The sequence below is a fragment of the Diospyros lotus genome, chromosome 13, assembly GCF_014633365.1.
Source record: "Diospyros lotus cultivar Yz01 chromosome 13, ASM1463336v1, whole genome shotgun sequence".
Classification (NCBI taxonomy): domain Eukaryota; kingdom Viridiplantae; phylum Streptophyta; class Magnoliopsida; order Ericales; family Ebenaceae; genus Diospyros; species Diospyros lotus.
Genome location: NC_068350.1, coordinates 2,353,503 through 2,425,591, shown reverse-complemented (window position 1 = coordinate 2,425,591; position 72,089 = coordinate 2,353,503). Strand labels below are relative to the sequence as shown.

General features: G+C 33.5%; 5 protein-coding genes across 12 annotated transcripts in view; all 5 read left to right on the top strand.

The window, feature by feature from the left end:
* The first annotated feature begins 5,351 nt into the window (after window positions 1-5,351).
* LOC127788611 (uncharacterized) lies at window positions 5,352-12,806 on the top strand. 6 transcript variants are annotated; one of them, XR_008020430.1, is made up of 12 exons: window positions 5,352-5,492; window positions 5,984-6,097; window positions 6,211-6,329; window positions 8,006-8,052; window positions 8,137-8,237; window positions 8,429-8,516; window positions 9,697-9,805; window positions 11,039-11,207; window positions 11,303-11,374; window positions 12,038-12,151; window positions 12,255-12,409; window positions 12,554-12,806. XR_008020430.1 is itself a non-coding variant. In XM_052317090.1 (11 exons), exons 1-11 carry the CDS (start codon window positions 5,391-5,393, stop codon window positions 12,345-12,347), a joined length of 1,128 nt encoding a protein of 375 aa, XP_052173050.1. In that variant the 5' UTR covers window positions 5,352-5,390; the 3' UTR covers window positions 12,348-12,806. The 6 variants fall into 6 exon arrangements, 2 of the variants coding, with proteins under 2 accessions (XP_052173050.1, XP_052173051.1); XR_008020433.1 differs by having other exon boundaries at window positions 11,303-11,339; window positions 12,255-12,806; XM_052317090.1 differs by having other exon boundaries at window positions 12,255-12,806.
* A 13,136-nt stretch (window positions 12,807-25,942) lies between these two features.
* On the top strand, window positions 25,943-27,584 carry LOC127787948 (metalloendoproteinase 2-MMP-like). Its single transcript, XM_052316037.1, has 2 exons — window positions 25,943-26,506; window positions 26,679-27,584. Exons 1-2 carry the CDS (start codon window positions 26,101-26,103, stop codon window positions 27,392-27,394), a joined length of 1,122 nt encoding a protein of 373 aa, XP_052171997.1. The 5' UTR covers window positions 25,943-26,100; the 3' UTR covers window positions 27,395-27,584.
* Window positions 27,585-33,618: 6,034 nt separating this feature from the next.
* Window positions 33,619-35,169, top strand: LOC127788246 (protein JINGUBANG-like). Its single transcript, XM_052316356.1, has 2 exons — window positions 33,619-34,343; window positions 34,432-35,169. The coding sequence occupies exons 1-2, from the start codon at window positions 33,663-33,665 to the stop codon at window positions 35,017-35,019; spliced, it is 1,269 nt and encodes a 422-aa protein (XP_052172316.1). The 5' UTR covers window positions 33,619-33,662; the 3' UTR covers window positions 35,020-35,169.
* Window positions 35,170-49,651: 14,482 nt separating this feature from the next.
* On the top strand, window positions 49,652-61,563 carry LOC127788593 (uncharacterized). Of its 2 annotated transcripts, none has more exons than XM_052317058.1 (8): window positions 49,652-49,782; window positions 49,901-50,050; window positions 50,242-50,369; window positions 50,663-50,715; window positions 50,808-51,391; window positions 52,910-52,990; window positions 59,390-59,452; window positions 60,856-61,563. In XM_052317058.1, exons 2-8 carry the CDS (start codon window positions 49,997-49,999, stop codon window positions 60,910-60,912), a joined length of 1,020 nt encoding a protein of 339 aa, XP_052173018.1. In that variant the 5' UTR covers window positions 49,652-49,782; window positions 49,901-49,996; the 3' UTR covers window positions 60,913-61,563. The 2 variants fall into 2 exon arrangements, with proteins under 2 accessions (XP_052173018.1, XP_052173019.1); XM_052317059.1 differs by having other exon boundaries at window positions 49,676-49,782; window positions 49,912-50,050.
* Window positions 61,564-66,847: 5,284 nt separating this feature from the next.
* LOC127788531 (chaperone protein dnaJ 16-like) overlaps window positions 66,848-72,089 on the top strand; it is a 14,658-nt gene continuing 9,416 nt past the window's right edge. The window contains exon 1 of one of the 2 annotated variants that reach the window (XM_052316938.1): window positions 66,848-67,269. In XM_052316938.1, coding sequence (XP_052172898.1) covers window positions 67,133-67,269 — 137 coding nt within the window. In that variant the 5' untranslated portion in view covers window positions 66,848-67,132. Of the gene's footprint in view, window positions 67,270-68,748; window positions 72,044-72,089 lie in introns of those variants that run through there. The other variant, XM_052316939.1, reaches the window with a different exon arrangement.

Here is a 72,089-nt window from a genome sequence, read left to right as displayed (position 1 = left end):
GCTGACCTGACCCCAGGTCAATTGACCACCGCTCCGGCTGCCTGCCTCTGCCCGTCCAGTCCCCCCAACCAGCGCCAAAAAGTTTTCCCGTGGGGACTTCCCATGCTCCCTCCCTCCTCATTTCTTCACGTTTAGTTAATTAATTAAATTAAATTTTAAATATTTAATGATGCATTTTTTTTAATATTTAAATAAATACTTCCTAATAAAAATACTTAGATGTCAAAACTATAGTTAATTAAATACACCTTACTCAACAAAACGCTTTCAAATAAAATATATTTATTATATATTATTTTCAATAACCAAACAACTTTATTAATTGTTTAAATAATAAATAATGTTATTCATCCACATTATATATTTATTTAAAGAATATAAAAATAAATTTTAATAGATGTCATTTTATCTTTCTTAAATAAACTCTTTTATGTGAACTGTCACATCATTACTGTTCATCTCTAACGGAATTAAATAGCATTTCCATTTAAACATTTTTATTGATTGATAAAGTATTTCAAAACAAAATCTATTAATTACTGATCAATAAAAATGTTCATATATTAAAAATAAAATATATTAAATATAATTTAGGCACTCATTAGCAAAACTCTATCAATATTAATCATCATATCCATTCTAAATTATATTTCATATAAGACTATTTATAATATTATAAAATTATAAACTCGATTAAGAAAAATAGGTAGAGGAATATTTAGAAGATACTCTAAATATTTGAAGATGATATACTAAATATTTTAACAATTCTGAGGTAATCTAATATATTAAATATTCTAATAATCTTGACATAATCCAATATGATACTAACTATACATTGACAATGATAAATACTACCTTTAATCTTATCATCTCTTTGTTTTGAATTAAATTCTATAAATGTTTTCGAAATAACTAGCCGTTTCAAGTGTTTGTTTTTATTTATTGTGTCATTGGGATTCACACTCTTGGCAAAATTGTAATTTATTATATTATTATTATTATTATTATTATTGTTAACAAATATTTAATTTTAACCTTAATTAATATAAAAAAAGATAAGTTTGTCATATACGTCGTAGGTCCCACACATTGTTTAACTTTTATTGTTTGAAAAAGTATTTTTTTCATTTTTTAAAAAATAAATTATAATTAAAAATTAGCATTTGATGGATTCGATTATTAAATTATTTAAATTGAATAGACTTAATATTTTTTATAATTTAAATTGAATTTATTGAATATTGTTCAAATAGAAAAAAATAAAAATAACAAAGTGTAAGTAAATAAAAATAATTAATTTTGGTAAAAAATAACATTATTTTAAAAATTTTGATCAGTTTAAATTGAACTTAAATAATTCAAAATTTTAAATTTAGGAGCTAAATTGAATTTATCTACAAATTAAATTGAGTCGAACCACTAATTTTAGTCAATTTAATTTAATTAAAATTTTATAACTTACGAGAGAGTATAAACTAACTCGTTTAATATCTCAAATGAAAATAAATTAATAACGATTAGTGAGCATTAATACAAGTAAAATATTTGGAAAATAAGTTTTTTTTTCAAAATTTTAAAAATAAATAGGTAATTAAATATAATTTTTATCTTAGTTATAAAATTTGAAAATAAAAAATAAAAATACAATCAAGCTGCCCTAAATGTGGTGTTTTTTTTAAATAATAATAAAATATTAGAAAACACAGTAAAACCCACTGTGTCTCTTTGGCTAAGTTGGTATTCGCTGGCAAAAATCAACTTGCCATAATCAGACACAGACAGTAGAGTAAAGAGAAGATCTGGGGCTCCCAATGAAATCTTTTGGTGGGTCCCACATCCCCCCTCAATTTAATATTTCTTTTTTACACAAAAATTAGCCCTTAAATAATTTAAATCTTTATAAAAATTATAGCTAAAAAGAGTTAAGAAAAATAATGCGGAATAGGGTAAGACAGTAAAAGGCATAATATAAAATGTACATGATTTAATCACAAAAAGTTAAATTAATATAATCGTGACATCGTTCAAATGCAAAACTCTTTAAATATATCTAAATTATTTATATTTTACTTTTAAAAAATTATATTAATTTAAGATTTTTCGGCCTAATCGTTTCGCTATCGTTACGTCTCTTAATAAAAAACCACTTTTAAGCTTTCAATCAAGTTAAAATTTTTATTAATTCACTTAAAAAGGTAAAATAGATATATTAAAAATAATTATAATTCAACCATTTAGTGAAGTAGAGTTGAATCATTTCAATTGAACCCAAACGAGTTATATTTAGAAATTTGAAATGTTACCAAATGATCAATTTTGAAGTTGGACTCAACACCCACTACATATCATCTCAATGCCAAATATCCCTTAATATGACCTAACTTTTATAAGTAATTTTAAAATTATAATTGTTATTTGAATACTTAAGTTTGGCATTTTAATGTCTTATACTATTTAATATATAAATATAAATGTATAAAATATTAATATAAATTATCACCACAAATATCAAATTTGAATATTCAAATACCATTTCTCTCCTCTCTCCATTTCGGGTTTACAAATAACATTAACATAGATTGGGTTTGAATTCTCATTTAATAAGACTAGTTACATGAATTTTGTATGTTTATAATTTATAATATTTGACTTAGTAATGCTATTTATCTAGACACAGTTGATACATTTTTATTAATTATTTTATTTTTCAATGAAAATGCATGAATTAAACTGGAGATCCATCTCCAGTTTAGATAAATAGGATTACTCTATTTGATTATATAAGTTTTAAAATAGTTGTCAACTATCTAATATAATACATTAATGCTCATTTATTTGAATTTAAGACTTGTTAACTTCAAGGAGATAATCAATAATCTTTGATGATAACGAGATATTAATAACGATATAAATGTATGAAATATTAATACAGAGTGTCATATGAAAATATTAATAGAAAATGTTCAATTATTGCTTTTCAAGGAAGATAACTAGTTTGATCGACTAAAGTGTAATAACATGCAAAATAAGATTTTTCAATTTTATTGAGTTTGTCAATGTTATAAATATGGTCTACTAAAGTTGGGTAACATGTTAAAGTTTTGAGACTTTAATAGACAAAAGATAAGATGGAATCGACCAAAAATTTCAAAACTATAACCTAACTATTTTAATATGTCATTTTGGTCGATTAAAATCTATCAAAATTAAAGTTAAAACAAAACTCAAGTAAGATTTGAACATATCATCTCCAAACAAGAACTGACTTGTAAAATAACTTTTACTATACCAAATCGCTTTTAGTCAAAAGGGAGGCAGAAGCAGGGTCATGATCAAAAGACCCACCAATTTGCCAAGCCCACCTTTATACTATTCCTGCGATTAATGATTCAAAAGCAATTGCCAAAAGGGTCTTAATCCCACTTCATTATTTATTAGGGAAAAATGTATGCTATTGCTAACAGATTTGATTAACAAATCATTTTTATAAATTAATGTATCCCATCTAAATTTATAATAATTTTATTTAAATTCCCAATAATAAGATTTAGAATTAATAACAATTTATAGTAGATAGCGAGTATATTTATTATTAATTTTATATAAAATTATTATAAATATATATGTGTCATGCATCTTCAAAAAGATTACTTGTGCATATAGCATTTAATAAACAACATAATGACCTAACTAATGTTAATTAGACTTAAAAAAATATTGTTGTCAAGATAGAATGATAAATTTATTTGTAGTATGAGAGTGTTTCATATGTGCTTTTTAAGAGATTTGCAGAGGAAGAAATTGATTAGACACGAATATTAGAAATAGGATTGACTCTATTCTTTACGATTTTATGTGAATAGTGTATAGACATTATGTTTCTTGGAGTTAGTAATCTATTGGAATGATCTATTGTGTAGCTGAAAAAGATGTTTTCAAGTATAGGTGAGTTACAAGAATCTCTCAAATAGTAACAGTCGATCAATGTGTGCAAAGGTCTCTTGAAGGCCTCGAAAGAGATTCTCGATTGAAATCACTCAATTGTCTCTTAGTTTCAATCACTGTTTTAAAAATCGGATCGGATCGGCCGGTCGGACCGATTTAACCTGGAACCGGTGGCCTATTCGGTCCGATTTGACATAAAAATTCAAATCTTCTTCAACCGGTCAAAATTCGGTCGAACTGGGAACCGGGTTGACCCCGATTTTTTTCACCCTCTCACTTATTTTTAAAATTTTAATTCTTAATTAATTCTTTAATAACATATATAACAATTATATATAAAATGTTAGTTGTATATTAGTTAATAATAGTATTTTTTTATAATAATATATAGAATATAAGTATTTTAAATATGTATTAAAATATATATTTAATATATATTATTTTATTATAAAATATATATATGATATCATCCGGTCGGACCACTCCGGTCTAATCGGTCGGACCAACTAATCCGTGACCCAATTAATAGGTCGGTTCGCTCTCCGATCCAATTTTTAAAACATTAGTTTCAATCATTCGATCTTGATTACTCGATTGATATTTCTTAGTCGTCCTATGACTTTATGCACTTGTGACTCATTTTCATAGATTAGTTTATAGCAATTTATAAATAAATTTATTTAAACCCATAAATAATAATATTATTATTTAATTTATTACATAAATTTGTAATTTAGAGAGAGATAGAAAAAGAATTAATTGATCTTATATAATATTAAGATTTGGCATCTCTTTTTTGAAAGGGGAGTGTGATTCGAGGCATCGTTTGTCCCTCATGATTTGTTGGGTTGACAAGACTTGAAAAAGCCTGAAATCTTTCCTCCTTTACCAAACAGGCAATCGAACATTTCCCTTTTATTCAAACCAAAGAAAACAACGGGATAATGCTTTAATAATAATAATAATAATATATTATCAGAATCCCCCAACCATCACTCCTCACTCCGGACTCATCAACGCAACCCGACCCAACACCCATTCCCTCTGCTCTCTTGCCACGTGGCAACTGTTATTTTTTCTTTGTTTTTATTGCTAAAATATTATTCTTTCTTATCCCAATAATGATTTCAAATCGGAATAAAATCATACGAAATTCACAAATTTATAATAATTTTAATAAAATTAAAAGACTAATGTTAAAAATTATAATTTATGATGATATCAAGAGTCATGTGTTATATATTTATTAAAATAAATATTAAATAAAAAAGATAATAACACATTATTTATTAACTTAAAGAGACGTCTAACTAATGATATTATTATTATTATAATTTGTAATATTATTTAGATTAAAATATAATAAATATATTATTTTATAATATAAAATTTGAAAAATCAGTTTGCAGCGGGCAGGCGAGGAAGAAGAAGAAGAAGCAGCAATGGAATGCGCGGCGAGGGGAAGGGGCGGTCGGTGCGTGGGGCCAGCAACCAGGCGTTGCGCTCGTTGCGGAGCCGTTGCTTATTGCTCTCTGTCTCACCAGGTTCCCCCGATTCTTCATCTTTTTTACACACGCATAAATAATTGTAAATCTCTGAGATTTCCATGAAGATGCAAAAACCCTAGTTGACAGTAACTGTTATTGCCGAGAAGCACTGCAGTATCATGGAATTGGAAGCCTGTCACGTTCACGGCCTTCTCAGTGCCATCTCCGGATATTTTTTGTGTTGTGGAAAACTTCCTAACCAGAAAATTTTCCTCATGGGTATTTTCCATAATTTTGTTCGGTTTAGTATGGAACCAGAACAAAGACAGAGGTTTAATCGAGCCTTTGTTTCTTTCCCCCCTGAAACTAGGGTGTCTTGAGCGGAGTTTTTCTTGAAGTTTCCAGTCAGAAGTATTTAGCGAATGAGATTGTCACGAACAGGAAATTTTTAGAAAAGCGTGTTTATGCAGCCTGGTTTTTAACAATTTGATTTAAGGTTATCTTGAACTTTAAAGCTGTTTCTTTAATTTTCTAAAATGGTTATCTAGATTTCACACTGGAGTGTTCACAAGGACGAGTGTGAAAGGTTGGAGCAACAAATGGACCGTGCCAATGTCTTGAATGATTTTCCTTTCACATTTTCTCAGGAATCTACGGTTCAGGTAATTAATAATTTAAGTCACCAGCAATTTTATGTGGCAGACCCAATATTTTTCTTCAACTAAGCATTTTTAGTTGATTTATTTGACGTGCTTACCTGGTTGATTTTCTATAGGTGTGTGAAAAACAGGAGACTCGGTGTTCATTCCTGATAAAACAGGGCATCCACAGAGCAGGAATGTGGATGTATGAATGCCATTGTGGAGAATCGGTTGCTTCCTTGAATGATTCAAGGTCTCTTATTATGCTATAATTTAGAAAAATCAGTAAACTGTTTTTTCCTTTGCAATGAGCTTATCACTGTTTCTAAATGTGCATTATCCTCTCCTGAATACTTCTTCAATTGTTGTACTACTCAAGACTTCTGTTTGAGCTTCCCTGAAGAATACATGCAGATCGCACCAGCACAGGGTTTGGATCCTGTTGTCATGGAACATATGTAACTGTGGACAAGCTGTTGTGAATCTAACTTAATAGTATATCCGAACCTCCTACATTTGGGAAAAAGAATTGCTACTCTTTTGGAAACCTAAATGGGATATACTTCAATATGGTTATCGCTGGTTGGATATAATGTGCTATTTGGTGCATGTTTATTGCTAATGTGGCCATTGAGTCTCGGTTGGATCGCGTGAATGCATTTATTCAGAAATTGCAGGATGCTGGATCCTGCCATACCCTATTGATATTTCATGTCACTGTAATTGTTTGTTCATGGGCACCCAGTTGACTGGATCATTAACGTCAACATTATTAGTAATGTTTATGGATGGTGCTTTTAAGTGTTGAGGAGTACATATAGAAACTGGATGACTAGTTGTTGAATACTTAGGCAGATTGTTTTGTAACCTGTTGACTCAATACTCGGGGTAAATGTTACAAGAATCTGTTGGCCTTAGCAATAATTTTCTTCTTTATTTTTTTTAGTGTAATCGATACACATCATTTATACAGAAAATCTATACACTCAACCTTCTTATCTATTTAAATGCAGAAATCCCCAACAAGATATACAATAGAGCATAAAGAAAACAGAAAGACTTTGTGAGCCAGAAAATACTAATAGGCAATTGGTATTCTCTTCCTAAAAACAAAAGCCCTCCATACTGCAAAAATTCTCTTTTTCTCTCCATCCATGAGCACCATATTACTTGAGCAATTTTGTAAGAAATGAGAGGTTCGAGTGTTATGACTCAAAGAGAGCTCATTGCAAACTGCAATCTCCCTGATGTCATTATTGGTAATATTCCATGTAATTTGTGTATTTTAGTGGTGATGGGTAGTTTGTTCAAGTGTTTATGTTCTCACAGTTGGAGGGATCCTGTCATGTTTAATGTACAAAATTGTTTTCTTTTCAGATTCACAAAGACTGCATTCCCTGTTTCTGTTTTGCCCTTTTTTTTTTTTTTTTCAATCCCCAATTTCCCCTACATTCCATTGAATTTGGGGGAGTCTATTAACAAGTATGCGGGGACAAGTATGGTTCTTATTCTTATGTATTTGTTTATACTCTTTGCCAATTACAGGGATTCCTTTTTACTCTGTTTTAGAGGGACCATCTGGGTTTGTGATGCTCACATTTAATGCTATGTAGATTTAAACCCATGACACATAATATTCTTTGTTAGTAAAAGCTTCAGATGTCCTTGCTCAACACTTGCCAACAAGCAACTATTGAAGAGCTGATAAAGGTTATGCACAGCTTCATCCCTCTTCAGCCATATCTTCCAATGATGATATATTATTAAGTAGGTGGTTACCTGTAGGATTACAAAAATCAGACTAAATGCTGTAGTCTGAACTGTGTGAACAACAATAACTAGCCAACTTGTTTGTACTGGTAGAAGATGTCTTGCAATTTCAATACTTATGCAAGGTTATCTCATCTACATATTGTATTCTGTCTGTAGGTTGATTGAAAGTTGGAACCTTCCAAGTATTTTGTGCCCGTGTAAAGGTATTATGTTTTCCTTTTGATCAATATTTATTCCAAAGTTTCACTTGATATTTCCAGGAGTATTTGATTTAGAACTGTGTGCAGGTCCTTCATCTCCACTCACAAAGCGATTGAATAGTTGGGGTGACTACTATGAATGGAGGGGCATTCCACTACAGTCTCCTGCTGCTTTGCTGCTACATTGGGTATTTTATTGTCAAAGGATTGGATGCAAAGACTAATAGGCTCTTAAGTTGTTTAGTCTATATACAAGAAAAATTCTTTTCATAATCTTCAAGTTCTTTTTAATTGAAGTCTGCTCTAGTTACTAGGAGGTCAGTATATTTAATTTCAGGATGTGCTGACAGTAGCATCTGTTATTTGTCTTTTATTCCAGCCACTTACACTATATCAAGCCTTTCAGCTATCTGCTTCCAGGAGCTTGAGTTGTGAAACCTATACCCGACTCCACATACACTATCTTGGTATATGATGTCTTTAATATCAGACTTTACAATTCAAATATTTAATTCTTTCCTGAACTGTTTTAGATGATAATTTACAGCCTGCTCTGTTACCAAGGCTAAGCATTGCTTATCACAGAGAAATTTCTGCAAGAGCTATTTTTGTTTCCTCCAACAGCAGTTTACAAAAGCTTTATGTTTATGTGCTAACCGGTGGTATTAACTGAATTGGTAGTATCTTCCATGCTTGTATACTGTGGATTAATTAAAGCATAGAATGCTAAAATATCTTCTGATCTCTAGAGCTGCTTCAATCCTTTGAAGAATCAATCTACTCCCACTTAAGGTGGAAATCTCTTTTCGGCTAGCAGGGCCTTTTGTGTGTGATCCTGTCCTTGTTCTTGGTTTATCTTTTTATTTGGTAAATCTGGGAATAGAGTTCTTTATCCTCAGAAAAAGACTGGCTTGGTGTTCATTCTAATTTCCATCAAAATAAAACCAAGACTTGGTTGAACCATTGTGACTATGGCCTTGAAACCAGAATTACCTTATTGGTTATTATATAAATACTTGAACATTCTAAACTAGCATTGCTGTCTAGTTTTCTTATCAGGGTGTAGATTATATTAGTTATTTAAGATTTGAATGTGTTACGTTGGCAATTTTCTTTGATGAGAACGCATTCCCCCACCCCAAATATTCAAAGGCAAAATAGAAAGAAATGATTGGCAAGCTTGAATTCATGTAGTTGACCAAATGTAGTGGGATAAAGACGATATATAATTGTTTATTTCGTGGCAAAATATTTTATGAATGTAGTTTGTTATCAGGGCCATAATTTTTTTCCCTTTTTAGTAAGTTTCATACACTATAATCTTTATTCTGTGGGTAGAATGACTATGTTAAAATGTTAATTGTGCAGCTAGTCTTGACAACTACCTCCAGTCTTTGTGTATGCTGAAGAGCCTCTTTGATATGCATCTCATTAAAAAAGTAATTCTTTATCTTACAAAACCTTGAACTTTGCTGCAGACATCTGGTCAATATTTGGTTATCTAGCCTATAGGGCCTCAAGACTTGAATTATTTCTGTGTTCTTTTCACAATGAAAGCTATCCCTTTCATTTTTCCAGAAGTTAGGTAACCTATTTTATTGGTGTATTATGGTTATATTGGCTATTGACTTTTGCTTCAAAATAAAGGGCCTGATAAAGAGCTCACTCAACTTGCTGTCTTTGGGGAGTTGCAAGCTCTTTTTCCAGAAGTACAATTGCATTTAGAGCTCGTTGGACCTGCAGTTCCGCAATGTAGGTAAGTTGTATTCTTGTGGTGCTACATGTCTAAGATGGTGACAGGAGTAGCTTGAGCATCTTCTTTTACATTGTATAGTTGTTAGAGATTGTTGAAATTTGATGCATAGTGGGTACTGTTAGGATCAATTTTGGACTTGCTTTTTGTTAGGGTCTATGTGCGCCTTAGTAGGAGCTTGATATGTGCTGGGACGCCATGCTTATTTTTGTGTGATGTCATAGTGTGAAATGGTCTGTTCTTCCCTGTCTATTTTTTGGTCAAGAGGGGACTCTTATTTTTATTTTGAGTCTTTTGCATAGTTCATTTATGGTTTACATCTGCATCACGATAGATGATTTCTTTCTTTCTTTCTTTCTTTTTTTTCACTGAATTGTAGATGGATGATTTATTTTTGTATGGTTTGCCCCCTTTTAGGCAGTTATTAAGATAGTTCTGTTTATCATGGAAAAGAAAAGAGAGTAAAAGAAAAAGTGGTGTCCCGAAGTCACAGGCAATTCTCTCTTGAGCTGGAGAAGCTACTGGGGGATACATACTCAAAATGGAAGGACAACACTGTCTCTTTTGGGTGGGGTCCCAGTTGGCCTAGGAGAGGAGAGGGCTGAAAAGAAAGTATCATCTTTGCCAAATTTTATCTGCTTCCCATGGTCTCACTAAACTAATCTAATTATTTCGTTACTTAAATTGTGCACCTCCTGTTCTAGAATAATGAATAGTAAATAAATAATAAATTGCCTTGCTGTAAAGTAATTTTAATTGCGAGAGTATGGGAATTAGGAGATCCTTAGGATTGATGGCTCAGAATAGCATGCATCCACCTGTTTCTACTTTGATTTGAATATCAGAAAATTTACTCCCATTACTATGCCTAAAAGGTGATAGTTATGCTGGATGTCAGTAAGATAAAGTAAGGGTAATAAAGTTTACCAGATTGGAACAAGATATGACAGAACCAGAAATAGGTACTGCATTCATCACTTTCAGGTAGCAACATTCTGAGTTCATTTGGAATTGTTTGATCTTTTTCAATTTGGGCCATTTACGTTATCCATGCAGCATTCGTGGGGCCAGCTGAAGATTCTTTACACAACTAGAGAACAACTTCAAAAAAGAGAAGGGGGGGGGGGGGGTTGGATTGTTTCTCATTTCCTTTTCCTATGTAACTGCAGGCAGTTTAAAACTTCGGTTAGATCCTGTTATAATTATCAGTTTTTCCCTTTGTTTTTTCTGGAGCAGGGATGGTGAGAGAGTTGATCTTCACAGTTATGCTCGTTGTGGTGACACTGATTGCAGTTGCAAATCTTCAAGTGACAATTTAAGTTTGCATGCTGGCAATATAACTCCACCAGTCACATTAAGACTCTATAAAGGTTATTATCATGACCGTTATAGAGATATGGCAAAGGTGGTTCATTCATGGTTTGTCACCTAAATAAGTTACTAGTTGTGAGCTCACTTGTTTCTTCCTAAAGCTTCTGATGAGATCTTTTTCATGGACAGGATTTCCTTCCTCATTTAGTTATTGCTCCAAATGCTGGTATTGCTGCTTACAAGAGCTGGTTGCCTTCTATTGTACACCTTCGATTCCCTTGCATATAAATGTTTTTGCTTGTGTCCGTTCAAAGATGCTCTTGATCAGGGATGACGTTTTAACTTGAAAAACTAAGGTGATGATTAGCCACAACCCTAATGGAAAGGGTTAAGGGAGTCATTTAATTCTTGGGATACATCATGTAAGAGCAATCCCATATCCCAAAACAGGTTAGGGCGGATGGAGTTTTAGGTCACACATCACCCTGAACTTTCCCAGGTTATATAATAAAATATTTTCAATATTCATGTCACCTAGTAATAATGATGTTAGAATAACTAATTAGGTATGCATATGAAATATTAAAGTTTTATCAATTCTTTAAATATATGTTCCCATTTTTAGTATCAATTCTTTAAAGTTGCATGTGAGTGAATATCGTTCCATCCCGCTTAGCGTGGATAGGAATGTTCAACCAAACATCAATACATGGGGATTGAGGAGCACTTAAACCTGTGGTAGATATGGGATGAGCATGAGAAAAGAGTTTCCTATTAGGGTTAGGGAAAGCTTCGATGAATTCGTCCTCAATTTAACCTGGTGCCATCCTCTACTACCAAGGACAAGTGCACTAGTGTTCCAGCAAATTGATATCCTTAGGGTTTGTGAATTTTCACTTGTTGAAATTTGATTGTGCATTTCAGGAGCTAATAAAGGAGAAGAACATCCCAGCAGTTTTTACTGATTACTGTGAAGAAGCTTCCCATTTGGCTGCTTGCTGCATAAGCTCCATAACCGGCCATCCACCATCAATCCCCGTAAGTTCCCTTCTCCTCTCAGTTCTCAAATTCTCAAAATTGGGGGAAGTTGCTGTAGTTAATGGGGACCTAAAGAGGCTGATTGAACCCACTTCTTTTGCAGATTCAGCTAAATCCTTTCAGGCAACCAATGGTAGTGGAAGACAGTGCTTTGTATCTTCCTTGCTACTCCAATTGCTTTCTCTTTGGGATGTGATCTTAGCTTAACTGAGAGGCCGGACATTCATCATACCTAGAACTCCTCATCAAAATTTACAAGTATGCATAGAGTCTCGTGCATTGGGATGCCCATTTATATCACTTCTGACCCTCCTTGCAAAGGCGAGGGTTTTCATGCTCTTTCATGTCAGTGTTCTTGAATGGTGGAGGATATGCAGAAGCTAATATTTCTGTTCAATTCAGTTATGGAGGCTGATCAGACATCTTTCACTGATCTGAGATCTCTGGTGTTGGCTGAGCCGCATGGCAACGATTGTGAAGAGTTGAATTTGAATTGGTTGGTAACATGGTATTACCCCTGTTGGCAGTGTAGCACGACAATGCTATGTTGTGATTCATCAGTAGTGTCACATGGTGAATTCTTTTTGATACTACTTTTTTCCTACTAAAATTCATTTTATTTTGTCTTTCCTTTGCTAGTAATGATAAAAGTTATTTTTTATTGATGTGTTATAGGTACAAAATTATTAAAAGATAAAAAAAGACTAAAAGATAAAAATAATTTTTAGGCTAAAAATGTGTAATTTTACTTTAATTAGGATCTCGAATAAAGTGTAAATAAGATAATTTTGATATTTTAAAATTTTTTTAAAAATTTAATAATAAGATAAATATTTTAATTTTAATGAATTTTAAAATATTATTTAAAAGAATCTTAAATAGATAAGTTATCATTTTAAAAAAATGTATGTTTTTTATATTAATAATGTTCAACTCTTCAATGTCTGTTATAAGTAAATTAGTATTTGTGATAATTTTCTTTTGTCTTTGATCATTTTCTTTCTTGCAAATTTTAATTATCTCAGTGATAATATTTTTAATTCATAAATTTATTATTGTGTTTGACCAATAATAGTTATAATAAAAAAATAATGAGTTTGAATTATAAAAATATTTCTTTTGTGAGAAAATAAAGTAAAGATTGTGGACATGTAAATCTTCTTTTGATTTTTATATAATAGGGAGCTATAGAAATTAAGAATGCCCCCCTCCTATTATATCATACGGTGAAATGTTATGTAAATATATCTTTATAAAGCAAAATATAAATCTATCTATATGTATATTGAGATATATATTGGAAAAAGAGTAATCGTATTTGGCCATTCTCAATAATCTCTACATATAACAATCTCCACGATATATTATATGTATATGTGTGTGCGTATATATATATATACCTCCATCCACGACGACGCTCCTTCTCAATCCTCTCTCAAAAGCTAGGGCTATACATATAATAATCTCTACGATAGATTTCCGTCGTATCCATCGACGTCTATGTGGTTGTTCAAGCTAGTTTGGTTTCTAGGGTTGGGGATAGGGTTTGGTTCCCATTTTCGCGAAGCTCTCAAGGTGCCTTTTCGCCTGAAAGACGTGCTTCCAGTTCTCCCGCGCCAGATGTCGTGGCCGGAGTTCAACGACCTCATCGGCGGCGGCGTTCTTTACCTCAAGGTTAGCGTTCCATGGCTTGTTTATGCTATCATGCACGTCATTCTATGTGTTGGTGTGAGTGGGACTGAACTTTGGAGTAGAAGCTGTGGTGAACAATTGACGCGAGTGTGAAGAGCAGAACAATTTTGGTTATGTGGTTGGGCTCGTAAGTTGTATCCGTCTTCATCCTTCAGGAATATTTTGACATCCCTACAAAATTGTCTTCTAGCTCTGCATATGTGGATTTGATCAACTGCATATATATATATTGGTAAGTATTTTAGAGGGCGAGCCTTGATAGCAACGATAAGGTTTGTTGACGTACGGTCACTGGTTCTTTTATTGAAAACATCTTTTCAAATAGAAAAGGGAAGGCCGTCAACAGATATGATCTTCTCCTAACCCTAGCAAAGTGGAGGACGCTCTATGTTAATTAATAAGTATATATATGATCTGCACACGAAAGTGTGTATAACTCAAGCTAGCAATGAGTAATTGGCATGCAAGTGCCATATATATATATATATATATTGCATTGCATTATTTCCTAGGTTGAGTGCATAAGCTATCGATCTATCTGTAGATAGTCATTATTCCGATAGTTGTGGTCCTTGTGGATGCCAATTTTCTTTCTGAAACTGCAAATTTGGCGAGAAGTTGAAATTTTGAACTAAAACTATATGACTTTAATTAGCTTATGAAATTCAATAGCGCTATATATAAAACCTATGGCTATAGCCTATTTGATCGATGGAAATTGTCAATGAGTTCATATATACTATGGAAACAGTTACTTTGCAAGAATAAGGTTGCGTGGACATTGATAGAATCCATAACACAATCGTACTTATGATAATTCTGGTTCATCGGAAAATCCATAACACAATCATATCCGCATTTATCATGGAGATGGAGCAATCAATCACAAAGGAAATCACCAATCGAATATATATGGGAAGCATGCATATAGGTGAAAAATTCATTTCTGTAAACGAGATCAGAACACTACAAAAATACAATGAATGCTACGGAACAATCAAGAGTACTCTGAGGAGGAGGATGAGAAAGCAGCAACAAAGGAGGCGGATTAATTCATTCTCAGAGAATGCACGAGCTTTCTCTGGAGTTGGTTTTGGAAATTGGTTTTATGATACAAAACTCAAAAACAAAGAAAAATATTTTGAATTTGAAAAACCAGTACCAAAACAGGCAATGAATTTAAATTTAATTTATTTGAGATTGCGGTTGGTCTTCAAGTCATGGTACTTGACCTTCATCCAATAAGCGCTGGAGGAGGCTCCGTCCTTGACCTTCCGGATGCCGGTGGACGCCGCCGCCTTCGTCTTGCCTAACTTCTCGCTGACTCTCTCCGACAGCTTCTTCTTCTCGAAGAGGCCTTGCTTCCCGACGGCGCTGTCTACCGCCATTTCTCTTCTATAAGTTATATATATCTTCCCGCAAGAGCAGAGAGAGAGAGAGAGAGAGAGAGAGAGAGACGATCGACGTCGATGGCTTTCTCTCTCAGGGGGGAGGATCGGGCCGGCGAGGGTTCCGTATGCTATAGATCCGGTGATCGGCCTTTTATACCGGCCGGCCAAGAAAAGCGTCACGGACTATATGTGCGCGCGCGGAGGCTTTGATGGAGGTCGCGAGGTACGTAGCTTTTGGTTTATATTTAGGTTTTTATGTGTTTATATATAGATAGAGAGAAATGGAGGCGCGCGGAGGAGTTGAAATTGGAAAAACAGAGATATATCTAGAAGGAAGGATAGATAGGATAGGAGGGAGAGGAGACAACCTGTCTGGACGCGTTTTGTGTGTGTGTGTGTGTGTGTATAGGTGATCCATCCAATTCAACTTCAACAGATTTCAGCTACTACCATGTGATCCCATTGATTTATCAACCGCCGTTTTTTTCACGTACGTCCATTCCAATTACACTTTTAGATATGTGTTTTCGGTTTATTAACAAAATATATATTTTCACCTCTATAATTGTACATTTTTTTATTTAAATATTCAAACTTTTTCTTATTTTAAAAATACTCATAAATTGTGTAATTTCAAGTCAATTTTATTTATGTATTTTTTGTTATTTTAATTATACATCTAAATTCATTATTTTTAACAAATTTGTTGACATGTGTTTTTTTATTTTTTTAATTAAATAAAAAATATTTGTTTCAATTACAACAAATTGAATTTTTTATAAAGATGGTACAACTTTGTAAATATTGTTGATAGTTGTTTGAATGTATTGTGAATTTTATGTTTATATTTGTTTCAATGCATTATGGAATTTATGTTTATTGTTTGTATTTATTTGTATAATATTTGAACTATTTTTTATAATTTTTATATTAAAAATTATATTTATAAAAAAATCCCTATATATTTTTTAATTTTTTTAGGTTGCTTAGAAATAGAAATAGGAAACTTTTTGATACGAAATAAAAATGAAAAAATGATATTTTTCAAAAAAATAGAAAACTAAAATGTAATGTGTAATACCCAAGCAATTAAGATTATTTGAAAATAAGCGTTTTATTATAAAAACAAAATTTTGGAAAAGATTAGTAACTAAATAGCCTGAAAAATTGATCGAATCGATTGTTGCTTAGAGCCGAGATGCCAAAGGAAAATGATATGGCCGTGATGAGTATTTTGAGGCATGATTTATGGTATCGAAAGATATGAGATCGGAAACAATTTTCGGTACAATTAAAATGCAACTATCAATTAGGCTGCAATACCGAATTGTTATAGACGACTTTTGGGAAGTCAACAAAAGTTTGAGGGGATTTCAGTTTTTCATAAGAAACAACATTTTAGTGGTTTCATGATGAAACAAAAGGATTTACGACAAAAAATGAAGATTCGAGCCTAAGTACAATTTCTTAATTTTACCGAAAAGAGGTCGAAATAACATTTTTTTGAAATTTTTGGGGATGCAATGAAAAGTATTGAACTTGTAGGTCGTAATAGTACTATTGGGAAGCTCAGGGGATTCAAGGAAATGACCAAAAGTTCAAAATGGGAAGAAGTTGAGGTCAAAGTGCAATTTTGTAAAATTGAATAAAGAGCAATTCTGTCATGGTCGACCAAACTTCCTCCATCACCTCCCATCACTGAATTCGGTGGCGAAGGACTCGAGGAAAGTAATCTAGGATGCTCTTGGGTCGAGTCTAGGCCAGCAATTGGCCTTGGCTTGGTCGAAATTAGCTAAACTTTCGGTCGAAAGAAACTAGATTTTTACCCACTGAAAATCAATTTTTGAGGCAACTTTCGATAGGATTTGGACTCATTAAATACAAGAAGAGACATCAGAGGCCTTGGGTTGCTCGAGATCTATTGTTTTGGGGTTCGAATTTGGCTATAAATAGAGGATATAGTGGCCGAAGGTTTTGCAAGATTTGAGCTTCAAATCGACCTTGTTTTTGAACAAATTGAGGCACCAAACCATAGGGCTTTTGTTGCCCATGAGGTGAGGGTCATTTCTGAAAAGTTTGAGGGATTTTGGAGTTCATTTGAGGGGTGATCGGAGTTTCGCCGGAAAAAATCGAATCTCGTCGGAAACGAACTGATATTTGCTCGGAATGAAGTCTTCCAGGTATTGTTTCAAGCTCAAATTTGGCCAGGGTAATCCACTCAAGGTAAGATATCTTTTAATATAGTCATATTAATTTTCCGGTGTACCGGCGCTGGAGAAGATGACTGGAGATAATTTTTATTATTTTTAAATATTAAAAATAAAGAAAAATAGAGTAAAAATAGAAATAAGAGAGATAAAATTATGGAAAAATATCCATAATACAGGAAAAATGAATATTTTATATTTATGAATTTTTATTTTAGAAATTTCATGATAAAATAATTATTGAGAATTTGTTAAAAGAAAATTAATTAGAAATAGGAATAGATTTCAAAAACTTCCCAGAAAATTTATGGAGGTTATAAATGTTATTTTAGGAATTTTTATGAGTAAACATTGAAGAAATTTCTTGATTGGATATTTATTTTGAATTTTTGAAGAATTGATGACTATGAAAAATAGAAGAAAAATAGAAAAAAAATAGAGAAAAAATCTAGAAAAATTATATTATCGATTTTTCCTTGAAAATAATTGGCCAGGAAGTGATTTGACCAAGGATCTTGACGATTTTGTTATTTTCGAGGTTGGCATACAAATCGAGGCTATGTACGTTTTTCGAGGTAGTTCAAAATTCGTGCTAAGGTGAGTGGTTTTATTCCAAGAAATTATATTTATGATATGATTGCTTATATATGCATGATATTTATGAATGCTATGATCATTTTGTCATATTGCATGGAATGTCATGATGTTGTATGGCTCGATATTATTGACATATTGATATTTGTACATAGGAATGGGATGTCGCCCCGATAATGTAGCCGTAATTCTCTAAGGGCAATTGATGGAATAACGTTAGGATTATCTTGACCGGAGGTGCCAAGATTCTGCCTAGGATTTCGTGCCAGGCTTGTGGGTCAGGGAAGTTACACTAGGGCAAATAATTGTTCACGTTATTGTATTATGCATCCATATATATATTTTTGGACTCTTATTAGAAGTTTCATCTTCTAATGGGTTATGCCCTTAGAACATTCAACGTTCCAGTTGAGACTTGTAGTTTAGGTAAGAAGCAGGTTGAGATATGACGGCACGGGGTAACGTGACCAATAGATTTAGCAAGTTGTCCTGGTATTTGCTTCCTCATGAGGATTCAGGATATATTATTATATTGATGATCATGTATAATTGTTATGGTTTAATGTATTTTTGAGGTATCATTAGATTGTATCATTTGAGATACTTAGTTGTTATCTCTTTATGTTAAGTCTCCATGTAATTAAATATTTGATGATATGATGGTATAGATTCTTATATTATGATTAAGTAAATTCAGTTATGTACCATATCAGGTTTCGATTTTAAACTTCCGCATATGTGACGATTACCTGTCTTAGCTTATTGATTCTTATTTTGGTATGCTGAGAAGGTAAAACGAGGTTGTCGGGAAATGATTTATATTGAAAAAAAAAATTCTCAAAATTCCTAAGTTATTTAACACTCGGAAAAGCGGGACGTTACACAAGGTAATTAAAAATAAATAGTAAATTTAAAAACAAAATCAAACATAATACAATTTATAAAAATTTATCTAGTTTATTGTTTCCTATCTCTATAGACTGATTAACATATTCATCGAAGAGTATAGATTTCAACTCTAGTTTACCTAAGGAAATATCAACAAACTTGAGAAAACCCACATCTTTGTCTTATTATCATAATATTGAGAGGTGCTTCTTAATAAAGGACGGAAATTGTTATGAATAAAGACCAAATTCTTTGGACATTTTGGAGTTAATTTATTTATTCTAAATGAATGAACAAATGAATAAGTAGTCCAATTCATTTCACATACAATAAGAAGAAGTAGGTTGTCCAAATATTTTAAAAGCTAATTTTTAAAGCAAAGGAGCACATGAACCATAGTATGTCCGCTAATTCTTAGATTATGTGCCATACTTGCTCATGATAGAATCTGGATCTCTAAATGATCAATTTTTTAGAGAAAAAATAGTAAAATCATCGTTAACAATAACACACTCATCTTCATTAAGAAAAAAGTCTCCTAAAACACTTAATTCTTTCTTTGGAGACTTTTCCATACTTATGCGGAGGGATTCTACCTTATGTTTTGTCAAACAAGTAAGAAGAATACGATGAATGACATGATAAAATGATGAAAAATCACCTAGTAGCTTTCTTTCACGATCATAAATAATATTTTTTATCTTGAAAATTATAGAATCTCATATTTCATAAACCAAATAAAGGCATGGTCTATTTGTATCACAAACTCTAATCATGTCATAAATAGGTGATGTGAAATCAAGAATCTAATTAATTTTTTTCTACTAATCCTCCTTCACAACCAATTCATGAATAAATCAAGCTTTTTCTTGGTCATTATCTCAATATCATTGCTTCAAGTACATGTTTAAGAAGCTTAAATCTTTTAATCATAACAACAATAAAAGCAAATTAAGTGTCAGCAACTGCAAGTAATTTCAAAGAACTAAACTAATTAAACATGATCAATCTCATTGAATGATTCATTATAAAATTTTTGATAACTAAAGCATTTCCATGCATTTCATTGGTCCAATACACTTATTATATGTCTTTTGATTACTTTCTAAATTTCTAGCTATATATATATTTTTCAAAGCAAGATTGAGTGTATAGGCAACACAATGAGTCCAATAAATATATGGAAACATACATTCGATGATTTCCTAGCTCCCTTGTAATTAGTAGCATTATTAGTATTATTAGTAATGATTTGTACAACTTTTTGGTGACCAATTTCATCTATTACCTCTTTCATCAAATTAACAATAAATTGTTTATCTTTTATTTCATATGAACAATTCACATATTTAATAAGTATTAGACCATTTTCACAAACAACCATAAAATTAATCAAAAGTTTTCTTTGTGGGTCATTCCAACCATCAGTAAGAATGCTAACACTATTTTCTAACCAAATACTTTTAATGGATTCTAGCAATTTTTCAATATTTTTTTTTTTTTGTTGAAGTAATGTAATCCTCAACTTGTTATAACTTGGAGGCATCCAACCATAGTAGTAAATGAATAAAAATTCAAATAATATGGATTTCTAGCACGATTAAAAGGCAAACATTTAGCATAGAATATTCTAACAATCTCAACATCTAATTGTGCTCTAGTTTGCATGCTAAAAACTCTAGCAATAGATAAATCAATGACTTTTCTCTTCTTTAACTATTCTATAAACTCTTGGTTCATGTAAAGACAAAGAATATTCCATATAAACACTACTATTTGATAAAGACACTTGCTTAGGTTGTAAATTTGACAGTCTTTCTGTAACTTATCCTTCAATTTTTTTCATTTTAGCTATAATTTCAGGACTCACATTTTTACAACAAGCAATCTCTTTCCCATTGATATTTAATTAGATGAGCTCTAACTTTTGTGTAAGTCTCAAATTTTTATAAATCACAAATGTTACAAGTCTATTTCGAACTACCCCCACTCTATCATTTTCTCACTTTTAGTCACATATTTTCATGACAGACTATTTTTTTCGTTCTTATTTTTTGATACAACACTACTGCTAGATTCTAAACTTGAAGTTGAATGAGATATATATGACCTATGAGTTAAATTAATAACTTGGTAAGTACCTAAATGCACCACCTCCTTTTGTAAAAGAAATTAAATAAATTAATAATTCTAAGATGTAAAATGCCAATTAACTCATAATTTATAAATTTAAAAACAGTTAAACCCAACCCAAATCGAAGTACAATATTTGACCCAGACCTTCACTAGACTGTAGTATATGAAGACCAATACACACTTATTTCACTTGTGTACGTACAAGGTATGTTAGACTAATATAGAAGATTATTATTATTTAATTGAAATGAACTCGTCACATTTCATTACATATTGACAAATGTCAATATAATTAACATTGCATTTAACAAGTATTATAACAACTTATAAGGAAATGAGTTATTAATCAATATTAATATTATTACTGTATATTATATTAATATTGACATTCACATGAATATCAACACTAATATACATTTATATTAGATTGATATATTATAAGTTAAAATTATATCATTTTTAATATGGTATAGAAAATATTAATATAGTAAAAGAGTACTATAATATTTACTCTATAACAACTTATATGCTATTATATTAACATTAACATATTATTTTCATACTAGTATTATAGTATTAATTAATATTTTAATAATATAATATCTCAAGGTTAAATTGATTAATATTAAGGCACACCATTAATATTAGTATTTATAATTCTAACATATATTATTATAAATGCTTGTCTATCTATCTATACATAATACATACTATTAATTTAGCCTTCGTTTTTAGGTTGACTTTCTATTTGAGTATTTTTTAACTCCCAAACACAAATGCTTGTACAAAAGATAGAATTTTAGCAATTCATGATTGAATTGATGATTTCATTGTGAGATGATGATATTTTATAAGAGATTATAGATATAATCTGACCAGAATTTGCCTAATTAAATTGTGGCTAATAGTATTATGAGGTGATGATATTTTAAAACAAAAATTACCTACATATGAGCAACATGAACCAAGAAGCATTGAAGCAATTGGTGGCGAGAGCACTAAGGAAGCAATCAGAGGCGAGTGCGAGAAAAGGGAACGACTAGCGACCGTCAGACTAAAGCTTAATCGACGGCAACACAAGCACCGAGCAACAAAAAAAATCAGCAATGAGTGCGAGAGAGAACGACCGACTGAGAAAGGGAACAATAATCACGAGATCAAAACTCGATCAACGACGACATGAGCACCAAACAAGCAAGAAGCAACGGTGAGGGAACGACGTCAATAATTGTCAAGATTAAAAAATGCAAATAGATTTAAGGGTTAGGGCTAAATTGCTAAAGGTAAATGATAGGGGTCATGAACATAAAAGAAGAAGATTGAAGAAGATAATGTTGGTTATATAGAGGTTGGTTCGAGACGAAATCAATCGCTGGAAAAGCATTTTTGATAATTTTTTATAATTTTCAAAACGCCCTCGAAACGTTTTGCAAATTATAAAAATAACTCAAAAAACGTTTTGGGCCATCAAAGGTCAAAACAACAAAAAGTTTTGATTGTTATACAAAAAAAAAAAGAAGGAAAAAGGTCAAAGTATAAGCAATTAAATTGACTTAAAAATACAAGTATATGTGTTTAATTGAAATAACGAAAAATTTAAATGACTACACGAAAAAAAACTTAAATATATAAAAGCAAAAATATGAATTTAGTCAATTGTGATGGACTCTATCATATCTTTCGCATTCACTTTTAACACTTACAAAATTAAATATTAAAATTAAGTGCTACATTAGCATTATCAGATTGTTAAATTACATCAAGGGAGAATGATTAAACACCATTTGTGTAAGAAAAATGTTATACTCACCAATAAGTTTAACAACAACGATTAACACCAATCTGTTTTGATAGGTCTTTTGAAACCCTTTTTGAACGCCTTCATCAAACATGTTTCTTTTTATTTTATTTTATTTTATTTTATCTTATTAGGTAAATGCCATCAAATATGTTTTAGTTATTGTCAAAATACAATAATCAATTTATTTGATTAGAAACGTTTGACGTTTAACCGCTTGAGTTTGTAAGGAAAGAAATAGTCAGAGGGTGCAAGAGAGTTCCCGCGCAAATGTTTCGATGATTAAATCAAATACTGAGTATGATGAAAATCCAAAAATAATATTTGCACCAATATTAGAGATGTATTTTTTTTTAAATGGGTGTCTACCTATTTATAGAAGACCATGGAGTTATTCAAAAAAGTCTAGAGTTATAATTTTTACAGATAATATTTATCTTGACTTTTCCTAACTTGATTAAAATTATAATTCTTATAAATGACATTTATCTTGTCCTTTTGTAATATAATTTTTTATAAATAATTATCTATTTTTTTTCTTAAAAAGTTTTTTGAATATGAAAATTATTTAGTTTACACGTTACGAAAATCTCATGTATTGTCGTTGTTTTAGGGATATGAAGTGTCGGGGGAGTTTCTTGCAAGTATCGAGAGGTCGAGGGGCTCCGGGGCCTTCGCATGCCCTTTTGGGTGTCTTTGGGGAGGCCCCACGCGCGGGCCGCTATCCTTTTCATTCTGGTTCATCCCATTTGATTTGAATTAATTAATTTATTAATTTTTATTTTATTTTATCCTTGTGTATTACAACGTATCAAATCTTATTATTATTATTATTATTATTAAACTTTAAACTTTAAACAAGTCGTTTTTTTGGCTATAGCCCATTTCATTTGACAAAATAAGTCTTTTAATTTAATACCATACAAATTGCAATTCAACACGTTATCACACCTAATCAGTATTTTTATTCTTTTAGGTAAGAAATGTGCCCAAACAAAAGAACGTGTCCTGCAAGCACTTATTCTTTTAATGTCATTCCAGAGCCAGACTTTGAATCCACCCAAGTCTTTATATTCATTAATATTTTATAATTAATATTATTTAATTATATGAAGAATTAATATAATAATTGGATAGTCTTTTAACAGAAGGGGAAAGAACCAAGTAGGGCCCTAGGGGTGTTCAAATATTGGTCCTCAGTCTGTCTAAAGGTAGCGGCTCATCTCTGGTTATATTTTAAAAATATTTAAAAAATTCTAAAAAATATTGAATGCCATATTTTATTATTCTTTTGTTTTATTTTGTGAAGTTTTACATTAAATTAAATATTGAATTTGATGATTATTTAATTTATTTTATAGAGTTAGATGTTAATTAACTTAATTTAGCGTGTCACAAATATGTTGATTTTTGAATGCTAATTTTTATTTACATGTTTTTTTTTTAAAAAAAAAAATTGTTTGGATGATATATACAAATATATATATGTATATTTTAAAATTCTATATTCAAAAACCAAAAATAGAATATATTTTTGAGTGAGCAAAGTTGGTGGAGAGGTTGTCAAAGTCAACAAGCCCCCTTGGACAATGACTAAGACATAATAAGTAATTTTTATGAAATTTGTGGATGCAAATCTCATACTTTTTTAAAAATAAAAAGTTAGAAAAAATCAATGAATGAGATCTCTGCATGGGAACAACATTTTCAATTAAAATTGTTGTGTCTAAAAAAGTGAATTAAAGTTAAGAAAAGAGACTTAACAACTTATCGAAGAAAAAAACTCATGAAAAAATGTCATAAGTACGTAAAATTATTGGATGATCGAGAGAGTTGAGAGATGTCAGTTGAGTGACTAAAACTGAATAACTGAGACCAAGAGACAATTAAATGATCTCACTCGAAAGCCTCTCTCAAGGTCTTCAAGAGTTCTTTTCGAGAATTCACGCTTTAGTTAGTCATTACTATTTCGAAGACTCTTGCAAGCCTTCAATATCTTCTCCTACAAATCTAGAAGAGAGTCCAAAATGTCTGTTGTGGATTACAACTCTCCCTCTACTTGTCAGGCTCTTCTTCTTTATAAACAAAGGATTCATAAATCCTCTAATAAGGATATACTTAAAACCCTGTTTAAATTATAACTTTACTTATTTTTTACATTCTAAACACTCATCCAAAAACTAATTTAAGCACTAGAGAAGGCTTGCGCGGAAGGTTAGTGTATCCTTAATTAATTTCTTTCTTAGAAGTCACTTACTCCTTGCATATCACTCACTCTTTATAAGTCACTCATAAATCTTAATCAAAACATTCTCTCGTGCCAAATATATATACATATATATTGTTGTATTTAAATAATAATAAAATATTAAATAAATAAATATGAAATTTAATAATATTTAAAATTAATTATTATTAATTCTGTCTAAAGTGGAGTGGATCTAGTAATTATTCTTGATCTCAAACTTGTTCAAAATTTACTCAATCTTAAAAGGACATGGCTCAAGCTCTCAATGTATGTTTCGATAATCACTCAGTCACGATATTAAATTGAGATGCCAATTAATTTAATCAATCATTCTTTACTTCTTTTCTTTTTTTTTCCTTTTTTATTAGTTTATTTATATAACAAACCATCTAATGCTCTGTTATCTCCAATCACATCTTATTAAACCACGAAAGGGCATAATAAATAGGGATTCTAATTTGATTAGGCCGCAGGCTTCTAACTCTATTACTAACGAGTCTTTGTAATAATGATAAGTTTATTTTTAAAATTGTTGGTCTTAGCAAAATTCAATTATTTTAATTCATTTGGATAATTGCAGTTATTTCAATTAAATTAATTTTTTAAATTCAGTTTATTATTATTACTACCCATCAAATTAATAGATTTTTCAGCCTCACGAGAGTGCCCCAAGTACTTGCCACTCGGAAGCTTGGAGGTCAGGTGAGGCCGCAACAATGCCATGGTGTGGAAGCAGTTGAACGCCATTGTATATGTCCCCCATCTCTTGACCTTCGCGACAATGGCCGTCCGATTACAATATTTATATCACCATCGCAGAAGCATCTAATTCAACTCCAAACCCGCAGACCTTTCAACGCGGCTTCCATTAACGAACAAATCAAAAGCCCCTTTACTTTGTCAGCCTCGCCGTACGTTGCCCACCCTTTGCATATATATTATTCTCTCATCTTCCCGCTTCGTTTCAATCTTCAACCTTCGATCGAGTCGCAGAAATGGCGAGGCTTTCTGCAGCTCTGTTTATGGCTTTCTTTTTGGCCTCGGCTTTTCCGGCTTCTTTTGCTCTGCCTCACTTGCCTCATTTCTTTCCTAATATATCGTCCATCCCGAAGTCGCTGATACCCAACACCACCGACGGCGTCTGGGACGGCTTCCATAAGTTTGCCGGCTGCAGCCCCGGGAAAAGGGCCGACGGCTTGGCCAAACTGAAGCACTACTTCCAGTACTTCGGTTACATCAACACCTCTTGGGCCAACTTCACCGACGATTTCGACGACGCGCTGGAGTCGGCGATCCGAACCTACCAGCTCAATTACAATCTCAACGTCACCGGCGAGCTCGACGAGCCCACCCTCAAGCAGATTGTCCGCCCCCGATGCGGCGTCGCCGATATAATCAACGGTACCGTTAACATTAGGATATTTTGATGGGTTTCACTCTTATGCTTCATGCTCGGCGATTCAATCAATTGATTAGGATAGATAAAATTAGGATTTTGCTTAGATTTAAATGTAATTCATTCATTCAAAGCTACGATATTTATTGTTTTCAGTCTCAATGTTTCTCCCAACAGGTACCAGCTCCATGAAGTCCGGGAAAGCTACGACCTCGAATGGGCATATTCATTCCGTGGCTCACTACGCTTTCTTCCCCGGGACGCCACGCTGGCCGGACAGCAAGCGCGACTTAACCTACGCGTTTCTGCCGGACAACCAGCTCTCCGACCAGGTCAAGGCCATCTTTGGCCGCGCGTTCGACCGGTGGGCGGCGGTTATACCCATGACTTTCAGCGAAACGTCGTCGTACTACTCCGCGGACATCCGGATCGGATTCTACAGCGGCGACCACGGCGACGGCGAGCCTTTTGACGGCGTACTGGGGACGCTAGCCCACGCCTTCTCGCCGACCAGCGGGCGCTTCCACCTTGACCTCGACGAGAACTGGGTAGTCGACGGGGACGTGTCGACGGCGTCCTCGAGCTCCGCCGTGGACCTGGAGTCGGTGGCGGTTCACGAGATCGGGCATCTGCTGGGTTTGGGTCACTCGTCGGTGGAAGGGGCGATCATGTACCCGACCATTTCGTCGGGTACGAAGCGGGTCGAGCTCGTCACCGATGATGTCCAGGGGATCCAGTTTCTGTACGGGTCGAACCCGAATTACAATGGGTCGTCGACGTCCACAACGACCAGTCAGGAGAGAGACACCAGTGCTAGTGCGCCCCACATCGTGAGTCAATCATGGAGCCGGCGGCTGCTATTGGCCGTTGCATTTCTGTTTTTCACACTGTGAATTAAATTTTGTTTTATTTTTTATTGGATACATAAATAATTCAGAGTGTTGTATTATTTATAGGACGATACCGACACGTGTCTTGTCTTGTAATTGGTTTTGTTTTGCACGTGATGATATTCTTTCCCTCTTGCTTTTTGTATGTTGAACCATTATTTCTTTTTAATTTTATTTGAAAGTTTGTTTTGTTTATGCTGTGTCAGTTTATTAAATTATCAAGAAAATTTTAAAATTCAAAATAATTTTTTGAATTAAAAAAATATAAATTTTCTCTAACTTGGAAGTCCCTCCTAATGCATAAATTGAATAATTATGACATTTACAAATCTCTCTTGGAGTTATATAAAAATGATAGATATTATTTATAAATAATTTTAATTCTAATAAGATCTCGAAATATTTGTGCGAAATTTTTTTGTGCACTCTAATTGGTTTCTTTCTTGTACATTCAGATGATTTGACGGTAATATTTTCACTTGATAAATTTATTATAGTGATAATGCAGGTGGACTTTTTGTATCATCTAAATGCAAAAGCCTTCTCAGGATGGCCCAGAGGAGGAAGATAATTTGGGCCCATTAGCGAACATTATGGTTTCCTAAACTGGGTTAGTTGTCAGGCCCAAGAAGGGGCCCATTTTCTTGCAAAACCAGGCCAGTTTCAATCTCATATCCGGCCCATCAAATTGCCCTTCCCCATCCCAATGGGCCATCATCACAATCAAATTACAGGCTAATCTTCGTATCAGTTGCATCATAGCTTTGAATCTCTAGGCCATCTAAAAGGGTGTTCTTAGCAAAGGGGAGAAGATATTCAATGCATGATATTTTATGATTCGCTTGTAATTATCACATTAGTATGATGAGGTGGTATCATAGTTGTATTGAATATTTTTTCTAGCACAAACCTCTCTTATTTGTGATTGTAAAGGAAAGAAAGATTGTTTTTGTATTTTGGATTTGGTTTATAGCTGGAGTATTTCTTCTCTCCTCTTATATTTTATCTATCATATAATATATTATATGTCATATACATATAAATATAAAAAAAATATGGCCAAAAAAGTATACTTATTCCTCTAAGCTTTTGAGTTATATTTTTGTGAACCTTAAATTTTTCACTATTCTGAATGTACTTCTAAACTTAGATTACAAATATATTTATATATTTAAAATTTTACATTTTTCTTTTTGTGGAATTTTAAATTTTTTGTGACTCCAAATGTGCTCTTAAACTGAGCGAAACCCTTCATTTAAACGTCTTGTTAGCAAATGATATACACACGCACTAACGTGGTAGTTTCTCGACATCTCCTGAACTCTTTCTCTCTCTTTTTTTTGGCATCTCATCTTTATTTGGTGTCTCCTTAGCTCACTATTTATTTCCGACGTCTCCCCTATCAACATCTCTTGCAAAAAATGCTACTCCCAAATTAGCCTTATCTTTCATCCCCCTAACAATGGGATGATCATTGACTTAGGCACGTTAATGATTCGTCTGACCCAACTGGCCTACGTAACCCAATCAAATGAGACATTAGAGAGAGATGAGACGCAACTAAAGAAAAAGAAAGGGGTTGAGGAGAAGCCAAAAATCTACCATGTCAATGAGCGTGCTTATCACTTATTAATTATATATTTAAATAAATAATTTTATACAATTCAGATGTATATTTAAAACCACAAAAAGTTCAAGAGCATAAATGTGTTGTTGGTCTAAGTTCAATGACACTTTTGAAATCACAAAAAATTAAAGATTTCATAAGAAAAAAACACAAAAATTCAAGGGTATAAATGTACTTTTGGCATAAAAAAATATTAATATAAAATGTTAAATTTTAAGTATTAAAATAGCATTTTTGTGACTTATTTTAGATTTTCTTTGGGATTTGATTTCAGACAATTGTGAAACATTGGACAGACAATTAGGACAGCTATCCATGGTGACATGTCCCAAAGCATCCATGTGGTATTAATTAAGACTTGTCTACCTAATGATTTACACCTTAGCCTTAATTAGCGATAATGAAGCCACTCACCAATCCCTCTCATAGCCCTCATGTTTCTTGTGTCACACAGTGGATGGATGATTTTTTTTTTTTTATTTCTTTTCAATATAAAAATGATTAGGGTTTGACAATAATTGAAATTAGCCAAAGTTAGTTTGATTTCAATTTTGAGTTTTAATGTGAAATCGATTGTTGACCTAAATTTCAAATAAAATTAGTAATTTTCCATCGGTCTTAATCATGCAAATTAATAATTTTGGTGGGTTAGTCTAATTGATAACTCTCAATTTTTTTAAGTTTTTATTTTAAAACTCAAAAATAAAAAATTTGATCAATGTCGAGATGTTTTTTTTTATTTTTTTTATGAGTTATATTAATTGTTATAGTTGAAGTCATTAAGTTTTAATTTGGGTGATTTCAAGTATACCGTGATTTAGTTTATGAGATGGTCGTCGACAACGAGGGTTTGTATGCACATCAAGGATAATTTAGATATTTTAATGCGTGTGTGTAACGTGCTCTAACTCAATATTAGTAAAGTGTGCAATTGACTTCAAATGTATAGTCGGGAGATATAATTAAAATAATAAAAAAATTAATTGATTATGCAAACAAATAAAATAAAAATATAAAGACAATAATATGAGTTTAACCTAAGATTAACGATGATTTGATATGAAAAACACATTTCAGAATACTCAAACCGAAGCTTCCACAGCTTTACTTTGAAATTTAAAGGCTTACTAATGTGAAACGGCAAAGCAGAAAATTTTAGGGCTTCTTTGATTTTTTAATTTTTTTTTGAAAATGAAGTCTCTTCTTGATTCAAACCTATTGCTATCACCAGGTCCCAGTCTTAGGATGGACAATCGTGATGCTTTTTGATCCAACGATCCTTACCATTTGGGCCCACAAGAGAAGAAATTAATCAGAAAAGTGGTACAATTGGGGAATATGATCAATCATGTGGGGTTGGTAAATAGAAAAAGTGAGCTTGGAAGAACCCATTTGTCAATAGCCGCAAGGCAACCAAGCCAAAATAAAAAGAAAAGAAGAAGAAAAATTCAAAGCAAACAGCATGCCAAAATGGAACGGCAGCTCTTTGATGTCTTCCATCCACAACAATGGATAAGAGATATTGAAGACAATGCCACCCCACAGATGCTGCAGGGCATGGTGTGACTGACTTGTGACTAAGCATATCCCAAACTTAAATTTTGTACAGAATTTTTATACAAAGTGAGTGGTAATTGTTAGGGGTGAGCAATATATATGTTAAACCGAAATAGTCACACCGAGTTAGTCTACATTTGACAGTTCGATTTTTCGATTTGATTCAATTTATATTTTAGTTCAGTTCGATTTCTAAGTTTGAATGTTTTGATTATTTTAGTTTAGTTCGGTATACATATTGAAAAAAATGAAATAACTGAATGGACCGAAATGTCACAAACAACATCATTCTTGATAAATTTTTTATTTTTTATTTTTTTTTATTTTATGATCGGTTTGATTTTTTAAAGTTTTTTTTTTCAATTTTTTGGATTAATTGAGCATTTATTCAGTTAGTTCGGTTCATTTTTTTTTTAAAAAAAAATTATTCTATCCAATTTGAATAATTCAATTAATTTGATAACTAAACTGACTGAATACTCAATCATATAATAATTGTAACCATGCCACAAGAGCAACAATGTCGTTTTTGAATATTTCTCTAGTGACATAGACAACATCCAATGCATGTTAATCCTAGATCGAACCATTGAATCTAAAAAATTAGGTGTTATCATATAGTTTTGTATATGCTAAGTTCATGAGTTAGAAATAAGCTAATTCAAACTATTGACCCAAGGTAAACGACCCCTTTCCCCTCCCCGCAGGCGCAGGACATAACTTATAATTTTCATTATACTCAATTCTTTAAAGGGCAACTCTTCTCAAAATCTCACTCAAAAATGTTGAGTTGGAATCTTGACTCCAATAACTTTTTTTTATCAAATTCTATTAACGAAAACTAACCAAATATGTATTAATATGAACTCAAAAATTATTTAATTTTAAAATTAATATAAACTCCTATCTTGAAGTTTATATTAACATATACTACGCTAGCTTTCATGAATAGAATTTAATGAAAAATTAAAAGATAAATTGTATTGTAACAAAAATAAAAATTTAATGATAATAATAATAATAAAAATTAAAATATAACAACTAATTTATTATAAAATATAAAATTCAAAAACTAATAATGTAAACCCTAAATCTAAACCCTAAAATAACAATCCAATTTGTCTAACATAATTTCATAATCACTACTGGACCTGAAAGGATAATGCCATTTTAAGATTGAATTTATAAAAGAATATATATATATATATATATATATGATTGGAGTGAGTCAGTGGAGAGAGCAATTTGTGGGAAGGGAAGGTACAAAAGCGAAGTACCAAAATTGGGGTAGACGGGCCCATTTGACAAGCTTGGCCGACGACAAACATGGCCAGCGCAGAGACAGCCCTCCTCCACCGCGTGCGGCCAGTCGCCACCACCCTTAATCCGATGGCCCACCAGTTTTCGCCTGTCTTTCTCCCCAAAACTATGTGCGCTACTACGCGCAAACGGCGCTGCTGCTTCCGCGGCCGGTGATGATTCAGGCTTGTTTGGTTGTGCGGTAAATCGATGGAACAACGTTGGGTGAGCATTCGGTTAATTTTATCGGTCATTCCTCAATTTAGTAACCGAACTGAATTAGCGAGTCTATATATAACAACACCTATTAATTTTAATAAAACAATTTAACTGAAATGTCAGAATGGCCAAAATTAATTAAAAATATGAAAATAATAAAGTCTATATAATTTAAAATACTTTATTTAGTGTAATTATTGTTATAGACATCGACTTGGAGTTTAATCATAATTTCATAAAAAATCTAAAATTTCTTGGTGTCGTTTGAAATAAATCATAAAATTTGACTATTTCGATCTATTTATTTATATATTTGTTTAAAATTTTGATTTTTTTTTTTTGGGGGGGGCCCCCCTCATGATAGGGCTCTTTTAAGATTGAGGGGACAGTGCCCACTAGCTAGGTTTACAACTACTGGTCCCACTAGCATGCATTTATTTGGCTGTTTTTTCAAGTCTTTTCATATAAATGACTTGTCGCGTAGTTTTTTATTTTTATTTTAAATAGAATTATTATCTATTCGTTGAAATAGAGATGCTGAACTTTGACTCAAAGCCGATCTAATTAATATTAACATGTGTCTTAAAATAAAAAAAATAAAAAATTCAACATCTCTGTTTTAACCTTCAAATGAGTCAAAGTTCAACATCTCTACATAAAATTAAAAATCTTAAATTAGAGATAAAAAAAAATCTCAAATCCTTTGTAAATTTGAAAATAATTTTAATACATTACTGAAATTGATCTAAAAATATTTTTTAACATTTTAAAAATATCAAAATAATTTTTTAAAGATATTTTTGTATATCATAAGTATTTTATTTAATAACGGAGTGGTTCTAAATTTAGGTTGGCTCCTAACATAATGATGGGTTGATGCGGGATTAGGCTAAACAAAAATTAATTATTAATTTATTTAGCATAGTAGTGGGTGAATGCTGGTCTAGATTTTTCACCTGAATTCTCAAACCATCCAAATTCCAAAAGCAAAAAAACTTTTAACCCTTCTCAATGGCACACAACTTGTATCCGACCCTTTCATGGAACCTTCTGGGTTCCATCCCACCAACCCCCCATTTTTTATTTATTTATTTTTAGGTTACGGATGGAATCGAATTAAATATTTAATAAAAATATTATTATAAATAAAAATAATTAATAGATTAAAAATTCTCATAAGATAAAACCGATGCTAATGCACGTGTTATCTTATTACTTGAGTTGGGGAGATATTTTGGTTTCAAAAAGATATCATAATTATTATTTTTAAACATATATTAAATAAATTTATAATTAATCATTAATTATGCATTAAACTTTTTTTTTATATATATATATATATAAATAAACTCGTTCCAAAAATATTTAATTTTAGATGTAACAAGCGGATGAATCGTCTTATCATTGAGTCAACTGAGTTAGCGAAGGGTTTGGACGTAGCGCATTGGTTGACTACTTTTTCTATTATGCGCCGCATTCCGCTAAGATACGCCCCAGTTTCATATGGATTTCCTTTATAAACAGTCTCTTGTGATCTTTTCAGATTATTCTTCCCTTCCATCTTCAGAAATGGGAATTCTCCGGTGCCCTTTCCCTTGCCGGAGGGCTGAAGATTCCACCCACCAATCTCCGTCCTCCCACCTCCACTCGGAGTCCTCCTCCTCCTCCTCTCTCTACTCCCAGTCCAGCCTCCCCTCCGTTCCTTCCCTCACGCCGCCGCCTCACGACCAACCCGCCGCCTCCCGCCACCACTGCGCCGCCACCCTCCGCGCCCACTCCTCCCACATCTTCTCCCTCTCCCTCGCCGGAAAACACCTCTTCAGCGGCACATCCGAGGGCGAGCTCCGGATATGGCCCCGTGACCCTTCCCCGGCTTCCACCCTCCACGGCACTGCAGTCGCCTCTACCAATAGCGCCGTCAAGGCCCTCGCCGTTCTCGGCGGAAAGCTATTCACGGCTCACCAGGACCACAAAATCCGGGTGTGGAAGATGGATCTGGACGCCGGCAGCGGCGGCAACCAGCAATTCAAGTGCGTGGCCACATTACCGACAGTCCAAGATCGCGTCGCCAGGCTCTTCTTCGCCAAGAACTATGTGGAGGTCCGGCGCCACAAGAAGTGCACTTGGGTGCACCACGTCGACACAGTATCGGGGCTGGCGGTGTCGAGAGACGGCTACTTGCTATACTCCGCTTCCTGGGATCGGACCTTCAAGGTCTGGCGAACCGCCGACTTCAAGTGCTTGGAATCGGTACGTATGAATTAAATGTTATTTAAGATTGAGATAATTAAATTAGATAAATTTAATTTAAAATAATATATAGTAACTCATTTGACAGGTCCGGAACGCGCATGACGACGCGATCAACGCTCTGGCTTTGTCGACCGATGGGTTCGTCTACACCGGCTCGGCGGACAAGAAGATAAAGGTGTGGAAGAAGCAAGAAGGAGAGGAGAAGCACAGCCTGGTGGCAACATTAGAGAAGCACAAGTCGGCCGTAAATGCTTTGGCTCTTAGCACCGATGGGTCCGTGCTTTATTCCGGCGCCTGTGATCGGTCCATAATTGTTTGGGAAAAAGGCTGCGGCGGCGGCGGCGGCGGCGAGTACATGGCGGTGGCCGGGGCACTGAGAGGGCACGGCAAGGCGATTCTGTGCCTGGCGGTGGTGGCGGATGTGGTGTTCAGTGGATCGGCGGATAAAACGGTTAGGATTTGGAGGAGAACGGTTGAGAGGAGTTACTGTTGTTTGGCGGTGCTCGAAGGGCACAGAGGGCCGGTGAAGTGTTTGACGGCAGCTGTGGATGGTAGCTGTAGTAGTAGTGGTGATAGCAATTCCTGCTCTGGAAATGGGACTTGCTATAAGGTGTATAGCGGCAGCCTGGATTGTGATATTAAGGTCTGGCAAATATGGGTTCCCTCCCTTTAATTAATTGCCTTTTCCTTTTTTATGGGTTTTAATTTTTTTGGGAATTTTTTGTACATAAAAGTGGAAGATTACTTCATTGTTTCTTCATGGAAATGATGATATTCTTATAGTAATAATTTTATAATTAGCAGTAATATTTCTATAATCTTATGATTGTTTTTGTATAATACTTAGGATTTAGCTTGTAAAAATAGTTAATATATACCCTTTTAGTCACATCATCGATAATAATTAATATCTCTTTTGGATTATTGTAAGGAAGAAGATTGATTGAGAAATATAATAATTTAGAAAGCGTGGCTGTGAGATTTATTACACACACTTGTCTTGTCATGAAGTGCCCACATTTATCAGCCTATTAACTATTTAATTTTTATAATGTATATTTGGTAATTATCTAATTAATATTAAGTGTATAACAAACTGTTATTAAATACGTGAAAATAAAGTAACAAAACATCAAGTCCGACGGTTACTAGATTACACACTTACCAATAGATAGATTGTGAGTTGCCGATTAAAGCAAAAAAAATGAGAAAATATGATTTATCGATTGGAGCAAAGAAAAAAAGAAAGATTGGGTCGATCGCGATTTGTAGATCGCCAATCGAAATAAAGAGGAATGGGAAATGTGGGTTAGTCGTGGGGTCATCGGTTGGAGAAGGGAAAATATTGGTCGAATGCAACTAGAGGGTCACCAATCGAAATAAAGAAGAAAGGTCGAGATCGATCGAGACGATGAAGACCAACGAGAGACTCGATTCTTCAGTGAGAGATGAGAGAAAAGACAATGGCCGAACTCAAAGGAAAAAGAGGAAAGAATAATTGATCCAATCAATTTATCTTTTGTTCTTTTTTTCTCTTATTTTTTTATTACTAGGTCACCTTACATGTAACTCAGAGATAAATATTAATAAATATTTCTAAATATTTTATTATATGACTCTTAAATTATTTATTATGTAACTGTGATAATAATAATTATTACAAAAGATACAATTAAATTGGCAAGAAAATGTGACGGATATATAATAAAGAAGGCATACAATGTAGCAAATTATACCTTTATTGAAAATTTATTATTGTTAAAAGACACATATTGAATGATTGCACATATTAGAAACAGTTATCAAATTTTACCTTTAATAATAATTATATTTAACTTTAATTATCTACAAGTGAAAAATAAATTTGGGTAAAATTTTATTATTGTATTGTTGATATATAAAATAATAAAAAGAAATATTAATATATTAACCAAGCATTTTAAATCAGTATTTTTTTTAAACTAAGATTCTATTTATTTGGGGTTAAATGAAAATATAGAGAATATAAAAAATGCACGGCATTTAATTTATTTTAATTTTATTTTCAAGCCATATTTTAATTAATATTATAAAAGCTTGCAAATAAAATAAGTAATCATCGATTGGCATTCTAAAGAATATATTACCAGTGGCGTGACAGTTAGGCTCTATGAATTGAGTACTTTAGGAGACAGTAGTAAAGTGGATTAATATCTAAAGTAATCATGTTTAAAGGTAATCATGGAAGATTAGTGTAAGACTCAATTTTTTTAATTGATTTAATTGAATCCTCCCAGAACAATCTACCATCTTGTAGTAATCAATACCAAGCCTTAGTTAATCTCATCAAATAATAATTCATCTTTAATAAAAAAAAATTAAGACTTTTTTACTAAATTTGATTTAGCATTAACTTCCACCAAATTAACGTAAATTTTTTTTTTAAAATTTGAGAATTCAGTTCATTAACACTTTAATTCCCCTCATTTAGAGTAGTTCTCTCGACGAGTCTACCATTGAAAGTATTACTCTTATTAAAGTCGATCTCTAAACTTAGATGAAAAATAAACTCAAATATTCATTAAGTTATTTTTTATATAAATTTTAGGTAAAATGAAAAAAAGTGTCAAAAATTATTTATTTTAATGTTGCTAGAAATTGGGAACTTGAAATATTAAATTAGTCTATGCAAGAGCAAGGCTTTTGTCCTTGGAATAGACTTTAATGATCAAATTAATACTTGATGTTGAGAAAGTGAGCTTCAAAATATAGAGAAAAGTGTGTTTATTTTTCAAAAACTATATTATTTATATAATTTGATCCCACAAAGAGTGAGTAGACTCCTTGACAAGGTTATTCTTCTTTATTGTCAAGTAAAATTTTGTATGCTACTCCATGAAGATTCTAAAATTAAATATAAGAGTATTTATTTAGCACGAACAATTTTTTTAGTAGAAATAAAAAAAAAAAAAGGAATGTGTGGGGGGCGTTCGGGGTGAGCCATTTCACCTTTTGGACCAAGAAAAAGAACGGGATACATAATATTCTCAAATAAAAAAGACATGATATCATGACTTATAAGTGACTCGATCAAGAGAAAAGGGAATTTAAAAACTCTCTTAACAAATTTTAATAAAATTTTATTTACATGATGACTTCGTTCATCAGGCCAATAATTAATAGTTAATTTATTTAACTAGTGATGTTAGGGGAAAATGGAATTAATAATTAAGATTAATAACCCTATCCTAATGAATGATGTTTAGCCCCAAATCTTTGCTGAAAAGTCTAAAGAAGAACTAGTTATTGTTTAATTTGTAAGTTAGGACAAAGTAGGTATTCACACACATACATGTATATCTTCTATCTTAATTATTCTGCTAATTAAGATTAATCTATTGCATGCAGTCGTAATCATGCACGCTTAACCAAAGTATTGAATTGCGTTTGTACCGCATCATTACATCAGTGATGAATCAGCTTGTAGGGTTAAGGATGTGACAAATAAAAAAATTTAAATACTGACTATACAAGAAAGGTAAAGCTATCTATCTGTATAGAAAGGGGTGTACAGATAGTTTTACAGAATTATGAAATGATCAAAATACCCTTGATTTGTTTAACCCAACACACTCACACTCTCTCTCGCCTCGCCTCTATTCTCCTCTCCTCTATCTGTCTCTCGCTTGTCTCTACGCCTCGCCATCGCCCTCGCCAGTTGTTGGAGGTTGCAGCGACGAGGAGGCGAGGCGCAGAGATGAGGCAGTGAGGAGGCAAAGAGACGAGGTGCAAAAAGAAGGCGGGAGGTGGTGAGGTTGCAGGCGAGGGCAAGGCGGCGGCGAGGTTGCATGCAAAGGCCAGGCGGGCGGCGAGAGAGGAAGAGAAAAAGAAGAAAGTAAACAAATCGTGATATATCACAATTTTTTTATGTCAAAATCTCACAATATATCATGATTTATCGGGTCTGAGAAGTGGCACAATAAAAACTAAAAAAAAGTTACCACGTGCCATTACAAACTTTCTCTCCTCTCTCTCAGGATTTGCGTTCTTGTTCGCGGCTTCTCTTCTTCTGGTCGCCATTTGCCATCATTGCACCCGCTGCCGACGCCTCCATTGCTGTTCGCCTCGGACGCAGCCACCCAACCACAGCGTCGCGCCGTTTCTAGCCGGGTCGCGTATCTCCGCCGCGTACTTCCCCCTCGGCAGCCGCCGAATGCCGGAGTAGTTGGCGGCGGCGGCGGTGTCTCCTCTCTTCGTCCCTTGCCGATGATGGTGATGATGATGATGATCCTTCCATACTCTGAGCGCCAAATTAGTTCAGAAAACAAGCTTCCTATCCTGCCATGGGGAAGAAGACGATGATATATATATATATATATGGATTTGATGGCTAAAAATAGAATGAAATTTTTGGGTCATCCCTGACGGTTAGAAACCTTAATTCAGAGCATGCCAGTTATGAAGTCTTTCACTGGAAACTTCCGCTGAACAGTAACAAGCTACATATGTAAGGCTGTTCTTCATTTTCTCTTTATCTTTCCTTGCAAAACAAACAGTGAAGAAGATCGAAATCTTTTGCACAGATACGTAACCACATGACGTGAAAGATGCAATTTTTTTTAAACAATATTTTCTGGCTCTGAATTCTGATTTAATTTTTAACCCCACTTTCCGCCAATAGTTTATGAATTCCCGTTGTGTGTGCTTCATTTGATTGATGAATCATATATATATATATATATCCATTCAACGGCGGAGAACGGTGATGGAGGCGCTGATGGAGGCGGTGGCTGCAACAGTGGCAAATGGCGACCAGAGGGGGAGGAGAAGCTGTAGAGGCGAGAAAGCAAATGCAAGGAGAGAGAGAGAGGGAAGTTTGTACTGACACTTGGTAACATCTCACTGGTTTTCTTGCAATGAATATGTGGATTTTTTTTTGCTAATCGCATTAGCGCACCAACTCCGGCTGTGAGAAAATTTTAAATATTAGTCATCATATTATAAAGAAATAAAATTTCGTGTACTAAAATTCTGTGATTTTTTATGTGATTTACTCTATAATAATAATAATAATAATATGTCACAACATGACAAATTCATCAATTAATCCAAAAGCTCCAATAAGATATATATTCAAGTCTTGTCTCTTGAATAATGGGTTTATAGGATAAAATATATATTTTCCCAATTGAAGAGTGAACTTAATTTGGGTACACATAATAAATTACATAAAATGCTCACATCACGTTTCTTGTTGTTAAAAATATAACAATCAAAATTTTGTAAAGTGAGAAAGAAAGCAATGCAAGAATTTGATATTGAAAGAAGTCAATCAGCTATAGGTCACTAAAGGAAGAGAATCTTTCTGAAAGGATATGGAGGTTCCTGAATAGTCTTTCCAAAAGAATATAGGACTTCTTGAATATAGCATTTCTGGAAAGATGTAGGGCCTTCTAAGAGAATAGTTATTTCTGAATAGTCTTTCCAAAAGAATATAGGACTTCTTGAATATAGCATTTCTGGAAAGATGTAGGGCCTTCTAAGAGAATAGTTATTTCCGAAATGAATAAGGGGTTTTTGAAAATGATGGGTCTTGCGTTAGGGACCTCTCGAAAAGGATGAAGAAGGTCTTCGAATAAAGCCTGGAACCTCTCTCAGAAAGGATGGTGTCGGCTTTCGGAGAGAGTTTGGGACCTCTCTTGAAAATGATGGTGCACGCTTTCGGAAATAGTTTGAGACCTCTTTCGAAAAGGATAGTGAATGGCCTTCGGAAAGAATTGTGAGCTCTTTTGGAAGGGTGATCGCCTACCTTCTGAGAGGGTTAAAATTTTCTTAGGTATGACGGGAGCTCTTTGGAGAGAACCATGAACAATATGTTACAAAAAGGCTTATTAGGGATCTCTACTCGCAAAAACCCTTCGATACTTAAATTAGTTACCAAAAAAAAATATGTTACAAAAAGAAAACTAAGACTTCGGAAAAAAAAGTTAGGGTGACAGATGATTACCCAAAAAAAAGATTCATTTCTGAGTATAGTAACTTAGCTTTTATAAGGCTTGAATCTTGACAATCATCATGAATACACGTGTCAACGAATCTAGAGGATATGTGCGGATTGGCATTCTTCCTAAAATGAACTATTTCCGAAAGGATTCTTTCAAGAATGACCAATTCCTTTCGAAAATAGCCTTTTGAAAGTGCCTCATTCATATTCAAGACTATTATTTCTCTTTCTGATCTTGAGGGCACAACAAAACTACTATTAGAAAGAAATAAGTTACCTTTTTAGCTTAAACTTTTCAACGACATTCTTTGATTGCTAAAAATACAACATCGATCAAATATTTTCACGACAATAATTTCTACACTACAAGTCTAATCATCTACAACCCTATATAAATGAAAAAATAGCCACCCAAGTTTGTGAAAACTATCATCTCAAATTCCAATAACATAGCTGTAACCAAATATACTTTTGCTACATTTGTCATTCCATCGACCCCCATCCCATACAACCAAACGGGCCCTAAGGTCACATTTAGTTGCACACAATGGTTGTGAAGTGAAAATGATGGAAATCGAAATGTTGTACTACATTTGGTAACACTAGGAATTGAATCATCATTCTATTTTATTATAATTATTTAGAATATTTTAATTTTGATGGAATGAAATTATGAAAATAATTAGTTGATGAGAATGTCCTTTTATATTATGAAAATTATTTTTTTATAAAAATAATATTTAAATCCAAAAAATTATATAAATGTCAAATATATAATGATCTTTCTCGGCTTCTGATTGATGTGAATTAAGCAATAGAGGTGGCTTCTGATTTTCTAATATATAATGATTATTGTGTGACAAAAGGGGGGGTGGGGGGGGGGGGAACACAGTTTGGGATGCTTGTGAATGGAATTAATGATCTTTCTCGGCTTTGGGTGTACCCATTGTCTAATTACGCAGCTGGCATTGTCATAGATTAGTGATTGTGACAAATTTAATTGGCAAAGCATATTTATGCTCGCAAAGTTTTGAATGTGTCTTTAAATTTAAGCTAAAAGTATATTTGTGTCTTTGAACTTTTCGTGATTTTAAATATGTTTATGAATTGTGCAAAATCACTCATTTAAAAGATTGCCCAATAAGTGATATGCATACACATTGACGTGGAAGTTTTTCAACATTTCATCAACTCCTTTTTCGACTGCATCTCCTTTCGCACTAACATCTCCTACATTTCCTCCTATTGAATTACGTATGCTGATTAGGTTAGATAGGTTATTGACGTGCCTGAGTTGATAATCACCTTGCCGTTTGGGGGGATTGAAAATAAGACTAGTTTAAGGGTAGGATTTTTTGCAAGAGATGCAATCGAAGAAGACATAGCTAGAAAAGGAGCATGAGACACTAGAGAGAGAAGACGTAGCCAAAAAGAGAAGGGGAGTTAAAGAGATGCTAGATATTGGGGGAACTGAGGAGACATTAGAGAGGAGGGAGAGAGAAAGCTAAGAAGATGGTGAAAAACTATCATATCAACATGTGTGCGTGCGTATCATTTGTTAGGTAATTGTTTAAATAAGTGATTTTGTGTAATTTGTGGACACATTTAAAGCAATAAAAAATTTAGGATTCTACAAGAAAAAAACATAAAATTTAAGAATATAAATATACTTTTAACCTAACTTCAAGACACATTTGAAATTAAAAAAAAAAAAATTCACCACAAAAAAAAAAAAAAAACCCGTAGAAGGTTAGGGGCATAAGTGTGCCTTTCCCCTAATTTATTTCATGTAGCTGTCAACAAGCACCTGCAGGCTGCAGATTGTTGGCTGGAAATTTGAACTTGAAACATGCAGTCTGTTGATTCTTGTCAAATCCATGTGCTAAAAAATGGCAGTATTGTGTTAAATAAAGAAAAATTGTACAGGTTTTATGTTGTTTAATGTGATTTTTTTTAAATATAATATAATTAAAAATATCACTAAAATACGAGATTTTCCATATTACGAGAAAAGATTTATATTTATATAAAGTCTTTTATGCACTCGTGTGTATGTTGATCCCTTAAGGTAATGGCCATTCAAGAGTGAAGAGGTGAATTGAGAGGTTATATAAAACTTTTCTGATTATTTCAATATTTAGATGATTATTTACCCTATATCAAATTATATCTATTTTACGTCAAATAATGATGTAGATATGAAAACAATAAAAAATAAATAATAGATAAGGCAATATAAAGTGGTTCGATGTATCTTAAACACTTACTCCACTCTTTTAATATCTCAACAACTCTTGAAATTCCACAAATTCAATCAACGCCAAGGTTTTCCCTTAACTTACATTGGGAACTACACACAAACACCTAGATTGTCAACGGATCTAAAAAACAAAAACAAACTACACAAAAGTTTGTCAACGGATCTAAACGATTTACAAGGATCGTCCTCACAAGGACACAAATAAATCACAGAAAAACTATTACAAGGCAATAATAGAATAAACTAGATATACCCGCAGTCAATAAAGTAAAGAATTGATTTCTTTTCAGCACTTCAACTTTCAATTACCTTAGGCTTGATATTGATTTAACAGTCCAACTTTGTGTAGCACATAAGCTTCTTGAACCTTGAATGAGAGGATAATGGCGTTTTGAGCTTCTTGAAATGGCTCTTGGAGGCTTGAACGTGAATAATAGAGGCTTCAAAAACAAGCTTGAGAAGATTTTATACTTTTTAAGACGACATGCTTTTCTTTTAAACTTTTTTGCTCATTAAATTTCAATAGTTGACTAATCAAAATCTTTAGTCGACTATTACTAAACCTTTAGTTGACTAATGAGATTCAATAGTCAACTAATTTAGTCGATTAATGAAAAATCACTACTTAGCTTAGTCGACTAATGCTACATGGAGAAAAACATTTATATAGAGATGCTCTTTACTTAGTCTACTAATGAGATATGGATAGTCGACTAATGAACTAAAAATGCTGAAAATAAATTTTCTCTATTAAAAAATACTTGGAAAATGATTTAAATAAATGACCATATATTATTTGAATTAATGCCATAGAAATAATTATTAAAAAATAAAATTGGGGGTTAATATTTTGTATATAATTCAAAATTGACCTTTTTGTTAATTATCAAAATCTTAATAAATATATATATAATGATACAAGTTCGCTCAACAGTGCACTTTAAAAGAAGGGAAAAAAATTAATAAGTAAAACACATAACTATGACTCACGAGACTAAATTTAAGATCTAATTTACTATCACTATCACTCTTTTTCTTCACATTATTAGTAGTAAACAACATTTTACTTAAACTAAAATAATAAAATTGAATTAGTCGAAATTATCGATTTAGTTCAGTTCAAATTGTAGATTAATTGATTCTATTTTGTTTCTAAATTTGATAATTTTAATTATTTTAATCTAATTCAGTCTCTATTGAAAAAAAACTAAAATAGTCAAACTGATCAAAATATAAAAAACGACATATTTTTGTATTTTATTATTTTAGTTTTTCAATTTTTTTGATCAATTCAATTTATTTAATTTAAAAATTTATTTCATAGATTCGATTGGAATTTTGAGACAACTTTGACCTATTCAAGTTAAGCGCTTTAGTCAATTTAAATAGTGACCCCTGATCTAAATAATGATCTTAATCATGACTCTATCACTTAAATAATAAATAAACATGTCTCCTTCCCCATTTCATTCTACTCTTCTTTTTCATACTCTCTCTCTCTCTCTCTCTCTCTCTCTCTCGCGTTGGGAATAGATGTCTGGGGGGCAAAGGAAGAAAGAAAGAAGGAAGTTTAGATGGAGGCATCAGGCATCAGCCATGGCCAAGGCCATGGGGCAGATGATTATTGTCTCCATGTGAAAGAAGCAAAAGCTGAATGAAGGCTTGTGTGAATTAAATAGATCAGCCAGCATTGGATTTGGATGGATGCTCTTTTTTGTTCTTTTATCTGGATTTTCAGCCCTTATAATTTCAACCAAAACAACCGGCAGCAATCATCATGTCTTCTAACCTCTCTCTCTTTCATCATTATCCCCTCACTTTCTTCCCATCTTTTCCCATCTACCAAACAAAATTAACCCATACCCTCTCAAACATCAAACCTGGAAGCAGAAGGTTTTGTTTGAGTCTCATATTTCCAAGTTCGGATATGGGTCGTCTACTGAAGAAGAAGAAGAAGAAGAAGAAGAAGTTGAAGACTGGTGAAATATAAGGATTTTAGGGTTTCTTCTTCTTCTCTTCTCTTCTCTTCTCTCCGGGAATCGAAGCGAATCGGTCCGACTGTTTGCTACACCAAGCAAATCTATGTAACTCTATATATAGACACACACACACACACACAAGTTTGCATCATGAATTAAAGAATGGGTTTTGATCTACTAGGTGTCGAAGAAGATGGTGTTTTCTCAGAAGGATATGATTCAAGAATTCCATCATCGATCATCGATCATTAATGGTGTTGCTGCTTTGCTTGTTTGTTGGGTTCAAGCTCCAAGAATCATTGGTGTAAGTCCCCGAAAACATTAAGAGATTCATGTACATCTGAAAATCTCTATACGTTTGCTGTTACAATAATATGCTGTGAATTGAAGTGTTTGTGGAGATATATGTTTGTGTGTTTGGCTGTCAATAGATTTTGACTTTCACTGAGATCAGATCACTGATTGATACTCATCATAAATTCAGATAATTATAGCTGCATGCGAGGTTCTTTCTGGGATTTTGCATTCATTTGATTTGCTCTTTTAGACTTTATGGATTGAAAACTGAAAAGACAAAAGCTTTAAAATTTTACCGAGTAAAAAGATTAGAAAAAGAAAAAGGAAAAAGCTTACTAATTTGTGAGATCCAAACACGTAGGACAGTTCCATTTTAATTAGGGTTAGTGGACTTATGAAAATAGCCTCATCCACAAGGTTTAATTAATTAATGAAAACTTTTAATTACATATATATGTAAGCAGGGGCGCGCGAATCCAGAAAGCGGGTGGAGAGTGAGCTACGTAAGGGTGGATAGAGGGTAAAGAAATAAAAAAGGTGGGTTGAAAAGGGTAGATCTAAGGAGCATGTGGGCGCTGGGATTCCCTTCCCTCTCCCGGATCCACCCATGTATTTATGTAGGTTATAGGATTATAATTAGGCTATAAATTATAAATTTCATGGTTTATACTGAATTAAAGTAAGAAATTTATTTGTCCTTGCCAAGCAACAAAAAAGAAATTTGTTATTTTGTAATAAATAATTAATGAGTTTATAGAAAATATATGTGATAATGGATAAAAATGATCGGAGATTTAGAATTTATATCAACAACGGCATTTAAGAAAATATAATTTAAGGTTTGTGTTGTTGAAATTGGTTTTTGGCTCTCTTGAATAGACAAGCTTTATATACTTATTTTTCGTCATCTTCTTTTGATTTCTTGAACATATATAGATGTAGTATTTGTTGAGAATTTTTATTTTTGAGGGACCTTTATATAATATACCTTTGTGTTTCTTTTTCTTTTTTTTTTTTTGTTAAGTAATCTAGCCAATGTTTTATGGACAATACATCTTTAGGGTTGTGAACTAAATAATCAAACAATTTTTTTTAAAAAAAACAACAAAACTAACAACCCTTAAATCAAAGCAATAATAACAATTAAAATGAAAATATGATACTTTACCCAAACAAGACTACTAGCAACCTAGCTTCAAACACTCAATAACATATAATGTACACAAAAATATAAGAGTAATAAATATGTAATAAATAAAAATCATGCACTCTCGTCGATAAAACCCAATAACAGTTTAAGGACCATATGAACATTAATTAGTCTATAAAGAATTATAAAGAAAAATTGTGATAAATAGCTTTTGAGTATCTAACAAGTGATAAAAAAGAGTCGTTACACTTTCAAAAAAAGGCCATGGTTACGAAAATACTAGCAAGGAGAAACCATAGGACCACAAAGAAGGGATTGGAATGGTTGAGAAGGCTTGTGATTGCTTAGATTAATTAATAAGGTCTTCGATTGTTCCAAACTCCACCATCTATATTGCTAGGTTTTAATTGGTTGTGTGAATGTATTTATGTCTGAGTTATAGCAGATATAGAGGGAACATGAGATCTATTGTGAAAACTCATAGATGAATCACCAAAGAAATATTGAACTTGGAGAAGAGGAGATGAATCTGCAAATGATAGTGTTGAACAATAAGGGCTTCAAATGAAAGAAGAGTTGAAAAAAAAAGTAAGTCTTTATGAGATTGACGATAGATTAGGAAGCAATAAAGAACAATCAAAGTCAATTCAATGATGCTTCCTTACTTCTTCATATGACCTAAGAAAAGAGTTATAAGATTTTGATTTCTAAACCCTAAACTTTGTCATCGCGCCTTCAGTTGGTTTGATTTTGTTTTATTTAATTTCTTGGTTATTTAGTCAACCAGCTTGTAAGTATTCTCTTCCAAAACTTAGCTTGAGTTCTCTTAATGCATTTCTCTTCCAATGGATTAGTCCTCTCATGTCTCATCATTTAAATTTTATTATGGATGTATATAGATGATCATTTTGATTATAAATTGTCATAACCACGTCTATAATTGACGGATTAATCATATTCATTATTGTTATTTTTAACTGTTTAATAACGAGTTGTATAATTAATTAATTCTTTTTAATAAAAGTAAAAAAAAATATTAAAGTAAAGAATGGACAGCTAAACACACAAAAATACATGAAATTAGCATTAAACCTAAAAATTATATAATTTATAAATATATATAATATAAGAGGAAAACACCCATCAAAATAGTTTTTAAATGTAAAAGTGTCATTCAAAAATATTTTCAAAATAAAATTTATTAGGATACTATTTTCTCTGTCATAAAAAAAAATACTGTTTTCTCTTTTTTGTAAATTACACTTGATACCCTTAAATTTTGATTAAAAGACACGCCAAACATTAGGAAAATGACAAAATCCCCCATCCCTCTGTTGCAAAATTAGATAAAAAGACCAGCTTCACCCTTGCATATATTTCTATTTCTCTTTCTCTTTCTCTTTCTCGTCAGACTTTCTTTCTCTCTTTTTCTCCTTTCTCTATTTTTTGTTGGTGACTACAATGTGTTACATAACCCTATGACTAATCAAGTTCAATCCCGTTAATGATCGGGTTCTAAAACAAATAGAGATATATCACTCCATTTGTGGTGTTGAAACCTAAGACATTTAAGTATTTGATAATGTAATACAAATTATTTGTAGACATTATATTATATTATCATAAATTATCTGTTAATATTTTCTTTTGACAATAGAAATTGACGATAATTATTTTTAAAGTATGCACAAGATAAACTCGTGGACAACAGATTTCAAACAAATTAACTACTAAAAGAGTTTTCGTCTCCTAAACAACAAGTTAGGATAACACTACCTCAATGTTGATTTAGCGATTCATCGATTAACTCACATGTATAATTAGAAACAATAAAAAATATAAGTTCAAATTCAAATATAATTAAAAATAATGATATTATTTTTTTAATGGCTTACAAATTAATGGTACAAGAGGAGAGATTTAGTAACACTAAATCTGGTAATTGATTAAATAGTAAAATAGATAAGGCATCATGTCCCATGCATGCCTTGTAAAATAGATAAGGCATCATGTCTCATGCCTGCCACCAAGGGTGGGCGTTTGGTTATTTCTAAGTGTTACGTTGTGTTGAATGTTGAATGATTTTGCAAAGTCATGAAATTATTAATGGCTGGTCTGATTGTTACATTTTTTTTTAGTTTTTTATTTTTGTTTCTAAAATTTTATAAAAATATTTACTGATCAAAAAATATCCCCAAAAAAATGACTAAGTTGCTTTAAAAGATTAACTAATATCGTCATGCCGCGTGTCCCTATCTACAAGTAATTGGGAGACGACACATGCTCTTTACCTATAGTAGTTTTGAGAATAATTACCAATATGTTACTTGTAAATTTTGAGAATTTATAAATCCGATGTTTATCCATATCTAGTTTGAGAAACTCTTTGTTATCTTAAGATCATCGAGCACAAGAGTGATTGAAAATAATGCCACATTTCGACTTAACTCATCTATAAAGAATTTGGGATTTACATTATCTCTATTTGATTTAATCTATGCCAACTTGAGATAATTGAACATGGGAGTATTGGAGATAACTCGGATAATTTTACTTCATTTGTTTGAACCTATCTCTATCTAGTTCAAAGATCATTCTATTTCAAGAAAATTAAATCTAATATAACTTTAGATATCTCCACTCACTTTTATCTTAAAAAAATTCGAGCCTACTGCTATCTGGATCAAGAGATTTGCCTCCATTTCAAGATAATTGAGCTCGATAATCTTAGACATGATAACTTGGAGATAAAATTATGGTAATTGGTCCTAAATACCACAATTATTGTAAAATTTTAAAAATCAAAAACAAAATTATAATAAAAAACAAAAAGCATACACCAATTGAGAGGGCGCATATTTATTTTTCTATGTTACATCAATTAATTATCTCAATTAAAAATAAATTCATAATATTTGTTATTCTACAATAAAAAATAAATTAACTAAATGGCTAATAATTTTGAAAATAGCCAAATTATTCCAATTGAAACTTTTGTATTAAATACTTTTAAATGTTTAGACATTAGTTAATTTTAAAAATAGTTTTTAATTTTAATTTTATAATTAAAAATATTCTAACATTTTTAATATTTTTTAGAAAATCATAATATTTATTTTCATAAAATTTAAAAACATCTAGAAAAAGTTTTCCAAATCATTGTATAAAGTTGAAAAATTAAAAAAAAAAACTCTAATAAGAGATTTAATTATTTAATAGAAAATTAAAAATTTGATGATTTTTTTTATTGCTTGCAATGTAACCAACGTCCAATGTTTCCTTCTTTTCAATAACAAAGCTTTTGTTGTGTTCTTTGAGTTTTTTTTTTTGTTTTAGTAATTAGAGAGAGATTAATATAAAATTAGTTAAATTTAACTTAATTTATTTTAATTAACGTCTTTCTGAAGAATGATGTTTAAGGGGGAAAAAATAAAGTACAAGGACGTCTAAGAATATAAATAAGCTAGAAAGGGTTTATATATAAATAACTCAAAAATATAAAATATTATTGGTAACAAACTCGGATCGAAAGTTCAAAAGTATCAGAAAAGACGACAAAATCAGAAAGGGTATTTTTCAGAATGTAGTGGGGTCACCTTGGAATATGCCAAACTACGGGAGGTAAGTGAAATTCAGCAAAGAGTGAAGATAGTGCCACTTGCCAAACGAGGCCTTCCGTCCGAACCTTTTCTCTTCTCTATTTGGCAATGAACTGTATATTCTGTTCCTTCACTCTCGTGGCGAAACCAAGCGATCGATTCGATTTGGTAAACCTTCAGTGATTTCGTTAATAGATATATTACTTTTAATCTCTGTCTCTCCGAAAGATCTATTGCGATCACTGTTCTTCTTCTTAAATTTGTCGTCATTCTGTTGTGCGGTTAGGGTTTTTCCAGTAAATTCGAAGATGGCGATGTCTCGAGTTCCGGTTGATCACGTTTCTCCGCAATTGGTTGATTGATCAATAGAGGCGAACTTCCCATGGCCGAGACTTCGAGGCCTCGAGTTACAATCACTTTGGGTCGGAGTGGTCAGGTTCGTTGTTTCTCATGTCTTCCTCCTTATCTCAGTTTAGGGTTTCTATATTTCTGGTTTGGGGTTAACTAAGTTTGGGAATGGTTGATTGGAGTGTTCTAGTGATTGAATCGAGGTGGGTGATATTGGGGCTGTGACGAAGTTGGTATTTTATAAACTGCCCATTGACTTTTTAAGGCGCTAATGTTCAGGTGGTGAAGAGGGCAGGACCAGCATTAGACAGCGATTTTTCTGATTCTCGGCCTGGGCACAGAAATAAACGGTCAGTTAGAGATAGGCTTGGAAGTGATGTTGATAGAACCCATTTCAGCAACAAACGGTGTGTTTTACTCCCTTTCTTATTGTTTTGCTGAACTAGCTTTTAATGTATATGGGCTCAGATAAAAAAGCAGCATATTGCAGTTGCTCATCTTGAACTTAAGCTACTTTACTGGAACAGAATGAGTCTCTGCAAAAATGAGAGTTTATCAAATGCAGCATTGTATTAGTGGTGGTACTAAAGCTATAATATGCCGTTGGCCATTTTTAGTTTTGCTGACAAATTAATGGATATAGTAGCAGGGGCATTTGCTCGAGTTTGATCTATTTTACTTTAATTTTACCCTTCTGCAGGCAAAGGGGAGATGCTAATATGCTGAGCATGAATGGTGGTAATGGTGCATATGGTAATAGGCTTACTCAATGCTACAATATTATGTTTCTGAATTTTGAATTGATTTCCACATCACTAATTTTGTTGACTTTGGGATAACTAAAGATACACTCCTTGGCAAAGATGACCTTCGATACAAACTCATCCGGAAAAATGTACTTAAGCGAGTGGAAAGTGATGTAATGGGGGATAGGATGGACCTACGTGAGACACTGTCTAGGCCAGTCCGTCCTAACACAACTAGTCTCAGTATGCGGCAGAGAATGGCTGAGCCAACAGATCCTAGGTATCTTGTGCCTGAGCGAAAGGATACAAGCATATTGGGGCAAATTCCTTCAACAAGAAGTGCAGATGCCTTGCCCAAGATGGACTCGTTGAGAAATTCTTATTCACCTTGGAATCTGGATCAGTTAAGGCAAAGATCGCCAGATAAAATTTCACATACTTCGAGGATTCTCTCACCTCAGAAAAATCAGGAAGAAATTATGAAAAGACCGTTAATTAGGACATATGATGATGCCAGAACAGTCCCGTATACGAGCAGAGATATTCTTGAACCTGGAAGGCATTTGGCTACTGCATCTTCACCTTATATGACAAGACTGACTAGTGCCACTGCATATGTGAAGCCTGTGGTGGCACAACCAGCCCCTTCTATTGGTGGTATTGTGCCCAAGAGTTCATATTCAGTATGATTCACTTGTCTTTTTGCGATTTAATTTTTCCCCCTTTCAACAATGCAACTGAATCCTAATGGGATAATTAATTCATCTAATCAAATTTGGTTTACTTCTAAAGCGGTCATTCACATGTCTGTGTGTGTGTGTGTGCACGTGTGTGTGTTTTTTTAAACCTTTTTATTTCTGGCATGCTTTCTATGAATAATCAAATGTAATGTTATGTTTCACCTAGTTATGGGGGAGAGGAGAATAGATAATAGAACAGATTTACACTTCTCTGTGATTGCTTTGATCGTGTGATTTGACAAATTAACAGTTCTGTAAATTGTAGTGAGAAAAAGGAGATGAAACCACATATGCAAGATTCTGAAGGGAAAAAATCTGTTAAAAGAGTTTAATTTAAAAGAGTTTAATTTGGCTTGTTCCCTCCTTGACGGGATAACAAATGGAAATTGTACCCTAAATTATCTTGGAATTAGCTTTACTTCCAGTAATTTGGAATAAATGGCGAATCACATTCTATGTCAACGTCAAGTTGGCATCTACTGATAGTTACTGACAAAATACGTTTTGAATGAGTAGAATATGCTTTAACTGGAATATGCTGCTGTCTTGGCTTTTTTTTTTTGGTTTCAAAATGCAAAGGCAGTTGTTTTGGGATCAGTGGCCCATTATTTAAGACCACATGCTATGAGTTTTTGCAATTATGCTTCTGTCAGCTGAAACTAGATGAAATGGAATTAATTAGATGCTTAATGATGGTTGACATCTAAGCTGCTATATAGAGTAGCTGTTGTTCTTATTTTCTAGGCCTTCAGAGTGAATATCAAATATATTTTTTGATGCCACAATTGCAAGAAATCTGCCCTTGCAAGTTGCAATCAGGTTCTTTTCATCTGAAATAGATACTGGGTCATGTGAATAATTGGAAAACTTAGCTGTTTGGCAAATAATAGGTTTCAGGCAGGGCACTGTGGTTCTCTAAATGTGGTTTTGGAACATTTGGTAATCTATAATTTTGGGGGGGAGGGCGGATAAGAAAGAAAGAGGAGAGAGGAAAAATTCTACTATGCATATTTCTTTGGTGCCTAGTTCTGTGTTCTTCACCTATCTTAGAGCCCTACTATGGCATTTCTGCAGACTGCAACTTCACTACATGTGATATGGCTCCTAAGTTGTAATGACTCTGAACATAATGTTATTCTATATAAGCGAGCTAATTTCTATAGTAGCCTATTCTACTGGGCTTGATATTGCTGTGCTGACATGCTAACAAGGGAAGCCATCTTTTTCTGAGTTCTTTCTCCCTACTGGATGCTTGGTCAAGTTAAGCAGAATGTAATGCTCTGTTACTTTGCAATTGGTGTCACTTATTTGTTGATGACATGCAACTCATTGTGTGTGTTTGCTCTGGTGTAATTTGCGCCCCCCCCCCCCCCCCCTTTCATTTTTATCATTTTCATGTTTTGATTCTTTACATTCATCTGCTGACTACGTTCCTGTTATTGTTGTGTTTGTGTTATGTAGAGTGATGAACACTTTACTGTGGACAGCTTCTTGCATTCATTGGGCTTGGAAAAATATGCCATCTGTTTTAAGGCAGAGGAAGTATGTGATATCTTTTGACCTTATTTATACTCTTTCAGTAGTTCTAAAAAGAAATTATCTGAATTTTCACCAAAGTCGTGCATGTTTCAAAGAATGTAGAGTTCTCCATCTGTTCACTGTTTGTTTGTAAGGAAACATGAAATTCAAGCGTGGTCATGGTTTATCAAAAACAGGCTCTTTTGCAATTAAACATGAAAGAAAAAGTGTATATAATTTGAAACAATAAGTATATATGTCTAGCACTAGTTCTCCACTTATTATTGCTGTTATTTGTGCACCTTTTGAAATTCATTGTCTCAAATTGTCTCTAAAAGCCCCTGTTATCCACAGTTCTTCTCCAGGTTTGTGCAAGATGAACCTAGACCTGTGGAGTATGTTGTTTTGAATGCATTCTTTGTCAATGTTGTGTCCTTGAAATTATGTCTAAACTTCTCCAGTCATACTCCCTTGATGGGATCATTGTCGAAGGATTCTCTTAGTTACTTGTAAATTTTACTTGGTATTTGAGTTCATCTTAATGCAGTTAGGTTTAGGTATGTATTTTTGAAGATAGACACCTGCAAATTCCCTATCTTTTAGGCTTTGGGTTCCTTATTTGACCTCTTGTATATTTTTGGCTCAAGTGTGCTAGTTTAATATAGTGTGACATGCAAGGCTTTTATTCTAACTCGCATGATGAAAATACTTATGGTGATAATTTTTTAGAGTTATTTTTTTTTTTTAATTTTCTTGTCTTTTAACTATAAAATTATAGCAAATTTGGTGTATATATAAGATATCAAAGACATGTATCACAAAGCAGAAATGTGTTAAAGACTTATGGAGAATACACCAAGGTTTTTCTGTTACGACTGGACTTTATCAAAGATGTACATCAAGCTCTTACTTTTTTTTATTCTAGCAATGGATGAACTCACTAAGTGCATCCAACATTAATGTCTTGATGTATATTATTTATAGATAACAATGTGTCACGAACCTAGGGTTCGTGATAGGTTAAAAGAGGAATTGGGGAAGAAATTAGAATTAAAGGAAGGGGGAAATCAGTAGAAGAGGGAGAGATATTAAGAGGAAGAGGGGGAGGGGGGAGAAATAGTAGTGAAAAACCAGATGGAGAAGGGAGAGAATTGTAGAGAGAGAATCAAAATTTCATTTCATCAATTCAAGCATATCCCATTCCTATAGCTGAGGCAATATATATATAGCCTCACTTAGCTACCAAACAAAGCTCTCTAACCACCTAAGCTACAAGACAAAAAGGAAAATAACATAATAACACCCATGTGCTGTAACCAAATTACAAAAATACCCCTTAACTGTAATTGTAACTCAATTACAGCTTTGCCCCTATAATACCCAAGGTCGTGACAACTTCCCCTCCTTGAAATGTTTCTTGTCCCCAAAAAACTTATTACCACTTAGCTGTTGCTTCTTTATCCAATGCCCATCTTCACTCAGTGGTTACTTCTTCGCTTTTCCTTATTCTTATCTTGTTTTTCCTTTTTTTTTTTGCCTTCTCTTTTCTTTCTCCTCATTAGCAACAACATTATGTCTTGCTGCCACACCAATTTCAGCCATCCGCCTCTTCCTTAGTGCCGTTAAAAATTGTTCCAAATGTGTCGTCCTACAACCCCATCCTTTTCAATTATGGACAGAATTTCAATCCTCTCTGCAGGTAAAAATCTGTACATTACCTCCAACTCTTCGTGCTGCAATGTTACCTTTGCTTTGTCTTGTGTGCCCGTGCCAATGACATACATGTGAGATGTTCCTAGCAAGGTGCCCGGTGCAATCCCTTGTTCCTTCTCCTCAAGTACTTGGTGAAGAGGTTTTTCTGGCTCCTTCTGCTACTTCCAGAAATCAATAGAATCCAGCATCTCAGCACTAGTAAGAGTGCTTGAGAGACTATCATTCTCCAATTCCTCTTCCTCACTCCCTTCTTTCATGTACTCATCAGCCCTCTCCACCTTCTCGCTGCCCATTTTACCCCAAGCCAAAGAATCCTTAGCTTTTGGTAGGTTCAAAATAGGAGGAAGGATTCTAGCCCCAATATCTGTGTAGATTGAGGGTTCTTTAGTCAGATTTTCTTGATCCAATGCTATTCCATTTCCCACAAACTTCTAATCCAAAATACCCCCAAATCCTTCAGCCCATGCACTAGCCAACGAGGGTAATGAGTTGGCATATTCCTTGTCAATTTCGCCTAAACTGGTATACATCTTCTGCTCAACATTGGAGGTGAGCAACGAATCTACTTCCCGCCGCCTCAATTTCTCTTTCAACGGCTCTATTTTAAGGAATTCATCTTTGTTAAAACTCCCGCGATAATCATAGAAGTATTCAGTGAGGAAGTTGTAATGATACTTCTTGATTAGTATCATTGCAAACTCCTACAGCTTCTCGTGGAACATACGGCCAAATTCCTCGCACTCTTCATCAATCTCATTTCTTTTTTCCTTGTCCCCGTGGCTGATCTCCTTCTCAAAATCCTTTTCCCATGTTTGATGCTTCTGGTCAATTGAAAATGCAACCTTTTTTGGCTGCCATAGAGGCTCCATTCCAACTGAAAATGGAGCATTATGCTTCATGTATGTTCCAATTGAAAACGAAGAATTCTTCTGCTGCAATTGAGACTCAAATGATATCATATATGCACTGCTACCCATGGACGAATTTTCACCAACAACATACTTCGACGGCCAAGGAATGAGAGTTCTATACATGCTTCTGGTTTGCCTGTTATAGCAATTCCTATACTCGCCTCAATTGCAACTCAAGAGTAGGGGCACCCGCTCTTCTTTGCCTTTCCACTTTGACCCAAGTTAGCCAAAAATTTACAACCAAAATCTATCTCTTGTTTTCTCTAGTCACAGCCTCCAGCACCAACAATCAAGGAGCTGGAAGAATCCACTTCTCACACGGAATCCGCTGCGCCACTCTGATCTGCAATTGAATTGCCCATTCAAGCTGACTTGTTCGTGATCGCTCGGAACTCCTACACCAGTCACGACTTCCTGGCTCGCCTGCTGCCGAGCCTTCTATTTTCGCCTCAAACGCCTTTCGACTTGGAAATTAGCAGCCTAGGGTGTCGGAACTCACAAGCAAAGAAGTCGGAGGAATTTGTCTCTCCAAACGGAATCCGCGTGCAGTTTTGAGTCGAAACTGCTTTGCTCTCCTTCGATTGAAAATTAACAGCCTAAGAATCGTTGCACTCGCACCAATCAAGACTTACACGGCCGTGACCCACACCCCAATCACCGTCCAATGGCTAGAGGACCCTGTCTCGACTTTGGAATTCAAGCGACTCTACCTAGATTGAACGTTGTAACAATTGTCGGCAATCGATCCGCTGAGAATCAACTTCTTGGGATTTCCTCGGTCCTTCAAAGTCGCCTTCAGCAATCGAACTTGCCTTCGACTCTGATTCTGGGAGTGGCGAATTGCAAGTGTTGTTCCTCTTCAAGCTAAACCTGCTACCACAGTTCCCCCCTCGGGCCACAGAATCAAATTCCTAGGTTCAGCCAAAAATTGCCTAGAATTGAATCACCCAATCACTGATGTGGCCGAAAGACCCTGGCTCTGCTGCAATCTTCTTGGAGCCACTGCTGGAACTCCCTTGGCCCGCTTCACCTTCAACATTAGACAAGAATTCCTCAAGTTCTGGCCGTCACCTCCTGACACTACTCCATCTTTCAATCTCGAACTGCTTAGGATTAATTGATGCAGTTGGCGAGAACTGCTTTGCTCTCTCTCATTCACTATCGATCTTAATATCCTTCGAATCGAATTGGAAACAATCGCCTATCAACAACCGATAATTACCGTAGGAACTCACCGATAATCACTGTCGGAACTCGAATCAAAACCACAACCAATGATGGACTACTCTGATACCATTTGTCACGAACCTAGGGTTCGTGATAGGTTAAAAGAGGAATTGGGGAAGAAATCAGAATTAAAGGAAGGGGGAAATCAGTAGAAGAGGGAGAGATATTAAGAGGAAGGGGGGGAGAAATAGTAGAGAGAAACCAGAGGGAGAATGGAGAGAATTGTAGAGAGAGAATAGAATTTCATTTCATCAATTCAAGCATATCTCATTCCTATAGCTAAAGCAATATATATATATAGCCCCACTTAGCTACCAAACAAAGCTCTCTAACCACCTAACTACAATACAAAAAGGAAAATAACAGAATAACAACACCCATGTGTTGTAACTGAATTACAAAAATACCCCCTAACTGTAATTGTAACTCAATTACAGCTTTGCTGCTATAATACCCAAGGTCGTGACACAATGTCTTGATGAATGAGATAAAAGAACGCGTGAATGCCAAGTACAAATTGTGGAGGAACAGCTTAAAATTCTAAAGCTTCAAGTTGAATGGCCAAAGACCAAATATAAAATGTAATTTTAGTAAAAATAGAAGTATTGGTGATATTGTGGTAAGATTTGAAAATCTAGTTATTGCATTAAAATTATGAGTTCAAATATCTAGGATTAATTATTCAAAAAATAAGGATCTTATGGAGGTTGTTACTCGTAGAAATAATGGAAGACAACTAACATGAACAAGTGTTTCTAACATTTTATGCAATTTTAAAATGAAATAAAAAATCAAAATTAAAAGAAAATTTTATTAGACAACTGGAAGATCAAGTTTGTTATATGGTATAGAATGTTAAGCAATTACATAGCAACATTGCAAAATATAACTGAGTTAAGGATGTTAAGGTAGATGTACAATCACATAAAGAGACTTAATTTTTTAATTATCTATAATGAGGTTGTTATAAGTTGTGCAATACATGTTGAAGATAGTTTAGGCATGTAAAAAGATAAATCAATAAACACACATGAGGTGAGTGAATGGAATAGTAGAAGTTTGTAGCAAAAGAGTTAGAAGAAGACTAAAGAAAATCTAGTTGAAAACTCTTATGCATGACATGGCATATGATAGTCATGGAGATAATATGATCATAAATAGAGACGATCAAGCTAGAATTCATAAAGTTGACCCCAGCTATGGAATCAAGGCTTGGCAATCCTTGTGTTTTTGTTGGACTCTTTAAAATTTAAACAACAAAATACCAAGCCTTTAGCCCACACTATATGGGATTGGCTTCGTGAATTCTATCGTCTTGTTTATTTCTACCTATAGCCTTTTCTTTTGTAATGCCCATATAATTAATATCAAACCTAACTGTCACCCACCATGTTTTTCTTGGTTTACTCTTATCTCTTTTATTAAATACTGGTAATCTTAGGACTCTTAGATTATACCCTTAGGCGAGAAAACCCTCTCCAACACTCACGGATGCAGTGGAATTATAAGAACAGAAAATGAACAACAGAAAGAAATTAACAGAATTGAAAAGATCAAACCATAAAGGAGACACAACAGATTTATCCTAGTTCAAGCCAATTTAATTGGCTCTAAATCCAGCAGTCCAACACCTCAATTGAACAGCTTTTATTGAGAAGAAACTGATCAGTACAAAACCCAAGCCCTCATACAATCCTATTGCTCAAGTACAATTCTTTGTTCACTCCAAGAAAGCCCAAGAACTCAATACACAAGTCTCACTTTCTCTATAACAAAGGTACTTACAATAGTAACCGAAAACTTGAAAAGAAAGAAGAAGATGATCCTCCACTATTGCCTTGCCCTCTTTATTTATAGAGGAGGCGGAACCCTTTTAAAACTAACAACTATAAGGAATTTACAGTTAGACCCCAAAGTTTATATTAATTACATTTTGGCTTAAAAAATTCTAACTGTCTAATAGCTTCCACTAATCTTCCAATCGAAAAACTCTAGGCAAACCTCAACAAATACTTGTTCTATTTCATCCACTCCTCATAGGAGCCTCTATTGGCTTTCTTCTCATATGACCAAACCATTTTAATCATATTCCACACATCTTATTTTCTATATGAACCACTTTGACTTTATTATGAATAATCTCATTTATAATTTTATTTTATTTTTTCTATGGCTGACATTAATCTTAGTATCTTCATCTTGGTTACATTCATTTTGCATATTTGTTGCTTTATTGCCCAACATTCTATGTCAATACAACAAATCTGATCCTAGGTAGTTGACCATACCTGCTTTACCAAATATTAATATTTTCTAGGAATTGTGTCGAGTTCACTGCATTAACATCTTCCTTATGTATCCAGAACTATTATAATTATCTAGAGTACTGCAGGTTATTGTGGGGCTTAACCTGATCAAAAGCATTAGAAGTTCACTTTGGACGTAGCAATTTATTTAAGCTTAAATTAATAGAAAGCAATTCTAACCCACCCCCTTTCTCTTGTTCTACTAATGAACATTTGTAATTTGTATATCTAATAATCTAGATTTCCTGCATGGATGCACTATGTAGGTGGACATGACTGTGTTAAGGCAGATGGGAGACAATGACCTCAAAGAATTGGGAATTCCTATGGTATTGTTCTTCCCTTTTTACCTCTTAGTTGACCTGTCATGTTTAATTTTGGTGTGGTTTTCTGTGTGATGTTGGCATGTTGTTCATTGTTTTAGTTTATTATGCAATAGCGTTTCCCTGATTTTTTGTGGAGCTCAAATGTTGCGATGCTTTGGTTTCACAATTGTGGTCAACTAAAAACCTGTTTTCATAGCATTAAATTCACAGTAGAGGGCATGGGAAATTGTGAAGGTGTCTTAATGTCTGTCACTGCATGTTAATTACTATAATGCCCTTGGATAATGATTGTTGTTATCAGACACCCTATCAGATTTCTGTAAATGCAGAGTGGTGGTACTTGTTCCTTGGCAATTGTGAAGTGCGTGTGATGACAGGATATATGTCCACATAGAGCTATCCAACATTTTGTTTTGGAAGATCATTATTATTGTTTGACAGAACAAGAATTAGTCAAACTTAGATCTAATTGGAGTGAGGAAAGACAGTATTTATGTTATTAGGTTGATTTTGAAAGATTTCCTCATCGTAATGCTGATCTGGAACTTGCTGCTTATGGCCTCTAGTCGTTTAACTTGTTCTTTGAGACTCAGTAGCACACAAAGTTGGCCTCAGCTTCTGATTGTATCCCTTCGACACCTTCATCAGTACTGCTACTTTCTCAAGATAACATTATGCCTATGCCTCTTTCTGACTATTGTATTGCCAGACATTTGATATCCCAGGAAATCTAGTTATACCCAGGTGGCAATAAAACCAGCCATTGTTTTTGTGGCATTTGGAACTTAGCAATATTTGTGCATGTGGGTGTGTTGACTGGAAATGTGTTCAAGGGGCACACCAGCCAATAGAACATGGGAGAGAAAGAAGCGAGGAAGCTGGTGGTTCTTGAGAGAAAGAAGACAGGGAGAAAACCGGTTAGTTATTAAATAAGGGGATATTCAGAATCAATTCAGGTGGAAAATAGTGCTAATCTTCATATTTGAGGGGGGGGGGGGGATGTAATAAATACACGTCATGATTCAGTATAGTTGTTCTCTTAAATATTCATGAGATGAGGCAATGGTGTTTATTGTGGGCCAGTTCATGGGAAGCTGTTGATGAACACAGTAACAGCAACCTGCAAACGTTCAACAAGATTTTAACATAAAAGCTATTGTCCAGGTAGGCAGTTACAGAATACAGATCGATCCTTACGCACAGGCACTTCTATACCTTAACAGTGCCGTTATTTTTTCTGCAACGGAGTAATGTTTCATGGCTTGTTAAGGTCCATGCAATGTAGAAAGATCCGGTACTCATGGTTGAATGATTTCTGGAGTGTCTTTATCAGTTCACGCTTCACTCTGATGATGGTATTTTTCACCAAGTTTATCTTTTCTTAGAAAGATCTTGTGAATTTGCAGGGGCCAAGGAAGAAAATTCAGCTTGCCTTGCTTTCACGTTCCAAGCGACAATTGTGATGGAATATAGTTAAAAAGACTCGGATAGAGTTGGTGCATTACCGCAGTTACCTCATCATTGGAAGATCTATTGCGCTAATTTGACACTGAGCATTTCCTTCCCCAGTTATGAGCTGAGCTGTTAATGTTTTGTAAATTTTCAGTGTCCGACTGCAAGGTTTCATATTGTCAAATCTGTATCTGTTCTTAGCACATTGCCTCCGTGCCCATTGGCTTGTGGGCTATCAGGGTTGGCATGCCTCAGGAAACTAAATCAAGCAGCAGCAGGATCGCTTTCTTTTTGTTTTTGTTATTACCATTGAACATTCTAATATATGCCCCAGAATAGTACCTTTCATCTCAACTGTATGGTCCAGAAACAGATTTGCACTTCTGGAATATGAACCGGTTAGTGGCTAGAGCCAGAGAATATTTTGGTGTAAACTCAAAGTACTGATACCCTCAGTACTACTAGAAGGCTTGAAGAAGAGTTTAAAAGGACATAAAAAGTTGTTTTTGTATGCCTTTCAGACAGCCACCAATCCAACATTATTGGAGCCCTACAGGTAATCTGATGGCAACCTCTCCCTCCGTTTGTAGTGGAGTCCAACTGCCATTAGAATTGTTATAATTATCAACCACTTTTCTTATAGTATTCAACTTGCTTTTATATTCTCCTCTCTCCTCCTGAATTGATTTGGGTTCACTAGACCTACATCTCCTCTCTTCTTCATTTAAGTTGGGAGGAAATTGAGTTTTGAATTTCTTATCAACTACAAGATGACAAAGAGTAGAGAGTGCTTGGGATATATTAAGATTGGGGATAACTTGACTATAATCTTGTTTAAGATAGTTGTTGAAGATGATCTTTCTAATCTTTTTGTTGTAATAAGTTAAAATGAGACGAATAAAATATTAAGTTTAAATCCACCTAATCCAATTATTAGGATGGACCCCGAATCTTACGTTAAATTGACTTTGCCAAGAAGACAAAAAAATTCTTATATTGAACACACACAAATATATATACATATATATTACACTATATAAATGACGCAAAATTAAGTTTTATGATTTTTTGAAAAATGTTATTTAAATATTGAAGTTTGACATTTAGAGTGACATTATATATTGTTTTGTACATTTGTATTAATATAATATAAAATGTAAAATATTGACGCAAAATATCATTATAAGTGTTAAAATTGAGTGTTAAATAATATTTTTTCTATATATATATTTGGTAGGTAGAAGGATAAACTTAATGAAATATTATTACTTCTGTGAGTTATGGTGGTAATGGAGAGGTCACAATATGAAGAAGTCCTAATCGAGCAAGTATATATTGAGAGAGTGACTAATTGGATATATTTAAAATTTTTAAGTTTGAGAGATTTGGAAATCGTATTGCTCTACTTTCTTTATAATGAAATTGTTTAACTTTCCTTGTAAATATAATCACATATTATGATCGAACTAATATATCTTGTAATCTTATTTTATTTTCTTACTTTACTGTGCATTATTATTTTTTAAGATATGAAGTAAACTTATTTAAAACTTATCTTTTTATATCCATATATTAGTGATCCATCCTTAAAAAAACCAAAAAAAAAGCACCTACTCCATTGCACTCACTTATTGTAGCCACCATGCAATGTCTAATAAAAAGGGTGCACTAAATGTAAAATGAGGTTCAGATCCATGATTTGTTCTGATAAGTGAGTGCTTGATTAGGTGAGAAAACTGCTGCCATGTCACAATCATTTATTGCTTCTCATCTTGTCTTCTCTACAAACACAACTCATATGAAGTCATAAATAAAATAAACTATTCATCTTTAAGTAATAACAAAGCCTTTTCTTCCTAACAACTTTTGTCCAAAAGGTATCAACAAACCTATGAAACTTTTATATTTTAACAATTATATAATTCTAATAATTTTTTTCTAATACTTAACCATTGGTGATATTGTTTTAAAATACTAATATGTAAATAAAAGTATATCTTAACCCTAAGAATAGTATAGATTGTCTATTACACTTGTTTGTGAGCTTGAAATATCGTGAAATTATGGGTTTAATTATGCTTTCATGTAAGATTGTGTAATCGCTTGTGTCTATCTTAAGAGTCAAGTCTTGAGTTTCAGTTTGTGATAAACCTATCTATACACTTAGATTGAGTTAATGTCGATCATGAATTTTAGAAAATGATGGTAGGACGATTCGAACCAAAGACTATTTATGATTGGGGATTCCTCAAGTTTTTCACGCTATAAAAAAAATTAAAGATATATCTTAAATTTACTTATGGATATAAATGATCGCAATTTCAAAGTCTTATAGTCCCATAACCCGACCCAATTAGTACAATTAAAACTTATTAATATTGCAATCAAAGGTATATAAGATCATTTTCTTTCTTTGTCCCATCCCTCCCTGACCTATTATTACTAGATTTTCAGTATCTTTGATTTAAATATTAAAAAACTTTTTTGATAATTATTCTTTAATTTTTTAATTAAAGAGTAGTACACACAATTTGACATGACAAATGATACTAGTAAATTCAAAATTGTAATAAACCAAGCTAAAATAATTACATGAAAAAATATATTTGGCTTGAGAAGTAATGCAATTTCTAAGGCTTAGTGACCAAAAAGGTCATTCCTCTCCCCCCCCCCCCCCCCCAAAAAAAAATTCAATGCACCATAGTGACCGTTTAGTCACACAATTTGGCCGACTTCTCAAACCTAATAAATTTATTCTAATTACACTAACAAAATAAGTTCATTTTATCACAATTAAATTGACTTCATTATTAAAAATATTCGACAAATATCCTAATTAGTTATTTTGATAATTTCACTTAGAGCTATTAAAAGTTATAGGTACGATAATCACATGCAACGTGACCTTTTTTAAGCATCATTTTTCCATACTTTGTTTTTATATTTCTAAATTTTCGTGATATCTATTTTAAATATTAAAAAGTCTTATTAAATATATTCCAAGCCAACTTTTTCATTTCAGTTACCCATTGCTGAATTAAAACTACAAAATAGTTCAAACCATATAATACAAGACGTTACAATAATTAACATACTCGAGTCATTGACATTTCTATTAAATGTGTCCTATTGATATATTATAATGTTAACATCATCGGTATGATTATGCTCATATTTAATTTATCGATTGATTAATAATGACTTATTTTTTTATATAAATTTGTTCAATAAAAATATTTGATGGATTGGTTGATCATCTAAAATGAATATATTCTATCACAATTGAGACAAGCAGATCAAACAATCTACTAATTGACATCCTAATCAGCTACTCTAAACAATAATATATAGCCAAGATAGACAATACTTGGTAGTCAGAGAGGAAAGATTTTAATTGTATAATTAAGCATAAAAAATAGTTACTTATATTTTTTTAACATTTTTTAAATATGAGAAACTCGAAAGATTTTCAATCAAGCACATGTTTTTGCTGGGACCTTCTCACCCTCTTTAAAATTCACGGCCCGCCACACTCTTGGTCTGAGCGAACAGACGAGAGAGTCACGGCCTAAGATTGAGGTTTGGCCCATCGAATAAACACAGATTATTGATAGTTGCACGGAGACAAATTTAAACCCATAACCTCACAGTTACCCAAACTTATAAAGTAAATCATCTATGCCCCTAAAGGATTTTCTTTAAACTTTTATATTTGCATTCTTACATGTTATGTTATATATTTATTTTTTATCACTAATTTTATATCTATTTATCTATAATAATAATAATAGTGATTTTTTTCTTTATAGTTGATTTAAAAGTATTGTTATGGTTTATTATTATTATTATTATTATTATTATTATTACTTTATAATATTTTGTTTAATATTATCATACTAATCCTCTGCTGACTTCAAAGCATCATTATATTATTTTTTATTATTTTATCAAACAAAATTTTAGATCAATACTTTCACTAAATAAATTGAATTTTTTGGATACACAGAATCATTCATAGATGCTCTCAATCATGATGAACTTATCATTTCCTGATTTAATTTCCAATAATTATGTTTTGCCATATTTATTTCCTAATCATTACCATGTCAATCATAAAAGGTCCCTTTGTTTTAAATAAAAATATATATTAATAATTATGCAAGATACCCCTTTCTTTTCTCAAAATTGTGAAAAGAAATCTCTTCGAAACAAAAATAATTTTCACATTTTAACAAGATTTTCTCTGATCTTGAGCTTTCATTTTCATTGATGATGATCAAATTGTTATCATCTTTTTACTCGTGAAAAAATAGAGTACTTTCTCAGATAATATTTTTATGGAAATAGAAAATTTTAAAAAATATGTTCAAAATAATATTTTTTCCTTAAATTATAGTAGTTTAAAGATATTCCCTAGAGAAAATAGATTTTTCTAATTTGAGACCCAATTCAAATCATGCCAACAATAATTTTTTTCTCGTTTTGTTTATATTTTTCATAGCATTTCATTCGCATTCACCAACCCACTTATCGCACATTCTTCTCCCTTCCCTCGTTGTCTTTTACCATTACGATGGTGACCACAACTGACTTCTTCTCATATTGTTATCATCTTTGCCATTATGATGGCAAGTAGTACCAATAGATTATTTTTTATTGTCCTTTTCTTATTCTATTACTGTCTTTATCCCTTATCAGCACCATCACATCTCTATTTGCCACTGCAACAATGACAACTCCTATTTTCATCAAGTCACCTTAACCATTCACCTTTTTCATTATAGTTAATTTCTACATTTCTTTTGCACGATTTTGAATATATTCTCTTGTTTTTTGAAACTTAAAACTGATTTTATATTTAATATAAATAGTTGATTTTCCTTTTTTTTTGTATAAATTGAAACATAAAAATAGAGATTGAAAACATAAAACATTATTCACAAAGTAAATAGATTGGTATATTTTTCAATTTTCTAACATTTTTCTCTTTTAATTTTTTGGGATACATTTCCAAAAGAACATTAAGAGTTGGCTAAAAAGATATGGACTAGTCTTATGCTTTTGAAAATAACACACACATCCCTTAAATTAAAATATAAACAAAACAACTATTTTGCCTCTATATTTTTTATATTTCCTCTATATCTAACATCTCTCTTTTATGTTGTCGACAATTGCGATGACTCTCCCTATCATTAATAAGAAAAAAAACTCCATTATGTGTGAAATAGGGTTTCTTCATTATCGCACAGTTCACTATTTTTCTTTCTATCTCCTTATACACACACCTTTAATTAGTTGTTCGTCGCTATGGTTAGGGGTGTACTAGATATTAATTTAAATTGATGACCTTTTGAGCAAATTATTATTCAAAATTGGTGAAGTCACTATTATTAGTTTAATTAAATTTAAAATATTGAACATATCTAATATAGCTTTTAATATATTAAAATATTTCTTATTTTTATTTTAAACCTCAAAATTACATTATATATTTCACCTTTTTGTTTAGTGAAAGAGTGATTTGGATTTTGAGACTATGAACCACAATTATTATTATTATTAAAGAAATATTAAAAGTAATAATGTCACTTGTATTTGAATAGTAATAATAATAATAAAGCAATCAATGGTAATTGGGTCAGTCCCAAGTCTCAGTCCCATTGATTGTGATTTCAATGGCTTACCTTTTTAGTTTTTACCATTGATTGTGCCTCTGATCCCTGTTACTCTTTTACCCTTCAAACACATGAAATTCCAACACAGCCCCCAGCGCTTCTATGCGCCAGGGTGCGCATCACGACCAACCCTCCAACTTTGTGGCTCTCATTCGACCCACCTACGGTGCGCATTACGCCCTCCGCGCAGGTTATACGTCGTCTCTGTGAGTTTGAAAGTTTTTGAGGCGTACGGTGAAATGATGATATAAAAACAAGATGTCGCCTAAATTCCCCTCCGATTTCTCGCCGCATCGGAACCCTCTGGCTCTCTCTTTCCCTCGGCGCATTTTATCTCTCCTCCAGGGCTCCAGCTTGGAGGACCCATGGCGTTCTCCGTCTCTGGTTTCTCGGCTTGAGGGGTTCCCAATTCTCTTCCGAACGCCAAATTTCCCGGAAGGTTCTCGAGAAAATCGACTCTCACTGAGTGGTGCCGGATTCGAGGGTTCGCGCGAGGCCCCGAACTTCGCGACTCGTTTCTAGGGTTTTGGGGGCCCTCAGCGTTGAATCGAAAATGCCGGCTCACCGATCGAAATCGGACAAACACGATGCGGCGAAGCAGCACCGGCGAGACCCCTACGAGGTTCTCGGTGTCTCCAGGAACTCCACGGATCAAGAAATCAAGAGCGCCTACCGGAAGATGGCTCTCAAGTATGTTAATTTTCGCTGCTAACGGAGGTTTTTGACTCCGAATGTATTATTGTTTTCGTTGTGTCGTTAGAAGAAGATTACTTCTTGGAGTTCTGCGTCGTCGTTGCATAAATCAGCCCTTTGCTAATTGGGAAGTCCAGATTTTGATAATCGTTTGGGTAGATCTTCGCATTCTAGCTGATTCGGATGAGCTGAAACGTTTTCAAAATTTTGGTTTTCCTCTCTTAATGATAATATCCCTGGAAAGAGAGCAGAAAATGAAGAAAGAATCGTCGGTGACAAACGACAAGTGTATAATGTGGTATTCTTTTGGGAATGAATGAACGCGAATGATGTATTTTTCTATTTGGCTCAGTGGAAGTTTCTTGTTTTCTTTTTCTATTTTTTTATGGACTAATCGTTTTGGGTTTTCTCCTAGTTGTAAGACTTGAGATTTGAACAACTTGTTTCTTCCCCTTCCTATAGCAGCTAAGCGAAACCTTGAGAAACTTTTTTGATGGACTACTTTCCTACTTTCTAGCTCTCCCCCTTTTTAATTATCTTTTTGCCCTGAATCCTGCTCTACCGTGGTCATTTGTTTTATCTTTTTGTGGCATGTTATCTCTGACCGTATTGTGTCTTCCTTCTGCACGCCAACACTATTAATCAAGAGTATGAGAAATTGAATTTCTGAAGTTGTACTTCTTTGGGCTTGTTCAATGCAGCCTAGTTGAAGATCTCTCGGCAATGATTTTGAAATTAGGTTTTGTTGGGAACTTCTATTTTTGCTTCTTTTGGTGCTTGTTTTCTTCCTTCTTTTAGTGTTATTCTTTTTTTTCCGGAAGGAAGAGGGTTGGTTGTTTTTTCGTACCTGTTAAAATGTAAAGATATTAGATGTTCGGGTGCCTCTCAATATCTGCAGTTAATTTTAAGTAAAACTAAATTGATTCTCTAATATCTCCCCTAACTGCTACGCTTGGGCCTTGAAACTTTAAGAGCACCTTAAAAACTGTCAATTATCTGCCCCGTATGGTGGCAGATAATTGACAATTCTATTACACATGTTTCTCTCAAAGCTTATTTTGACTTTATTCTACATATCTAAAAGGGGAAGTTGAAGTTAGATGCTGAATAGAGACTGAGGTGTGAAATGAGGTACAGGAAAAAAGTGAAGGTGAAAGCAGTTCGTAGTTTAATTTCTGATTTCATGGAAAACATGCAAAAGAATGGTAACAATATTAGTATAGAATACTATAAACACCTTGTGATGATTGAGGAGGTTTAAGATCCATGTACCTTGTGTGGATGGAGAAGACCCTGTTTTTGGGAGAGCTAATGTCTTGATATTTGATATGAATGTCTTGGCACATGAAAGAAATTTTGGCGGATATAAATGCTTTAGCTACTTGCCTGCCCTCTAATCTTTCATTTGTTTGGTTGTTGATTTTTTTTTGTTCCTTTTTTTTTAAAAATTTTGAACAGCACTCAAGGAAATGCCCTTTGAGTTGTTCTGTCTGAACCTGTGCTTTTTTTAAATTGCTTTGTCACAAAATAAAAAATGGTCTCTCCAACACATAAATGGTTGGGAGGTTTTTGTTGATATAGCTATTTATAAAGACATTGCTGCAGATTTCTGTTCAACAGAAATAAAGATGCTTCCTTCCTCCCTGTGTGCTTGCATGTATGTGTACATGTCATAAATTTGAATTTTATCTTTTCCCATGTAACAGTTTGTTATGAACCTAGGGGTATAAGGGATAATTGGGCTATAACTACTGTAACTAACAGGGATGGGGGGAGGGTGAGTTGTTGTATACAGTTAAGGAGTTATATGGGTTAGCTGAATGTTGTTAGGGAATTACAGGATAGTTAGAAGGGAGCCCTTAAGAAGGCAGGTGTAATGGTAGAAGGAGCTTTGGAATAATAGAACTCCACATTTTCCAAGCCCGAATAAAGGAGAAGGGCTGTGTTAGGTAACCGACAGCCAACGTAAAACTTAGTCGGATTCAAAACATGAACTTTAGACAAATTATGAAAAATCGTTGGGGCGTGGGCGTAACCCTTCATGGTGACGCGTTATACTGCCCGCGTGTAGTGTCAAGTGAGATAGAGCCGATGCATCGGCACCTGGATGTAGTGACAAATGAGCAAGGGTCCCTGTATTTGCTTGGACGGATGTCTGTAAAGAAGCTAGTCCAAAATCAAAATCGAAACCAAAATAAAAAACAAAATCAAAATAAAAAACAAAATCAAATTCAAAGTCAAAGTCAAGACCAAAAACAAAATCATAGATTAAAGATTGGGTCATGGAACATAGGAACATTAACAAGCAAAGCTATGGAAGTGGTAGATGTGATGATTAGGAGAAAGATTAATATTATGTCCTTTCAAGAGACGAGATGGATAGGGAAAAAAAAAAAAACTTTATCAGAAACTGGATATAAAATATGGTACACAGGAAATGATCGAGCGAAAAATAGAGTGAGGATTATTATGGATAAAAGCTTAGTAGATGAGGTAGTGGATGTAAAGAGAATAGGGGATAGGATTATCATGGTGAAGGTTAGTCGAGGAAGAATGACTACGAATATCTTTGGTACATATGCACCACAAGTGGGGTTAGGTAAGGAGATAAAAGCAAAATTCTGAGAGGACTTAGAGGGACTCATATAAATGATACCAAGAGGAGAGAAAATGATTATTGGAGGTGACTTAAATGGGCATGTGGGTAGAGACGGAAATGGCTATAGAGAGGTACATGGAGGGTATGGATTCGGGGAAATTAATAATGAGGGTAAGTCTATTCTAGATTTTGCTATGGCATATCGGCTCATCATAACCAATACTAGGTTCAAAAAATGGGACGAACACTTAATCACATATAAAAATGTCACATCAAACACCCAAATAGATTACTTCCTCATGAGACGAGAGGATCGGTTATGTTGTAGGGATTGTAAGGTGATACCGGGAGAGTGTTTGACTACTCAACATAGACTTCTAGTACTTACGTCCATGTAAGAAATTGGAGGAGAAAAAATCACATAAAACAAAATCCAAGAATCAGTTTGGTTTCATGCCTGGTAGGTCAACAATAGAAGCTATATATCTATTAAGGCGCCTAATAGAAAGGTATCGGGATTATCAGAAGGACCTACATATGGTGTTTATAGATCTAGAAAAAGCTTATGATAGGGTCTTTAGAGAAATATTATGGAGGGTTTTAGAGAAGAAATGAGTCCGAATAGCCTATATACAAGCCCTTAAGGACATGTATCACGGTACAGAAACAAGGGTCAGAACATGTGGAGGGGATATTGAACCGTTTAAAATTATAATAGGACTGTATTAAGGTTCTGCACTAAGTCCATACTTATTTGCTCTAGTAATAGATGAACTCACTAAAGATATTCAGACAGAAGTGTCATGGTGTATGCTATTTGACATAGTGTTGGTGGATGAAACAAAAGGAGTGAACACTAAACTTGAGTTGTAGAGAAACAATTTAGAATATAAGGGATTTAAATTAACTAGAAAGAAAATAGAATATATGGAATGCAAATTTAGTAAAAATGCAAGAGTGGAGGATGTTATAATAAAATTGGAAGACCAAATCTTACAAAGAAAAGACTATTTTTGATATTTGGGATCAGTGATTCAAAAAGATGGAGAAATTCACGAGGATGTCACACATAGAATTAAGACAGGTTGGCTAAAATGGAGAAATGCATCGAGGGTGTTATGTGATGGTAAAATCCCATTTAAATTGAAAGAAAAATTCTATAGGATAGCTATAAGACCTGTAATACCCCGTATCTTCATGAAGTTGCCATGTAATTTAGATGAATTTAAAATACCGAAAAATGGGTTTGATAATAAAATAAATTGCCAAATTAGCTGCAGGGAATGTCCCGAGACTGAGATTTCAAAGGAAAATAATATGTCATTACTAAGCCTCCCGAGATAGGATTTTTAGTATCAAAATAAATCGGATCGAATTTAATTTTCGATACAGCTTCAGTTCGGGCCGAAAATTGAATTGTTGGTAGGGAGTGCCTCGGAATTTAGATATTTAAAAGAAATGATATATTAGATTATAGTTATTTTTTTTATAAAAGATGTTATGGTTAAAAAAAAATAATAATAAAAAAAATCAGAAAATTGCAACGTGAGGCATGGTCGCCTTCCACCATTACTGTCAAATCAGCGACCAGGGCATGGCCGAGCCTGGCATGGACGTGGGGGGGGGGGTCTCTAGCTCATGCTACCCCTTGTGATTGGTTGAGAGAGGCTCGGATTTGACTATAAATAATCGAGTTTTGGTTGAAGATTTTCATCAAAGTTCATAAACTTAAATCGAGAGTTTGGGAAGGAATTGGAGCGTTTTGATAAGGGGCTTTTGTTCCTTAGGTTGTGAGAAGCAATTTTGGAAATTTTGAGAGTTTTTGGAGTAGTATAAAGGGTGTTTTCGCATATATATATATATATATACACATATTGCAGGAGTGTTTAAATCGGGTTGTAGAGTGATTGATCGAAGGATCTAATAAGGGGTTTTTGGTCGCGAGGCTATGGACAGCTAATCTGGAAAGTTTCGTGTCAATCAGAGTTCGAATCGAAGATCAATTTGGTTTGCTAGAGTTCGGTGGCGGGTGGCTTGGGCGGGCTGTTTTTGGCCAAATCAGAGGGCTTTCCGACCAAGATGGGTACCATTGGGATCGACTAAGGGAGAGGAGCAGTATGGTGTCGTCGCTTCGATTTTCTGGTGTGCCATCGCCGGAGAAGATGACCCGAGGTATTTTCTGTAATTTTTAAATGCTGAAAATATAAGAAATTCGAGA

What these genes read in the sequence shown, in the direction of transcription:
- LOC127787948 (XM_052316037.1), top strand. Translation starts at nt 26,101, where the DNA reads ATGGCGAGGCTTTCTGCAGCTCTGTTTATGGCTTTCTTTTTGGCCTCG. An exon ending in CGTCGCCGATATAATCAACG is followed by an intron (nt 26,507 to 26,678) that starts GTACCGTTAACA and finishes TTCTCCCAACAG; the next exon opens with GTACCAGCTCCATGAAGTCC.
- LOC127788246 (XM_052316356.1), top strand. Translation starts at nt 33,663, where the DNA reads ATGGGAATTCTCCGGTGCCCTTTCCCTTGCCGGAGGGCTGAAGATTCC. An exon ending in ACTTCAAGTGCTTGGAATCG is followed by an intron (nt 34,344 to 34,431) that starts GTACGTATGAAT and finishes CTCATTTGACAG; the next exon opens with GTCCGGAACGCGCATGACGA.
- LOC127788593 (XM_052317058.1), top strand. Translation starts at nt 49,997, where the DNA reads ATGGCCGAGACTTCGAGGCCTCGAGTTACAATCACTTTGGGTCGGAGT. An exon ending in CTTTGGGTCGGAGTGGTCAG is followed by an intron (nt 50,051 to 50,241) that starts GTTCGTTGTTTC and finishes GCTAATGTTCAG; the next exon opens with GTGGTGAAGAGGGCAGGACC. An exon ending in TCTGTTTTAAGGCAGAGGAA is followed by an intron (nt 52,991 to 59,389) that starts GTATGTGATATC and finishes TGCACTATGTAG; the next exon opens with GTGGACATGACTGTGTTAAG.
- LOC127788611 (XM_052317090.1), top strand. Translation starts at nt 5,391, where the DNA reads ATGGAATGCGCGGCGAGGGGAAGGGGCGGTCGGTGCGTGGGGCCAGCA. An exon ending in ACTCCACATACACTATCTTG is followed by an intron (nt 8,517 to 9,696) that starts GTATATGATGTC and finishes TTCAAAATAAAG; the next exon opens with GGCCTGATAAAGAGCTCACT. An exon ending in GTTATAGAGATATGGCAAAG is followed by an intron (nt 11,208 to 11,302) that starts GTGGTTCATTCA and finishes TTTCATGGACAG; the next exon opens with GATTTCCTTCCTCATTTAGT.